General features: G+C 41.5%; 4 protein-coding genes and 1 long non-coding RNA gene across 8 annotated transcripts; 2 read left to right on the plus strand and 3 right to left on the minus strand.

Moving 5' to 3' along the window:
* Nucleotides 1–10,803: 10,803 nt before the first annotated feature.
* LOC124274469 (acid sphingomyelinase-like phosphodiesterase 3b) lies at nt 10,804–29,267 on the minus strand. Its single transcript, XM_046709830.1, is given in 8 exon segments — nt 10,804–11,897; nt 11,900–11,964; nt 13,864–14,044; nt 15,428–15,591; nt 19,687–19,909; nt 27,246–27,408; nt 27,915–28,125; nt 29,118–29,267. Coding segments are annotated over 8 exon segments (1,662 nt in total). The 5' UTR covers nt 29,182–29,267; the 3' UTR covers nt 10,804–11,306.
* Nucleotides 28,776–34,021, plus strand: LOC124274507 (eukaryotic translation elongation factor 1 epsilon-1-like). Of its 4 annotated transcripts, none has more exons than XM_046709872.1 (5): nt 28,776–28,892; nt 30,419–30,519; nt 30,884–30,979; nt 31,068–31,127; nt 33,880–34,021. In XM_046709872.1, the coding sequence occupies exons 2-5, from the start codon at nt 30,421–30,423 to the stop codon at nt 33,961–33,963; spliced, it is 339 nt and encodes a 112-aa protein (XP_046565828.1). In that variant the 5' UTR covers nt 28,776–28,892; nt 30,419–30,420; the 3' UTR covers nt 33,964–34,021. The 4 variants fall into 4 exon arrangements, with proteins under 4 accessions (XP_046565828.1, XP_046565831.1, XP_046565829.1 ...); XM_046709875.1 differs by lacking the exon at nt 28,776–28,892 and adding an exon at nt 28,899–28,922; XM_046709873.1 differs by lacking the exon at nt 28,776–28,892 and adding an exon at nt 29,282–29,408.
* A 2,617-nt stretch (nt 34,022–36,638) lies between these two features.
* Nucleotides 36,639–40,071, minus strand: LOC124274470 (asc-type amino acid transporter 1-like). The gene is made up of 3 exons (XM_046709831.1): nt 39,856–40,071; nt 38,773–38,950; nt 36,639–37,375 (listed from the first exon to the last, which is right to left on the minus strand). The coding sequence occupies exons 1-3, from the start codon at nt 40,069–40,071 to the stop codon at nt 37,311–37,313; spliced, it is 459 nt and encodes a 152-aa protein (XP_046565787.1). The 3' UTR covers nt 36,639–37,310.
* A 34-nt stretch (nt 40,072–40,105) lies between these two features.
* On the minus strand, nt 40,106–43,395 carry LOC124274462. The gene is made up of 3 exons (XR_006897953.1): nt 43,293–43,395; nt 42,391–42,494; nt 40,106–40,190 (listed from the first exon to the last, which is right to left on the minus strand). It is a non-coding gene; the product is annotated as an uncharacterized LOC124274462 (long non-coding RNA).
* A 10,528-nt stretch (nt 43,396–53,923) lies between these two features.
* Nucleotides 53,924–54,721, plus strand: LOC124274471 (uncharacterized protein PF11_0207-like). Its single transcript, XM_046709832.1, has one exon. It carries the CDS (start codon nt 53,924–53,926, stop codon nt 54,719–54,721), a length of 798 nt encoding a protein of 265 aa, XP_046565788.1.
* Nucleotides 54,722–63,014: the final 8,293 nt, after the last annotated feature.

Here is a 63,014-nt window from a genome sequence, read left to right on the forward strand (position 1 = left end):
TGGGATTCCAGGTCAGAATACTGTTACCCAGAAACCAAAGATTGTCTTTAAGGCAGGGGCGGATACAGCTTTTTGAGAAAGGGGGGTGCACATTAATAAGAAAAGGAGGGGTGCACACTTCATTTTCACCCGAGTTTCAATGGTCATTTAACAAACTTTCATCACAAAGGGGGTCGCACCCCTGCACCACCCCTCTGGATCCGCCTTTGCTTTAAGGGTGAATAAATGAATAGCATCTAGGGGAGGTTAGGTAGGCTAGTGGTTAAAACGTTCGATCGTCACGCCGAGGAACCGGGTTCGATTCCGGACATTTGTACGATGAGTAAAGATCATTTCTGGTGTTCAACGATTGTTGGAATATTGCTAAAAGCCTAACTCACTCACAGTCACTCATTGTATCGCTGCTGTGTGGAGCAATGCTCATGACATCAACCACTGTATTAGTCATTTACAGACTGACGTCATACAGACTGACGTCACACAGACTGACGTCACACAGCTGGATATTGTGAAAGGCGTGGCTACCATGTAGCACAAACGAAAATAAAATGTAAAATATGAAATATAGAATACATAAATTGCCACGTTTGACAGTAGTATGTACCCAATTAATTCAACATAGTTCTCGGACTGATTTTATGTTGTAACTACATATAATGCATTAAGTATTTCCTGTTTTGTTTAACATTAAATGTCTTTAAGCTTAGCTTAATGCCACGTGTAGATTGCTGGTAAGTGTTAACGTACGACACTGATCTCGTCTAACATTGTACATGTACTCGATTCTAGCGTATTCTAGCTGGTATATTGGTAGAAGCGGCGTAAAACTCAACTCACTCACTCACTCTAGCGCTTATCCACTGCCGTATTACAGAAACGAACACGTTAACACGTGAACTGTACTTGCATTAATAGCTATAAAGAAATCATAGTAATTATGATATACAGTGATCCGTTCGTATAACTGTCATTATTGTTTGTCCTTTCTAATGGAATTTGTTTCGGTTAATAATCGAGACGGGTTAAACTATGACATTTTATATTTACTTGAACTTCGTACTTGTGTTATGCTTCCGCACGAAGGTCCCTGAGTTTCATCATGAGCTCAATAACGTTTCTCAATCATGCTGAGCCAATTGCAGAAGACGGAAGCGCATTAGTACCACAATCTAAAACAACATTTATCACATATATATACGGAAACTTCTATCTACAGTAGAAGGAATCCCTTTAATCTTCGTAGGTGATACTTTCCTCAAATAAATAATATATATATATATATGCCCATCTTGTATAAACTGCTTCCAAATTAGATTCACAACTTCACTACTGACAAGACAATACCTTGGCCAGAGTAATGATACGCACGATAACTATAGTTCATTTGCAGTGAAAAAACGCACTTCGACGAACTCTTACTTTACCCCTTGTAAATCAAATGAAGTGAAATTAAAAGTTAGAATCTCACCAATTTGACTTTTTGCCAACTGAACATTTAAATCTCAGAGAATTTTAAATTCAACTTAGGCTAAAAGTTGTTTAGCTCCAGCTTCAGTCTGGAACCAAATCAGCTCCGATTGATTTTTGTATTACAAGAATTTATGCACATTAAATGAAACACCGAGAACATGTAGGGTTGGTCTAAGTTAACGCTCATCGAGACCCGCGTGCATTTGTTTTACTGTTCCAACTTCTCCGCACACCTTTAAACGTTTGATTTACATTTTTGTTTAAAGTGACATTCATCGGTACGTTTTCACTGCAAACAGACTATATATGAACTTGGTCGATGTTTCTGCTTGTGGACTAGTACTGGGCTCCCTGAGTTTCATCATAAGCTCGGTAGCATCAATAACATTTGTCAGTTATACGGAGTCAACTACAAAAATGATATATGGAAGGGTATTAGTGACACAATCTAAAAACAACATTTTTCATATACTTAGATGGACTTATGTATCCTCTCATCTATGTTGGTGATACGTTACTTCCACGTAAATGGTTGCGGTGGGGTAGCCTAGTGGTTAAAGCGTTCCCTCGTTACGCCGAAGCTCCAGGTTCGATTCACCACATGGGTACAGCGTGTGAAGCCCATTTCTGGTGTCCCCCGCTGTGATATTGCTGGAATATTGCTAAAAGTGGCGTAAAACTAAATTCACTCACTCACTCCACCTAAATGATGCTTTCATTTAAATAATTCATATAATGCATATATTTGTATGAATTATATCCAACTAGGGTCGCAATTGCACCAGACAATATCACGCCTATGGAACAATACACTATATGGAGTTATAAGCATCATCAATGTGTACGTACATGTACGTAAATGCTACGTGGAGGATGAAAATATCTTAGGCTGTGGCACTAATACGTTTCCATAGAAATGTTTGGGTCAAGACATTAAAACTTTATCCCATTTGTGGCAAAACGAACATATTACTCAAAACTCTAGTTCTTAACGTAATAGCATCATATTCTCTGTGCACGGCCGACGTAATTCAAAATTACCATATTGTTTCTAGTTTCAACAAAATCAATAAATCCGCCCGGTTAGAATCGGTATTCAGCAACCCATGCTTGTCATAACAGGATCGGGTGGTCAGGCTCGGTGACTTGGTTGACACATGTCACCGTGTCCAGTTGAGTCGACATGCTCATGATGTTGATCACTGGACTGATTATTTACATACCGCCGCATAAAGGTGGACTATTGCTAGGTAACAATGAAACAATACACGAGTTATCGTGTCACTGTAATTTCCGGCCCGGATTATTAAAGTCAAGTTTGTCTATACAGGCTGTTGTCACATTACAGGCCAGTGCTGTGCGGCATCAAACAGCATTACTTTTATATAGCGGTTGCTAGATCTCACTAGAGCAGGATATGCTTCCCTTTTTCACCTGGGTATCATCACACATATTTTGTGACGCTTAATTGTCATTAATGTGCCTTTAATGTCAAGTAGAATCTGTTCCCGGGGATAATCGAGACTGGTTAATCTATGGCTTTGACGTTTTATGTTCAGGTAATATAGTTATGAAGTTGAAGATTAATTTACAGTAGACACCATTCTTACTATGTTCACAGAATCGTCTTTCAATGAAATTTGCCCTTGATAGAGAGGGACCTGTGAAGATCCGGGTTAGAACTGATCTTCAGTAATGGTTGTCGTAAGAGGCGACTAACGGGATCGGGTGGGCAGGCTCGCAGACATGATTGAGGTTTTATATTCAGATAATATCGTTATGAAGTTGAGGATTGATTAAAGTAAACACCATTCTTACGATGTTCACGGTATCGTCTTTCAATGAAGTTTGCCTTTAATAGAGAGGGACCCGTGAAGATCCGGGTTAGAATTGATCTTCAGTAACCCATGCTTGTCTAAAAATCGACTAACGGGATCGGGTGGTCAGGCTCCCATATGCCTGGAATATTGCTGAGTGCGGCGTAAAACTAAACTCACTCAGTTTAGTAGAGAGGGCGGTGGGGAAGTCTAGTGGTCAAAGCGTTCGCTTGTCACGCCGACGACCCAGTTCGATTCCCCACATGGGTACAATGTGCGAAGCCTATTCTGGTGTCCCCGGACGTGATATTGCTGGAATATTGCTAAAAGCGGCGTAAAACTAAAGTCACTCACTCACATTAGTAGAGGTATCAAGTGATTATGGAAACACTTATGCCTTTATACATGCACTCCCAAACTAACTTTAAGGCATTTTTCTTCTCCTCTGTTATGGTTGGTCAGTAAACATGAAATAAAGATCATTTATTCTTTCTTTCAAAAACACCAGGACCCGACACCCTGCAATTAATAACGCTGCGGGCTCTGTGAGGATTTCTTGAAGCGTTCAGACAGCGAAAGAAAATGAGTCTTCTGTTAGCACGCGTGGCACAAGATGCATGCAATTTCACTGCCCTCGACATCAAACACATGCAAATTCACTGGCCTCGACATTAGGTCCTTTGAAATAAACGAGCCAAAGTCTTAAAATAATCGCTCAGTGTTCCTGGGAAATTCAAAAGCACAGATTGAAACATGACAAAATTTAAATTTTCATTTGACAGAATTCAACGGAGTAAACCATGGGGGCTTGAGTGAACACGGGGTTACAAAAGCACCGACAATCAGTGAGTGAGTGAGTATGGTTTTACGCCGCTTTTAGCAATATTCCAGCAATATCACGGCTGGGGAGGAATTTGAAATTTTCAAACTGTCACCATGCACTGTTGTGACTGTCACAACAAAGCTTACATCACACGTTATAAAAAGATCACATATCACATTTTCGGCTTGTGGTCCTAATTAATAGGATGCAAAATTAATTGTAAGCAGACAAAATTAATTGTATGCAAAACGTCTGGATTGGCAGCTGCAGCTGAAAAAGACATCTGGTCTCCAAACCATCTTGACAAACGTCCGACATCAAAATTCAGAACCCTGATATCACGTCCCAAAGCGTTCGTAGCCCGACGTAATTTGTCATGCTACGATAATTACGATAGCTCGTAACACTACGAACGCTTTGTGGATGGCGACCTTGATTCTATACGATATCTGGGTTTCTTTGGAGGATATCTGGATTTTCGGCGCATAGATCTGTCCAGAACATCCAACCAACGAAGGAAATAAATGAATAAAGAACCGACCGACCAAACTATCCAACCAACCAACCAAATAAACAAACAAATAGTACACCTCTTCAGACCCCATACAGCGCAAAAGATACCAATCTGCACCTACAGTGCATGAGGGCTTTGGAAAACGTCCGGTTTGTGGTACAGATTCTTTGTTGGTTTGTTTAATTGTTTACTGTTTAATGCCGCACTTGGCAATATTAACGCTGTAGGGCGGCGGTATGTAAATAAGCGAATTTGGTCCAGACAATACAGTGATTAACAGCATGAACATCGATCTACGCAATTGGGATACGATGACCTGTGTCAACGAGTGAGTGAGTATGGTTTTAATATTCCAGCAATATCATAGGGGGACACCAGAAATGGGCTTCACATTGTACCCATGTGGGCAATCGAACCCGGGTCTTCGGTATGACGAGCGAACACTTTACCCACTAAAGTACTGTCGGAAATAGATGCTTATAACTCCATATAGTGTATTGTTCCATAGGCGTGATATTGTCTGGTGCAATTGCGACCCTAAAGTACTGTCGGAAATTAAAAGAAAACTGTTTTAGGCTGTTACTCTGTATATAGGTGGCATGACCACCCAATCGCGAAGATCGACAGGACTGGATATTATTTGTAAATTGTTATCACATGCCGTGTACTTCCCCAGTATAATTGCCCTAAAGGATTATCTTATCTTAGCTGATATCTCTACCCCCAGCCCGACCCTAACGATCGTCTGCGATACCCGTCCAGGTTTTGCTTTTGAGACGAACCCTCCTATCTGTTTCTTTTTATAGTGACAGTGAGACTCCATGGTAGCTACATCCTTTATAGTTTCAGCATGAAAGTTATTATTTTTACCTCAGCTATCGTTTATAATGAAGCTACGTCTAATTTCAAAATGGGCATTTAAAAAGTGTCCTTTGTAATACAATATCGTCGCACACTAATTTGCATAAAGCCATGGTCTGTTCCAAATAAATCGTTTTGGACTTAGAAAAAACCTGCATTGCTCATTTCTGCACTAATCTCTCCTCAGTAAAGCCCTTTTTCTACGTTTCCTATGTCCCTACCACTGAGACTGTAGTTAGGCCGAACTTAGTTTAACATATATTTCACACTTGCACATATCAACTACATAAATTGTAGAGATAAATGAGAAAATACAGTTTTTTTTCTATTTCCGACAGTACTTTATGTAAAACAAATGGTGTTTCTGTAACTAGATATTCTTTTCTCCTTCAGCCAATTACCCGGGGGATTGACAAACTAGGACTTGATCAATTGCTTTGATAAACATGACTGTAATTTAATATGTTCAGGCCGGGTTGGTGAGTGAGTATGGTTTCACGCGTTTTTAGCAATATTCCAGCAATATCACAGCGGGGGACACCAGAAATGGGCTTCACACATTGTACCCATGTGGGGAATCGAACCCGGATCTTCGGCGTGACGAGCTTTAACCACTAGGCTACCCCACTGCTCCAGGCTCGGCCGGGGTGGGACATGTTTAAATTCATATAGTGTAGCTGGGTGACTCCCTTAAACTTGATTACAGACAGACAGACACACACGCGCGCACACACACTTAAAAATATATTTAAAACTTCAATTTTCCAAACAACCTAAATCAATTTTTGTTCGAATCCAGTGTCATTCAAATGTCCTTTAAAAACATTTCATCACTGACTTCACTTACTAATAGGATCGGCTCGTCAACTACCGACATACATACTCCTCACAAAAATTTAAGCAACACAAATTTGTAGTCTCATTACATTTTCATTTCTTGAAATTGCAAATCATGGAATGATGCAATAGAAAGGTGAAACATATGTACACACGATTAACAAAATGATATGAAATGGTATTGTGCAATAATAGACTTACAAATCATCAAAAGCATGTACCCGTGAAACAGTCGTGCAAAATGTGCTGCATTGATGGAGCAAAATGTTAACATTAAGGTTCAAGTCAGTTTTGGACAGTGAAGCAGTGTCCGGTATGACCACCATGAGCACAGATGCAAGCTTCTACACGTCTTTGCATTGACAAAATGAGCCTTTAAAGTTGCTGTTGTGGAATGTTCTGCCATTCTCTCTGTAACACCTGCTCAAGGTCACCCAGAGTCTGGGGGGTGAATATGGAGACCGTAAACACGACTTCCAATAATGTCCCAAGCATGTTCAATGGGATTAAAGATCAAGTGACCTTGCAGGCCAGTCCATATGTGTGATGTTGTTGATCTAAACAACATCGTTAGCAACTCTTTCTCGCGCACTATCATCCATGGACAGGCATTATCATCCATATAAAATGAAGTTAGGACCCACTTGTTCTACCAAAGGAATAGATTACAGGTAGGTTTACATCGATCAGGGTGCATGTGTGAAGAGTGCAGCACATTCATGCCACATATTTTGCATGTTGTTTCTGAGGGTGGTTGTGTTCGGGTGATCTTGTCAATGTTATCAGATATATCAATTTGACAGTCACTAAAGGTTATGTATTCTTTGAATATTTACCTTAAAGTAACATGTCGGAAAAAATTGCTATCGAGATTGATAAAGATATTACACTGAAAATACTTGTTGCTTAATTTTTTGTGAGGAGTATATATATACAAACAAACAAACAAACACACAAACAATCACAGACACAAACAAACAACATGGGAAGTGATTAAGTGATCTGGAGAGTTTCTGAGAGTACAATAATTACGGCATGTCGGGTTAATGTGCATTGAAAGCTTTCAGCGATGCAAGCTGATGTTTTGGCGAGTCCATGAACATAGGTGCTGACACAAGGATAACCGAGATTAACCGGAATTCTGCATTCCAGGCAACAACCACGCGGATCCAGGTATTCCTCCATAAAACAAACGGACCGACCAGCTGGATCACGGGCCACTTAGCCACTGGAGCTCACTAATCGGATCTGCTTCAACTATCTTTCCTTGAGGCCTTTAGCAAAGGTTTTATGTCAACAAGCGGGCGTTGTAAAATATTTTACGAGTGCTTCATTCAATATGCTATTGAATCACTAGACTCATCCCCTGCTCATATCAAAAGCAGGAAGCAAACAAACCGCACAATATATTGTGTACATTCCTGATCAGCGGCCGTTTTGACCATCCCATTCGCATGCAGTGCTTGTTGGGGAAACGGGGCAGTTCGGGAGATTTCTCAACTAATCCTCACTATAGTTTGTATAGACGCTCTTGGAGTAACTGCCCATAATTTCCAGATTAAGTGAGGCTTCACTGTATGTATTTGTAGTATAAGTGGACACTTTCGGAATTGGACAAATTACTGATTGATTTTCATACAAACAAACGGTTTGAGGTAATCATTCGATTTCATAAAATGTCAACGGAGTTTACTCTGCATTTTGAATAACATGAGACCTTCCAAAGCACCATTCAGTTACACTAATATGTCACACTCACCAACAACTCGAATTCCATTGAACGAATCATGCCATTGTCTTTGGAAGTAAGATATTAAATATTGGATACAGGAATATAAGTACAGAATAAATATTGCATCCGTTTCTTTATTTCAAGAAATATACAAATACAAAAATAGCACAAACAAACAAAATATCTGCATGAGATCATCAAGGTAAGAAAATATCTGACTATTATATCTACAGGTGAGTGTTTTCCATATATTAGGCATGATTACCATAACCACATTTGTGTACATACAAAGAAAATGGGATTTTAGACTGTATATAACATGATCAACAGACTCAATATATACACATCACACATGCGCCTTGGCACATCTCATTGTACAAATTGACAAGAGCTATGGGACGTGTTGAATCGCTCTGGAAGTCCTGGAGAAAGGTATTACAATCAACACAGAGCACTATAGACAATACAACCGGGAACAGCTATAGGACGTGTTGAGTCTCTCTGAAAGTCCTGGAGAAAGGAATGACAATCAACACAGAGCTCTACAGACAATACAACTCGGAACAGCTATAGGACGTGTTGAGTCTCTCTGGAAGTCCTGGAGAAAGGTATGACAATCAACACACAGAGCACTATAGACAATACAACTGGGAACAGCTATAGGACGTGTTGAGTCGCTCCTGGAAGTCCTGGAGACACAGAGAATAGACAATCAACAGCTATAGGACGTGCTCTCTGAAGTCCTGGAGAAAGGTATGACAATCAACACAGAGCACTATAGACAATACAACCGGGAACAGCTACAGGACGTGTTGATCGCTCTGAAAGTCCTGGAGAAAGGTATGACAATCAACACACAGAGCTCTATAGACAATACAACCGGGAACAGCTACAGGACGTGTTGATCGCTCTGGAAGTCCTGGAGAAAGGTATGACAATCAACACACAGAGCACTAAAGGCCATACAACAAAAGGTTGTAGGAGTTCCAAGGCCTCATTCATAAAAAGCAACTTCAGCACTAGGACAATCAGCATTGTAAGCCTATGTCCAAGTATAGGGGTGACATCCATATTGGCGCCAAGATGACTTTGTGGGAACTAGGCTGTGGGTTTCTCTGCCAGGTGATACAAACGTCCAAATATCAACAGTGCCCATTACTGCCCGACAAATACCTTGAACATGTCAGACCACTATTTTATTTGTTCTGCTGTCCATTTGAAAATGTACTACACTGGGTCCCAAAAGCCAGTGTTATTGTCAAACACTTACTGAGTAGTTCATTTGTTGATCCTGCACAACATTTATGAGTGAGGGTGTATGAGGGTGAGAAATACCAAAGACTGGAAAACCCAAAATATGGTGTGGCCTACATTAGGTCACCAATTGAGTTGTTTGTTTATTGTTATGAAGTCTTGTGCAACTTATGGGAACACCCTGTGAAGAAAACAAAATATCACACAAAAAGGAAGCCTTGCAATGGTGGTAAAGCAAAACAGGAATGAAAATTGCTTTGAACATGTTCATAGATATATTTTGCTGACTCAGTTAAAAGTGAGATCAAAGTTTCAAGTTCCTTGAAGCAACCCCACACCATAGCAACACTGCTGACAAGCCAAGGGAGAGAATTGGGGATAAATAACAAGGGACATAACTCTGCATAGCAACTTGAACACAACCTGTCCATTTGTATTTGTCTGAATATCTAAGTAAACATGGAAATGTGGAACCAAAGTGAAGAAGCTCACTTTTCTAGTATTCAACAATATAAATGTCAATAAAGGCATCATGTCAACCATTACATAATAGAGCAGATATTACAAAATCACTGTTTTTGTAAGGATGTTTCTGACATGAATTCAGGGTTCATTACCGAAACGTCGACCTTCTAAAGCGTGTCAACACAAAATGGCAAGGAAGGCGCCGACAGTCTACACGCACCAATGGCTGGTTACAGTGGGATTGATGATTGAGATATACGTCATGCTGACGTATATGTGTGATATGATTGGATTAACTAGTGGCATTGGGTGAACACACTAAATAAGTGACATTGAGTGAACTCACTAAATAATAATATTCCAGTAGGTGAACAGATCTCATACTAAAATTGGTGATCACTTTTCGCACCCGATTTCAACTTTGGGTGACTCCCAGACTTTAATCCCTTGAAACAACAACGCTAAAACAACATATCACATCAAAGGATTTTTACCCTCAACCCCAGGGGTCGACGTTTCGGTAAGACCCCAAATTCAGACAGGCACCCATGCACAACATCTGTATTGATGGCAATCTAGGGACTGCCCAGAGGCTGAAGTTGTATCCTGTCTTCCAATAGGGTGAGCTTGGATTTATAGCTTCTCCTATGTGTGAACATTCTCTTATAATTCAGGGCAATGTTAAAGTAGAACTCTCAGGCATATTATAATGGCAACTGTACAGATGTCAAAACTGTTGATTGAAGGATGTATTTTGTGAAGTGTGTGTTGTAAATGGGAAATGCTTAGACTAAATTAATGCTTTTGGACAATACTACTCAAAGAAGTCCACTTCAAAATCAAATATGTCTTGTCACGATATGGCTGGAATATTGCCGATGTGATGTTAAATATTAACTCACTCACTCACTCATTCAAAGAAGTTAAAGAATGGCATGGTATGACCGACTGATTATAGTAATTGAAAGAACTGGATGATCTTGAACGTCTGTTGTGTAGTAGATTCATGAAAACAAATTGTATATATCTGGTCAATGAAATGCATCCTAAAATCACATTGGTTTCATCGAAAGAAATTTCACCAACATAAAACAATTTAGTCATCACTCATTATTTGAGTACCATGTTGAAAAATGTAATTTTGATATTCACCACTTAAGAATCACAATCATAGATCAGGAATAATGTTAGAAAGATCAAAGAATTCTTAAATTTCCCAATATGGCTGCCACAGTGGCCATTTTGAATTTTTTTTTAAATTGAAATTAAATAATCACTGCCACATGAACTTATTACATTAAGAGGCAAATATTCCACAATCCTATTCTGTGTTATTGTTAATGTACAGCAATATCAATACTTTTTCTGTTTTCCCATGACTAGTTAATCAGAAATTTGTTTAAATGCCTTCTCATATGGTTTTTAGCTAGTTTTTCAAGAAAGTTGTTATAAACGATTAGGCTTAATGAACAAAGAAAGCCTTTGATATGCTGTTTGTCAAAAGAATAGATAATTTTGGGAGATGTCTCATTATTATGAATTTATTGGCCCCACAAAATGGCTGTATTTGAAAGGTATTCCCTGTCTCCGTTTCCGCACACATAGACAGCTGACCGTGACGGCCAGGGCCACAATGAGTGTTCCCATACCCCCAATAATATAGTAAACATACTGTGGGAGGGGTGGTGGGTGGCGGCGTTTGTGGTGGGTGGTGGTATGGTGGGGGTTGCTGGTGGTATGGTGGTGAGGCTGGGGAGTTGTACCACTCCAGAACAAGCAGTTGTTATATTTGTATAGGTCCAGATACAGAATGGCGCAGATTTGGCTTGTGTAGCACGTCTGTCCACATACTGCTGAATTGTTGTAGCTGACGGTGTTGTAATCCATGTAGTGCTTGAACAGAACGTTGGAGGCTTGGAAGGTGTTGGCGAGGTTGTCGAAGCTGCGGGGGCTGCAGTCGGTGATGTTGTAAGCCTGTGTTGCCTGGTACTCAAGCTGCCACTTCCCTGGACTAAGATGATCCTTGTTAGCCTGGGTAAGGTTGAGGTAGTACTGCTGGTAGTCCATGATGGTGCTGGTGGACCGGGAATAGTGGTACAGCCTGACTGATGGGTTGTTGGCCCGACACGAGGGAGCGGACTCTTCCAGGGGGTCAAGGCCGGGCTTAGATACATGAGGCTTGAGGTGGTGCCTGCAAGATGGAAGATGTTTGGATGTGAGGCGAATGCATGGCATGAGTGAGAACAACTTGATGCAGTCACATGAACTCACATACCTAATACAGGTGACTAATGCATTGTGCAGGCATGGAGACACCAGCATGCAGTCACATACCTAATGCAGGTGACTAATGCATTGTGCAGGCATGAAGACACCAGCATGCAGTCACATACCTAATACAGGTGACTAATGCATTGTGCAGGCATGAAGACACCAGCATGCAGTCACATACCTAATACAGGTGACTAATCCATTGTGCAGGCATGAAGACACCATCATGCAGTCACATACCTAATACAGGTGACTAATGGAGACACCAGCATGTGCATACCTATGGGTGACAATGCATTGTGCATGCAGCATGCAGTCACATACCCTAATAATACAGGTGACTAATGCATTGCTAATGCAGGAAGACACCAGCATGCAGTCACATACTAATGCGGGTGACACCTAAATGCATTGTGCAGGCAGAAGACACCAGCATGCATACATACCTAATACAGGTGACTAATGCATTGTGCAGGCATGGAGACACCAGCATGCAGTCACATACCTAACACAGGGTGACTAATGCATTGTGCAGGCAGGAAGACACCAGCATGCATGCAGGTGCAGGCATGAAGACACCAGCATGCAGTCACATACCCTAATACAGGTGCAGAGCATGGAGACACCAGCATGACTAATGCATTTGTGCAGGCATGAAGACACCAGCATGCAGTCACATACCTAATCTAATACAGGTGACTAATGCATTGTGCAGGCATGAAGACACCAGCATGCAGTCACATACCTAATCTAATACAGGTGACTAATGCATTGTGCAGGCATGAAGACACCAGCATGCAGTCACATACCTAAATACAGGTGACTAATGCATTATGCAGGCATGAAGATTATGCACCAGCATGCAGTCACATACCTAATACAGGTGACTAATGCATTGTGCAGGCATGAAGACACCAGCATGCAGTCACATACCTAATCTAATACAGGTGACTAATGCATTATGCAGGCATGAAGACACCAGCATGCAGTCACATACCTAATACAGGTGACTAATGCATTGTGCAGGCATGAAGACACCAGCATGCAGTCACATACCTAATACAGGTGACTAATGCATTATGCAGGCATGAAGATACCAGCATGCAGTCACATACCTAATACAGGTGACTAATGCATTGTGCAGGCATGAAGACACCAGCATGCAGTCACATACCTAATCTAATACAGGTGACTAATGCATTGTGCAGGCATGAAGATACCAGCATGCAGTCACATACCTAATGCAGGTGACTAATGCATTATGCAGGCATGAAGATACCAGCATGCAGTCACATACCTAATGCAGGTGACTAATGCATTATGCAGGCATGAAGACACATACCATGACTATGCAGTCACATGGTACCTAATGCAGGTGACTAATGGATCATGTGCAGGCATGAAGACACCAGCATGCAGTCACATACCTAATGCAGGTGACTAATGCATTGTGCAGGCATGAAGACACCAGCATGCAGTCACATACCTAATACAGGTGACTAATGCATTGTGCAGGCATGGAGACACCAGCATGCAGTCACATACCTAATGCAGGTGACTAATGCATTGTGCAGGCATGAAGATACCAGTATGCAGTCACATACCTAATGCAGGTGACTAATGCATTGTGCAGGCATGAAGATACCAGCATGCAGTCACATACCTAATGCAGGTGACTAATGCATTGTGCAGGCATGAAGATACCAGTATGCAGTCACATAACTAATACAGGTGTCTAATCCATTGTGCAGGCATGGAGACACCAGCATGCAGTCACATACCTAATACAGGTGACTAATGCGTTGTATGTGTCACATACCTTGTGCATCCTCCACAAGTCTGAAGGAATCAGTGTGCTCATGGCCACAGAAATGGGCAGCTATTGTTTCTGAGTGTTCTGTGATAAGATCCAGATAATGCCTGTTGAACTCGGGGTAGAACCAGGTCATGCTTTGCAGTCTCTCAAAGGCCCCCGGGCAGATGTGAGCCACGATGTATACCTGCAACATAGAGTTAGACCCACCATCAGCTATATACATATACAACACTGACCAATATGTATACAACACTGACCAGGATATATACAGCATTGACCAGGATATATACAACACTGACCAATATGTATACAACACTGACCAGGATATAAACAACACTGACCAGGATATATGTCAACACTGACCAGGATATATACAACACTGACCAGGATATATGTCAACACTGACCAGGATATACACAACACTGACCAGGATATATACAGCATTGACCAGGATATATATACTAGCCACATAAAGAAACTGTGCACACAGAAAATGCCTTCAGAATTGGAATACAACACAGCAAAGACGAAATGATGTAGACACTTTATAAGCTGAAGTATCGGACCACAAGAAAATGTCAAAAGAACATGAACAATATCCGTAACGATGACGTCAGAAGTTCAAAATCGAGCATTGGCTACCAAATGAGCATTGGAGGCCTGGGAAATGGTCTGGGGCGTGGTCACTGCTGTCTGAACCACAACATTTTCTTTAGGCCTGATATATACAACACTGACCAGGATATATACAGCACTGACCAGGATATTTACAGCACTGACCAGGATATATAGTGAAACCTGCCAAAACCGACACCTGTCAGTGTCTAATCTGGCACACTGTCAAAACCGGCATAAGATTTTGGTCTGCCATTTTATAGCGATATTATGATCATTAAAACATTGTCTAATCCAGCACCTGTCTATTCCGTATTCTGGCCTGACTTTCCGGTCCCAGCAAGCAATTTCAACCGTCTCAACCGGCATGGGTATGAGCAGTCCAATCAAGGACCCATAATCCAATACACTCCTCTCGGCACGCTAGATTGAGAGATTGACGAGTGTAAATGGCAGCCATGTTGGAAAATGATTGTCACTGTTTATCTGGCAACCTGTCTAAACCGGCATTGAATTTCAGTCCCACAGAGTGCCGGTTTAGACAGGTTTCACTGTATACAACACTGACCAGGATATATGCCAACACTGACCAGGATATATGTCAACACTGACAGGGATATATGTCTACAATGATCGGGATATATACAGCACTGATCAGGATATATACAGCACTGACCAGGATATATACAACAACACATATTGATGAAGACATAATTGCGTTTTAGTTGGGATGAACACCAGTGTACAAAGAGTGAGTGAATGAGTGAGTTTAGTTTTACACCGCTTTTAGCAATATTCCAGCAATATCACGGTGGGGACACCTGACATGGGCTTCACACATTTTACCCATGTGGGGAATCGATCCCGGGTCTTCATCGTGACGAGCGAACGCTTTAACCACTAGGCTACCCTACCACTCCCAGTGTACAAAGAAATCCAGTGACTTCATTACCTTCTGTTGAGCTGCCTTGGCTTCTGTCAACTGCTGTCTGAGCCAGGCCAGCTGCTGGTTGGGATCAAGATTTCCTGTGACTTGTTTGTTCATTGAGTACCACAAGTTAGAGTTGAGCATGACCAGCCTCAAGCCTTTCTGTACAGACCGCGAATAGTAACCACCTACACAAAGGATTGACAAGGGTCATGCAGAGTGGATAGTATGTAGGGAGACAGGTGTCAGAGGATAGTATGTAGGGAGACAGGTGTCAGAGGATAGTATGTAGGGAGACAGGTGTCAGAGGATAGTATGTAGGGAGACAGGTGTCAGAGGATAGTATGTAGGGAGACAGGTGTTAGAGGATGGTATGTAGGGAGACAGGTGTCAGAGGATAGAAGGAAGGGATACAGGTGTCATAGGATAGTATGTAGGGAGACAGGTGTCAGAGGATAGTATTAGGGAGACAGGTGTCAGAGGGATAGTATGAAGGGATACATGCAGGTGTCATAGGTGAGGAGACAGGTGTTGCAGTGGATGGTAGGTGGGGAGACAGGTGTCAGTGCATAGTATGTAGGGGAGACAGGTGTTGCAGTGGATGGTACATGCAGGGAGGGGCACCGACAGGATGTATGTGGGGAGACAGGAGTTGCAGTGGATGGATGAGGAGGCGGGTGTCATGTGGTAGGGAGACAGGTGTTGCAGTGGATGTGTGCGTGGGGAGGAGACAGGTGTTGCAGTGGATGGTATGTAGGGAGACAGGTGTTGCAGTGGATGGTACGTAGGGAGACAGGTGTTGCAGTGGATGGTAGGTGATGAGAAAAGTGTTGCAGTGGATGGTATGTAGGGAGACAGGTGTTGCAGTGGATGGTATGAAGGGAGACAGGTGTTGCAGTGGATGGTACGTAGGGAGACAGGTGTTGCAGTGGATGGTACGTAGGGAGACAGGTGTTGCAGTGGATGGTATGTGGGGAGACAGGTGTTGCAGTGGATGGCAAGGGAGACAGAGTGTTACAGTGGATTTAGCATGTAGGGGAGACAGGTGTTACACAGTGGATGGTGCAGTGGAGACAGGTGTAGGGAGACAGGTGTTGCAGTGGATGGTGGATGGTAGGGGAGACAGGTGTTGCAGTGGATGGTACGTAGGGAGACAGGTGTTGCAGTGGATGGTAGGAGACAGGTGTACAGGGATGGTATGAGGAGACAGGTGTTGCAGTGGATGGTATGTAGGGAGACAGGTGTTGCAGGGATGGTATGTAGGGAGACAGGGAGACAGTTTACAGTGGATGGTATGTAGGGAGACAGGTGTTGCAGTGGATGGTACGAGGGAGACAGGTGTTGCAGTGGATGATGTAGGATGACCGTCAGGAATGGTTAGGCAGTGGATGGTATGTATGACAGGTAGGGAGACACAGGTGTTGCAGTGGATGGTAGGAGACGGTGTTGCAAGGGAGACAGGTGTTGCAGTGGATGGCACGTAGGGAGACAGGCAGTGGATGGTAGGTGAGACAGGTGTTGCAGTGGATGGTACGTAGGGGGTGTTGCACAGGAGACAGGTGGCATGGCCATGCATGAGGAAAGTGCAGTGGATGTAGGACACAGGTGTTACAGTGGATGGTATGTGTGGGGAGACAGGTGGCACATGTAGGAGACAGGAAGGTGTTGCAGTGGATGGTATGTGGGGAGACAGGCGGAGGTATGTGGGGAGACAGGTGTTGCAGTGGATGGTATGTAGGGAGGCGGGTGTTGTCAGTGGATGGTATGTGGGGAGACAGGTGTTGCAGTGGATGGCATGTGCATATGGATGGTAGGGAGACAGGTGTTGCAGGGATGGCAGGTGTCACCATGGATGGTAAGGTGTTGCAGTGGATGGCACGAGGGAGGCGGGTGTCACCATGGATGGCATGTAGGGAGACAGGTGTTGCAGTGGATGGCACGAGGGAGGCCGGGTGGATGGTAAGTGTAGGGAGACAGGTGGCAACGAGGGTGTCACCAGGATGGATGGTGCTTGCAGTGGATGGTACAGTAGGGAGGCAGGTGTCACCATGGATGGTATGTAGGGAGACAGGTGTTGCAGTGGATGGTACGGGAGACAGGTGTTGCAATTGGAGGAAGGGGAGGCACCATGGATGGTATGTAGGGAGACAGGTGTTGCAGTGGATGGTACGTAGGGAGGCGGGTGTCACCATGGATGGTATGTAGGGAGACAGGTGTTGCAGTGGATGGTACGTAAGGGAGGCGGGTGTCACCATGGATGGTATGTAGGGAGACAGGTGTTGCAGTGGATGGTACGGTAGGGAGGCGGGTGTCACCAGTGGATGGTATGGTAGGGGAGAGACAGGTGTTGCAGTGGATGGTGTTGCGAGGGGAGGCGGTGTCACCATGGATGGGGGAGACAGGTGTTGCAGTGGATGGTACGTGGGGAGACAGGTGTTGCAGTGGATGGTATGTAGGGAGACAGGTGTTGCAGTGGATGGTACGTAGGGAGACAGGTGTTGCAGTGGATGGTACGTAGGGAGACAGGTGTTGCAGTGGATGGTACGTAGGGAGACAGGTGTTGCAGTGGATGGTACGTAGGGAGACAGGTGTTGCAGTGGATGGTACGTAGGGAGACAGGTGTCACCATGTATGGTATGAGGGGAGAAAAGTCTTGCAGTGGATGGTATGTAGGGAGACAGGTGTCACCATGTATGGTATATGGGGAGACAGGTGTTGCAGTGGATGGTATGAGGGAGACAGGTGTCAGCATGGATGGTATATTGCAAATAGTGTTATCGTCTATGCTCTATGAAGATACATGTCCTAATATCTCTGCTCTATTGATACACATGTCCATATATATATGCTCTATTGATACACATGTCCCAATATCTCTGCTCTATTGATACACATGTCCCAATATCTCTGTTATATTGATACACATGTCCCAATATCTCTGCTCTATTGATACACATGTCCTAATATCTCTGTTCTATTGATACACATGTCCTAATATCTCTGCTCTATTGATACACATGTCCCAATATCTCTGCTCTATTGATACACATGTCCTAATATCTCTGTTCTATTGATGCACATGTCCCCTAATATCTCTGCTCTATTGATACACATGTCCCAATATCTCTGCTCTATTGATACACATGTCCTTATATCTCTGTTATATTGATACACATGTCCTTATATCTCTGCTCTATTGATACACATGTCCCAATATCTCTGCTCTATTGATACACATGTCCCAATATCTCTGCTCTATTCATACACATGTCCTTATATCTCTGCTATATTGATACACATGTCCTAATATCTCTGCTCTATTGATACACATGTCCTAATATCTCTGCTCTATTGATACACATGTCCCAATATCTCTGTTATATTGATACACATGTCCCAATATCTCTGCTCTATTGATACACATGTCCCAATATATCTGCTCTATTGATACACATGTCCCAATATCTCTGCTCTATTGATACACATGTCCTAATATCTCTGCTCTATTGATACACATGTCCTAATATCTCTGCTCTATTGATACACATGTCCTAATATCTCTGCTCTATTGATACACATGTCCCAATATCTCTGCTCTATTGATACACATGTCCTAATATCTCCGCTCTATTGATACACATGTCCTAATATCTCTGCTCTATTGATACACATGTCCCAATATCTCTGTTATATTGATACACATGTCCTAATATCTCTGCTCTATTGATACACATGTCCCAATATCTCTGCTCTATTGATACACATGTCCCAATATCTCTGCTCTATTGATACACGTCCTAATATCTCTGCTCTATTGATACACATGTCCTAATATCTCTGCTCTATTGATACACATGTCCTAATATCTCTGCTCTATTGATACACATGTCCTAATATCTCTGCTCTATTGATACACATGTCCTAATATCTCTGCTCTATTGATACACATGTCCCAATATCTCTGCTCTATTGATACACATGTCCTAATATCTCCGCTCTATTGATACACATGTCCTAATATCTCCACTCTATTGATACACGTCCTAATATCTCTGCTCTATTGATACACATGTCCTAATATCTCTGTTCTATTGATACACATGTCCCAATATCTCTGTTATATTGAAACACATGTCCTAATATCTCTGCTCTATTGATACACATGTCCTTATATCTCTGTTATATTGATACACATGTCCCAATATCTCTGTTATATTGATACACATGTCCTAGCTAGTATATCTGCTCTATGGAGACATATGTCCTTATATTTCTGCTCTAACCTTTCTGAAACTGGTCCTGCTCGTGTTTCTCTAGGAGTTCCGACCAGTCCCCCTTGGTCAGGATATCGTCATAGTAATGAGTTCCACTTTCCACCAGAGGCATCTGATTGGATGGGAAAGCATCATGGTTGCCCAGCAGAGGAAGCAGGGTGGTGTTTGGGAATGCTTCCTTCAGAACTGTAGATATGTTTCTTATCAGTCCAAAGACATCATCTACGCTCTTCTTGCGTCACATGCGGTACAGTGTCCCTGTAAAACAAACATTTAACATCTTCAATGTCCCAACACCCTTCATTTCACAACATGTCCATGTTGTTAGTGTTCCCTGTTATCAGTGTTCCCTGCCGTGAACAGTGTTCCCTGTTATAAGTGTTCCATGTTATCAGTGTTCCCTGCTATCAGTGTTCCCTGTTATCAGTGTTCCCTGCCGTGAACAGTGTTCCCTGCCGTGAACAGTGTTCCCTGTTATCAGTGTTCCATGTTATCAGTGTTCCCTGCTATCAGTGTTCCCTGTTATCAGTGTTCCCTGCCGTGAACAGTGTTCCCTGTTATCAGTGTTCCATGTTATCAGTGTTCCCTGCTGTGAACAGTGTTCCCTGTTATCAGTGTTCCATGTTATCAGTGTTCCCTGCTATCAGTGTTCCCTGCTGTGAACAATGTTCCCTGTTGTCAGTGTTCCCTGTTATCAGTGTTCCATGTTATCTGTGTTCCACGTTATCAGTGTTTCCTGGTATCAGTGTTCCCTGTTGTCAGTGTTCCCTGTTATCAGTGTTCCCTGTTTGTTATCAGTGTTCCATGGTATCAGTGTTCCCTGTTGTCAGTGTTCCCTGTTGTCAGCGTTCCCTGTTGTCAGTGTTCCCTGATATCAGTGTTCCCTGTTATCAGTGTTCCCTGTTATCAGTGTTCCCTGTTATCAGTGTTCCCTGTTGTCAGTGTTCCCTGTTGTCAGTGTTCCCTGTTATCAGTGTTCCCTGTTATCAGTGTCCCATGTTGTCAGTGTTCCCTGTTATCAGTGTTCCTCTGTTGTCAGTGTTCCCTGTTATCAGTGTCCCATGTTGTCAGTGTTCCCTGTTATCAGTGATCAGTGTTATCAGTGTTCCCTGTTATCAGTGTCCCATGTTGTCAGTGTTCCCTGTTGTCAGTGTTCCTCTGTTGTCAGTGTTCCCTGTTATCAGTGTTCCCTGTTATCAGTGTCCCATGTTGTCAGTGTTCCCTGTTATCAGTGATCAGTGTTATCAGTGTTCCCTGTTGTCAGTGTTCCCTGTTGTCAGTTCTCAGTGTTGTCAGTGTTCCCTGTTGTCAGTGTTTGCCCCTCTTGTCAACGTGTTCCCTGTTATCAGTGTCCCATGTTGTCAGTGTTCCCTGTTATCAGTGATCAGTGTAATCAGTGTTCCCTGTTGTCAGTGTTCCTCTGTTGTCAGTGTTCCCTGTTATCAGTGTTCCCTGTTATCAGTGTCCCATGTTGTCAGTGTTCCCTGTTATCAGTGATCAGTGTTATCAGTGTTCCCTGTTATCAGTGTCCCATGTTGTCAGTGTTCCCTGTTGTCAGTGTTCCTCTGTTGTCAGTGTTCCCTGTTATCAGTGTTCCCTGTTGTCAGTGTTCCCTGTTGTCAGTGTTCCCTGTTATCAGTGTTCCCTGTTATCAGTGATCAGTGTTTGGAGTGTTCCCTGTTATGTCAGTGTTTGGATGTGATCAGTGTTTGTGTATCAGTGTTCCCTGTTATCAGTGTTTGTATGTTGTCAGTGTTTGTTATGTGATCAGTGTTATCAGTGTTTGGATGTGATCAGTGTCCCATGTTGTCAGTGTTGATGTTGTCAGTGTTCCTCTGTTATCAGTGTTTGGATGTTATCAGTGTTTGGATGTGATCATGTTATCAGTGTTTGGATGTTATCAGTGTTTGGATGTGATCAGTGATCAGTGTTATCAGTGTTCCCTGTTATCAGTGTTTGGATGTTGTCAGTGTTTGGATGTTATCAGTGTTTGGATGTGTTTCCCTGTTATCAGTGTTTGATGTTGTCAGTGTTCAGTGTTTCAGTGATCAGTGTTATCAGTGTTCCTGTTATCAGTGTTTGGATGTTATCTGTGTTTGTGATCAGTGTTATCAGTGTTCCCTGTTATCAGTGTCCCATGTTGTCAGTGTTCCCTGTTATCAGTGATCAGTGTTATCAGTGTTTGGATGTTATCAGTGTCCCATGTTGTCAGTGTTCCTGTTGTCAGTGTTTGGATGTTGATCAGTGTTTGGATGTTATCAGTGTTTGGATGTTATCAGTGTTTGGATGTTATCAGTGTTCCTGTTATGTGATCAGTGTTATCAGTGTTTGGATGTTATCAGTGTCCCATGTTGTCAGTGTTCCAGTGTTATGGATGTGATCAGTGTTATCAGTGTTTGGATGTTATCAGTGTTTGGATGTATCAGTGTTCCTGTTATCAGTGTCCCATGTTGTCAGTGTTCCCTGTTGTCAGTGTTCCTCTGTTGCCAGTGTTCCCTGTTATCAGTGTTCCCTGTTATCAGTGTCCCATGTTGTCAGTGTTCCCTGTTATCAGTGATCAGTGTTATCAGTGTTCCCTGTTGTCAGTGTTCCATGTTGTCAGTGTTCCCTGTTGTCAGCGTTCCCTCTTGTCAGCGTTCCCTCTTGTCAGCGTTCCCTGTTGTCAGTGTTCCCTGTTGTCAGTGTTCCCTGTTATCAGTGTTCCCTGTTATCAGTGTTTCTTGCTGTGAACAGTGTGATGATGCTTTGTTCCATGCTAAAGACTGTCTGAAAGCCTTTCATTCACTCATGACTTGACATCATCAAAATGACATAAGACAAGATATATTTGCAGTCATTGATTCACTGTTTGAACATGCTAAAAATTAAATAAAGACATATCTTTACTCATCACTCTCATTCCTACAACACCTATCTGTATCTGTGTCTGACTGTGCCTCCCTGTGTTTCTAAACCAATGTCTGAATATGCTCCTGTGTCTGATAGTGTTGCTGTGTCTGACTGTGCCTCCCTGTGTTTCTAACCCAATGTCTGACTGTGCTCCTGTGTCTGATAGTGTCCCTGTGTCTGACTGTGCCACCCTGTGTTTCTAAACCAATGTCTGAATATGCTCCTGTGTCTGATAGTGTTGCTGTGTCTGACTGTGCCTCCCTGTGTTTCTAACCCAATGTCTGACTGTGCTCCTGTGTCTGATAGTGTCCCTGTGTCTGACTGTGCCTCCTGTGTCTCTCTCTAACCCAATGTCTGACTGTGCTCCTGTGTCTGATAGTGTCCTGTGTCTGACTGTGCCTCCCTGTGTCTCTAACCCAATGTCTGACTGTGCTCCTGTGTCTGATAGTGTCCCTGTGTCTGACTGTGCCTCCCTGTGTCTCTAACCCAATGTCTGACTGTGCTCCTGTGTCTGATAGTGTCCCTGTGTCTGACTGTGCCTCCCTGTGTCTCTAACCAAATGTCTGACTGTGCTCCTGTGTCTGATAGTGTCCCTGTGTCTGACTGTGCAACCCTGTGTTTCTAAACCAATGTCTGACTATGCTCCTGTGTCTGATAGTGTTGCTGTGTCTGACTGTGCCTCCCTGTGTTTCTAACCCAATGTGTGACTATGCTCCTGTGTCTGACAGTGTCCCTGTGTCTGACTGTGCCTCCCTGTGTCTCTAACCCAATGTCTGACAGTGTCCCTGTCTCTGACTGTGCCTCCCTGTGTCTGATAGTGTCCCTGTGTCTGACTGTGCCTCCCTGTGTTTCTAACCCAACGTCTGACTTTGCTCCTGTGTCTGATAGTGTCCCTGTGTCTGACTGTGCCTCCCTGTGTTTCTAACCCAATGTCTGACTATGCTCCTGTGTCTGACAGTGTCCCTGTGTCTGACTGTGCCTCCCTGTGTCTCTAACCCAATGTCTGAAAGTGTCCCTGTGTCTGACATTGCCTCCCTGTGTCTCTAACCCAATGTCTGACTGTGCTCCTGTGTCTGACTGTGCCTCCCTGTGTCACTAACCCAATGTCTGACTGTGCTCCTGTGTCTGATAGTGTCCCTGTGTCTGACTGTGCCTCCCTGTGTCTCTAACCCAATGTCTGACTGTGCTCCTGTATCTGACTGTACCTCCCTGTGTTTCTAACCCAATGTTTGACTATGCTTCTGTGTCTGACAGTGTCCCTGTGTCTGACTGTGCCTCCCTGTGTCTCTAACCCAATGTCTGATAGTGTCCCTGTGTCTGACTGTGCCTCCCTGTCTCTAACCCAATGTCTGACGGTGCTCCTGTGCCTGATAGTGTCCCTGTGTCTGATTGTGCCACCCTGTGTTTCTAACCCAATGTCTGACTATGCTCCTGTGTCTGATAGTGTCCCTGTGTCTGACTGTGCCTCCCTGTGTCTCTAACCCAATGTCTGACTGTGCTCCTGTGTCTGATAGTGTCCCTGTGTCTGACTGTGCCTCCCTGTGTCTCTAACCCAATGTCTGACTGTGCTCCTGTGTCTGATAGTGTCCCTGTATCTGACTGTGCCTCCCTGTGTCTCTAACCAAATGTCTGACTGTGTTCCTGTGTCTGATAGTGTCCCTGTGTCTGACTGTGCCTCCCTGTGTTTCTAACCCAATGTCTGACTATGCTCCTCTGTCTGACAGTGTCCCTGTGTCTGACTGTGCTACCCTGTGTCTCTAACCCAATGTCTGACAGTGTCCCTGTGTCTGACTGTGCCTCCCTGTGTCTCTAACCAAATGTCTGACTGTGCTCCTGTGTCTGATAGTGTCCCTGTGTCTGACTGTGCCACCCTGTGTTTCTAAACCAATGTCTGAATATGCTCCTGTGTCTGATAGTGTTGCTGTGTCTGACTAACCCTCCTGTCTGACTGTGCTGTGTTCCTTGAGCACCCTGTGCCTATGCCTCCCTGTGTCTCTAACCCAATGTGTCGACTATGCCTCCTGTGTCTGACTGTGTCCCTGTGTCTGACTGTGCCAATGTCTCTGACTAACTCCTGTGTCTGATAGTGTCCCTGTGTCTGACTGACTGTGCCTCTGATCCTCCTGTGTCTGATAGTGTCCCTGTGTCTGACTGTGTTCTCCTGTGTTTCTAACCCTCCTCTGACTATGCTCCTGTGTGTCTGATAGTGTCCCTGTGTCTGACTGTGCCTCCCTGTGTTTCTAACCCAATGTCTGACTGTGTCTGATGCTCCTGTGTCTGACCCAGTGTCCTGTGTCTGACTGTGCCTCCCTGTGTTTCTAACCCAATGTCTGACTATCCCTGTCCTGTGCCTCTGATAGTGTCCTGTGTCTGACTGTGCCTCCCTGTGTTTCTAACCCAATGTCTGACTGTGTCCCTGTGTCTGACAGTGTCCTCCTGTGTCTCTAACCCAATGTCTGACTGTGTGTGTGTCTGACTGTGCCTCCCTGTGTTTCTAACCCAATGTCTGACTGTGCTCCTGTGTCTGACAGTGTCCCTGTGTCTGACTGTGCCTCCCTGTGTCTCTAACCCAATGTCTGACAGTGTCCCTGTGTCTGACTGTGCCTCCCTGTGTTTCTAACCCAATGTCTGACTATGTTTCTAACCCAATGTCTGATTCATGCTCTGTGTCTGACAGTGTCCCCGTGTCCTGTGCCTCCTGTGTCTCTAACCCAATGTCTGACTGTGTCCCTGTGTCTGATAGACTGTGCCTCCCTGTGTTCCTAACCCAATGTCTGACTGTGCTCCTGTGTCTGATAGTGTCCCTGTGTCTGACTGTGCCACCCTGTGTTTCTAACCCAATGTCTGACTACTCCTGTGTCTGATAGTGTTGCTGTGTCTGACCAGTGCTAACCTGTCTGACTATGCTCTGTGTCTGATAGTGTTGCTGTGTCTGACTGTGCCTCCCTGTGTTTCTAACCCAATGCCTGACTATGCTCCTGTGTCTGACAGTGTCCCTGTGTCTGACTGTGCCTCCCTGTGTCTCTAACCCAATGTCTGACAGTGTCCCTGTGTCTGACTGTGCCTCCCTGTGTCTGATAGTGTCCCTGTGTCTGACTGTGCCTCCCTGTGTTTCTAACCCAATGTCTGACTGTGCTCCTGTGTCTGATAGTGTCCCTGTGTCTGACTGTGCTCCTGTGTCTGACTGTGCCTCCCTGTGTCACTAACCCAATGTCTGACTGTGCTCCTGTGCTCCTGTGTCTGACAGTGTCCCTGTGTCTGACTGTGCCTCCTGTGTCTTCTAACCCAATGTCTGACTGTGCTCCTGTGTCTGACTGTGCCTCCCTGTGTCTAACTAACCCAATGTGTCTGACTGTGCCTTCTGTGTCTCTAACCCACGTCTGGACAGTGTCCCTGTGTCTGACTGTGCCTCCCTGTGTCTCTAACCCAATGTCTGACAGTGTCCCTGTGTCTGACTGTGCCTCCCTGTGTCTCTAACCCAATGTCTGACTGTGCTCCTGTGCCTGATAGTGTCCCTGTGTCTGACTGTGCCACCCTGTGTTTCTAACCCAATGTCTGACTATGCTCCTGTGTCTGATAGTGTTGCTGTGTCTGACTGTGCTACCCTGTGTTTCTAACCCAATGTCTGACTATGCTCCTGTGTCTGATAGTGTTGCTGTGTCTGACTGTGCCTCCCTGTGTTTCTAACCCAATGCCTGACTATGCTCCTGTGTCTGACAGTGTCCCTGTGTCTGACTCCTGTGCTCTCCCTGTGTCTCTAACCCAATGTCTGACAGTGTCCCTGTGTCTGACTGTGCCTCCCTGTGTCTGATAGTGTCCCTGTGTCTGACCTGTGTCTGACTGTGCCTCCCTGTGTTTCTAACCCAATGTCTGACTGTGCTCCTGTGTCTGATAGTGTCCCTGCATCTGACTGTGCCTCCCTGTGTCTCTAACCCAACGTCTGACTTTGCTCCAGTGTCTGATAGTGTCCTTGTGTGCCTGACTGTGCCCTCCTGTGTTTCTAACCAAATGTCTGACTATGCTCCTGTGTCTGATAGTGTCCCTGTGTCTTACTGTGCCTCCCTGTGTTTCTGTGCCTCCCTGTGTCTCTAACCCAATGTGTCTGACTATGCCCTGTGTCTGACTGTGCCTTCGAGCAGTGTCCCTGTGTCTGACTGTGCCTCCCTGTGTCTCAAGCCCAACGCCAATGTCTGAAAGTGTCCCTGTGTCTGACTGTGCCTCCTGTGTTCTAACTCCAATGTCTGACTGTGCTCCCTGTGTCTGATAGTGTCCTGTGTCTTACTGTGCCTCCTGTGTCTCTAACCCAATGTCTGACTATGCTCCTGTGTCTGATAGTGTCCCTGTGTCTGACTGTGCCTCCCTGTGTTTCTAACCCAATGTCTGACTGTGCTCCTGTGTCTGATAGTGTCCCTGTGTCTGACTGTGCCTCCCAGCCCTGATTGTTTCCCCTGTTCCTCGCCCTAACCAATGTCACCTCTGTGTCTGACTCTGCACCTTGCATTCCAATGTCATATAGTTTAAATCTATCTGCCTGTCTTCCTGTGTCTAGTGCCTAAGTGGGTCTGATGGTGTCCCATGTCAGATTGTCTCTATCTCTCTGGCTGTGTCTTCCTGTGTCTGTGCCCTGACTGGCCCTCCTGTGTCTGACTATGCACCTGTGTCCATCTACCTTCTCATACCCAGAATGTGTCCCTGTATCTGTCTGGATTGTGCCCCTTCATCTGACTCTGTGTCTTAATGTGCCCATGTCTGATGCCCTGTGTCTGAATGTGCCCCTGTGTCTCACTCCGTGTCTGCATGTGTCCCTGTATCTGTCTGGATTGTGCCCCTGTGTCTGACTCCCTGTATCAGAATGTGTTCCTCTGTCTGACTCCCTGTGTCTGGATGTGCCCCTGTGTCTGACTCGCTGTATCAGAATGTGTCCCTGTACCTGTCTGGATTGTGCCCCTGTGTCTGTCTCCCTGTGTCTGAATGTGCCCTGTGTCTGATTCCCTGTGTGTGAATGTGTGCATGGGTCTGGCTCCCTGTGTGTGAATGTGCCCCTGTCTCTGACTCCCTGTGTGTGAATGTGCCCCTGTCTCTGACTCCCTGTCTGAATGTGCCCCTGTGTCTGACTCAGTGGATCTGATTGTGCACCTGTGTCGGACTCCCTGTGTCTGAATGTGCCCCTGTGTGTGACTCCCTGTGTCTCACTGGCCTTGTTACGACCATTGTGCCATGTCTGACTGTGACTCCCTGTGTCTCACTGGCCTTGTTGCGACCATTGTGCCGTGTTTGACTGTGACTCCATGTAACCTTATGCTACCATGTAACTGTCTTCCTGTGTCTGGCCTACATGAAGTACTCACCCTGTCCACAGTATAAAGTCAGGTTCTGCCTCCATGTTTCTCATGTTTTCAATGACAGACTCCACAAGATTAAAAGGGGAATCGCACAAGTAGTTGCCATAGTAACCTGGGTTCCCAGTACTGTCATTGCTAAAATGGCACTGTTTCTTGGGGTTCCCATTCTGACTGTAGTCGGGATCAAAATGGACATCTGACAACTGCCAGAACTTTCCTACAACAAAGATGAAGACATGAAAACAAATTATTAACAAATTATCAAAGGAGCAAGGATGAAACTTTAATTACATGTCAAATGTGTCAAGCATACCAGAGGCATTACAAAAGGTTGTTCTTTGCTTTCTGTAAATGCTGAAAATGACACCTTCTTTGATATGGAAACATGGATTAACTGATGAAAGTTGTTGGCTATCTTATTTCTGTCAGTATCAGATGCACGTTTTAGAACAACATGATCATGTACAAGCTACCCTGAGTTAAGAGTGCTTGTATTTCAAACTTCAGCAGCAAATGTAACTTTGGTAAGTCCATGCCCATCTTTGCAAAGCAAGCTCGTCCACTATAGCCATTGTGACAGTTTAGGGTCCGGCCTTGCCATTTCTAGCATGTGGGAAAATATTAAAGGACTATCATACATCAGTCCAATCAGAGAATGTTTTATAAATCAACATCCTCATTCAATGATATGGCCATTAACAGCCATATACATCTAGCTGGAATCTTACTGAGTGTGGCGTAAAACTAAACTCACTCACTCAGAAGAGATTTAATTTTGAAAGTTTATCGTGGGTCTGTTGCTAAACCAGAAACATGACTGTGATCGTGATTTGAAACCTGTGACCGACCAATCACAGCAGAGCACCCCACAATGTCATAATAGAATCCCATTTGACCAAGAGCCAATTTCGGCTCTTACCAGTTTCCTAGTCAGGACGTAGCTCGAAAACAAAGCTCCTTAAGTAATCTTTCCACCAAGAAACGGTAAGTCTGTCTAAAGATTGTGAAACAGTGGTATATATATATCTTTAGAATTATAGGCCGCTCGGTAGCTGGGTGATATATGTTTATTTCCGCTTCAGTGGATGTCTAATTCTGACGCTTGTTCTAAAATTGTTGCTCGCTACACAGTCCGTGGCTTCCTTTTGCAACACGAGGCAGGTGTTTGTTATGTCCATTACTTTTGAAAACATGGTCAATTCTACCTACCTATGTCCCCACCCAAAGCAAACCCAGAAGTTATCCATAGAATCACGCATAACAAACGCAGCATTTTCTGACTCCTCGAATGTTGACAGTCTACATTGAGTCCAGGAAATGAACTTGTTTTAATCACCCGGTGTCGGGTCAATTTGTACCCTGTGGAATATGGATCATCAGTTTTGCATAGTCATATTTCGTACATCATGAAGTAAATTTGTTGTCGAACTGAAAATCAACTGATACAATATCCAATAATTAGATTTCTCATAAATGTATAGATCAAGGTGCTACTTTAAGGTCAGCTTTGGTGTGGGAATATCGTGAAAGCTCTCATTTTGTGGACATTGCATCATGCAGTTGAAGACATTTGCTTGATTGTCTTCAAGAAGTTTGTGAGTAAATAAGAAAACATAATAAACTTTATGGATAACAACTATGATGCTGCACCTTGTTAACAACGTAACAACAAAAGTTGTTATCCATAAAATTGTATATTTCTCATTTGAGGATACTTTTTGTTGTGCAGCCTAGTTTTGTTGACAGGCAGTTATGTGAGGAAAAAATAGCAATATTTTAATTTATGGTATTTCTCTATGGACTACACTACACCTTTAGACCACACAACCAATTCAGTAAACCACAATATGCCTTACGTAGTTCACACTACATCTCAAGTAGTCCACAAGTCCACACACGACAGCAATCTACATGACATCTGGCTTCCACACCACATCTTCCATCATCCACACAACACCATCAGTAGTGACAGCCCCCTTTCACCATGTTCATCAGTGGATAGTGTAATCTGCCGGTGAGCAGAAGGGTGGCAGTGCCATTCCCCATAGCATCATGTTAAAAGATGACCGCGTGTAGTGGTGTAGTGGTTAGAGTGTCCGCCCGGAGCGCGGAAGGTCGCCAGTTCGATCCCCGACCGCGTCATACCAAAAGACGTTAAAGTATGATACTTGTTGGTCCCTGCCTGGAGCTCGGCATAAATGGGTAAATCAAGGACTGGTCGGCTCGGAGTCAGTATAATGTGTCTGAGTGGGGTATTCATGCTTCACTGCGGCATGGTATCTCAGTGGGCTAGCACTATAAAACCAGCTTAAGTCTGGGCTAGTACAAGCAGCCGCACATACACATACACACGCATGCACGTCGTCATATGAGCGAAATATTCTCAAGCACGACGTTAAACCTACTTTCACCTCACCTCATGCTAAAAGACACTAATAGGTGGTACTTGATAGCCTGCTTGTCTACATGTTACACCATGTTACAGTGGCAGCCTTTTGTCCCTGTTTCAGCAATGGCCTTGAGAGTGGCACAAGTAGCCCAGTGGCAGGAGTACAGTCAGTGTCAGTTGAGCAGATGTGCCAGTGAGAGAGATGTGGCAGACAGATTGAAAGTAAGTTGACAATACTCCACTCTCCTTAGCACATCTCATACAATACAGCATGGCAGCCTAGAGAACACGACTCCACTTACGGAGATCAGAACGGCTGAGACTTTACAACATTTATAGATTGAGGATGGCCATTAGAGTCTTTGACTTTCATTTACTTGAAGAGGGTAAATGGGTTAGTATTTGCTTTTTAACTCTTCTTTGATGTTAAAATGTTTGGCCTTAACTTCCTGCTATTGCCTGCCCTATTACTACAGTGAGATAGAAACTTTAAGGTAAGCGTGAGAATGTGTGGTAACTTGACTGTATTACTTAACAACGAAACACTGCCTCATTTTACATCAATGACATGTCCCTTATATTTCAGGAACTTGATTCATATCTTGAGAAGAGGGTTTATTTTGTTGGTAATGAAGAAAGTGAAGCAGACGTCTCTATTTTCCAGTCTCTCAACAACACAATGGTGAGTAAAATATCTCATGTTAACCTGAATTTATGTCTTCAATCTGTTGACATGTTTTTATCACCGGCAGCATCGCCTCATATTTCAGACAAACCTCGGCTTCCCAGAGAAGGAGACCTACAGAAATGTTTCCCGCTGGTTCAACCATGTGAGTACATAACTGTTGGCTTGAGCGACATGACTCCAAAATATGCTCTGATGCTCAGTGGGCTGGTTGGCAGCATAGATCATAGTGATAGATAAGTGTTAACGAATTATAGATCCATTATCAATAAATATCTGAAAAGTAACTTTGAGAAAATATGTGAAAAGCTCCTAAGGGAAACAGCATACTAGTATGTCATATCACTGGTTCTGGGGTGTAATGGAACATTTATGCATGGATCAGTTTGTGGATGTTTAAAATTTAACAAAAACAATTGCTTTCAGCAAAAACAAGTTTGTTTTGGTGTAATAAAACTTGACTTGGTCACAATATGTATTGTAGGATATTATGGATAACACAAAATTCATATTGATAATTGTTAATATTTTCTCCAAACTAAATTTCCATCGAATTTTCCATTATCGATAATTTTCCCCTGCCTTAGATGTTCATGACCAAACAATCCTCCAGACCCTGAAAAGATATATAATGCCATAAGCTTCATCCACTGATGCTGTAAAACTTCCCATTATCTGGACTTTGATTTCAATGCACTTTTGAATCGTGTCTAGAAATTTTTGTATGTGTTGGGGAGTGGTCCAACTTTTCTCAGCTGTAGGAATGTTTTGCCTTCCAAATCCAATAACAGACATGTTGCTTGGAAGTGAAGCTGAGCTCTGTGGATGATAGTTGTAGTGCATTGAGGATTGAATTAGTTTGATTTCAGTTGTCTGAATGCACCAACATGATGGACATGATATTGTGTTGCCTGGGTGTGATACATAATTGCCTGGGTGTGATACATAGTTGCTTGAGTGTGATATTGATTTCTCTGGGTGTGATATTGACTTGCCTGGGTGTGATATTGATTTGCCTGGGTGTGATATTGATTTGCCTGGATGTGATATATTGATTTGCCGGGTGTGATATTGATTTGTTGCCTGGGTGTGATATTGATTTGCCTGGGTGTGATATTGATTTGTCTGGAGTGATGATATTGATTTGTTGCCTGAGTGTGATATTGATTTGCCTGGGTGTGATATTGATTTGTCTGAGTGTGATATTAGATTTGCCTGGGTGTGATATTGATTTGCCTGTTGCCTGGAGTGATATTGATTTGTCTGGGTGTGATATTTGTCTGAGTGTGATGTGATTTGTCTGGAGTGTTATATTGATTTGCCTGGGTGTGATACATATAGTGCCTGGGTGTGATATTTTGTTTGCCTGGGAGTGATATTGATATTGATTTGCCTGGGTGTGATATTGATTGATATTGCCTGGGTGTGATATTGATTTGTCTGAGGTGTGATATTGATTTGTCTGAGTGTGATATTGATTTGCCTGCATGTGATTTGTCTGAGTGTGATATTGATTTGTCTGAGTGTGATACATAGTTGCCTGGAGTGATATTGATTTGATTTGCCTGGGTGTGATTTGTCTGAGTGTGATATTGATTTGTCTGATGTGATATTGATTTGCCTGGGTGTGATACATATTGATTTGCCTGGGTTGATTTGCCTGGGTGTGATATTGATTTGCCTGGGATGATTTGTCTGGGTGTGATTGATTTGCCTGGGTGTGATATTGATTTGCCTGGGTGTGATATTGATTTGATTGTGATATTGGTTTGACTGGGATGTAATGATATGTGATATTGATTTGTCTGAGTGTGATATTGATTTGCCTGGGTGTGATACATAGGTTGCCTGGGTGTGATACATAGTTGTGTGGGAGTGTATTGATATTGTTTGCCTGGGTGTGATATTGATTTGTCTGGGTGTGATATTGATTTGTCTGAGTGTGATATTGATTTGTCTGGGTGTGATATTGGTTTGCCTGGGTGTGATATTGATTTGTCTGGGTGTGATTGATTTGTCTGGGTGTGATATAGGTTGATACATATTGATTTGCCTGTCTGGGTGTGATATTGATTTGCCTGGGTGTAATATTGATTTGTCTGGGTGTGATACATAGTTGCCTGGGAGTGATATTGATTTGCCTGGGTGTGATATTGATTTGCCTGCATGTGATATTGATTTGTCTGAGTGTGATATTGATTTGACTGGGTGTGATACATAGCTGTGTGGGAGTGATATTGATTTGCCTGGGAGTGATATTGATTTGTCTGAGTGTGATATTGATTTGTCTGAGTGTGATATTGATTTGTCTGGGTGTGATATTGATTTGCCTGGGTGTGATATTGATTTGTCTGAGTGTGATATTGATTTGCCTGGGTGTAATATTGATTTGTCTGAGTGTGATACATAGTTGCCTGGGAGTGATATTGATTTGCCTGGGTGTGATATTGATTTGCCTGGGTGTGATATTGATTTGCCTGGGTGTGATATTGATTTGACTGGGTGTGATACATGTGATATTGATTTGACATATAGACTTGTGTGGGAGTGATATTGATTTGCCTGGGTGTGATATTGATTTGCCTGGGTGTGATATTGATTTGTCTGGGTGTGATATTGATTTGTCTGGGTGTGATATTGATTTGTCTGGGTGTGATATTGATTTGTCTGGGTGTGATATTGATTTGTCTGGGTGTGATACATAGTTGCCTGGGTGTGATACATATTTGGATGGGTGTGATACAGAGTTCTCTAGATGAGTTGTAGAGTTGCTTGCATATGATGTAGAGTTGCCTAGGTGATGTAATCATGTTTTGGGGATTGATACCTACATGAATGGTATTTGTATATATTCTGAACATTTGTCTTTTGATCTATATAATTCTGTCTATTTTCAGATACAAAACACGACATTGGTAAACAATTCTAGCGTCCCGATTGTGTTCCTGAAGTCTCCTATCTACCTTCCAGCACAAGTGTAACAGAGAACCATTCCATGAAGCTGTCCTCATTGATTCTCCAATAAAACATGAAAAACAACATTTCTATCCACTTTGTGTGACTTCTGTAGCAGACACAGTCAACATGTCAGCTCCTTCGGAGGAATATAACTGGACCACAGTTCTCTCTTTGTGTGATTTTCGTTGCTGTTGTGTAATCTGATAATTGGTCAGTAGTGTTGTAGCCAGCCAGATAACTGAGTCAAGAAGAGACACAAACATGACTGATATTAGCCCGGACTGACAAGTTGATTGTCATCGTAGCACATTTTAATATTGGGGACATACTATTTAACATGTTGGATATTCTGAAATATTTTGTTTTACCATCTTCCTGAGACACTCAATTTTGAAGCATGACTGAAAAAATATTCTCCATCAAACAATCAAATAGTCTGCCCCCAACATAGGCATCATGTAGCACACTCCAAAAGTTTAAGAACGCTCAGTTGTTTCATAATGGTTGTTGTTTTTATGGTAGTTCAGCCGAGAGCATATTCTCCATCATAACAAAAGTCAAATATGGTACTTGTTGGTCCCTGCATGGCGCTTGGCATCATGGGTATAACAAGGACTGGTCGGCTCCGAGTCAGCTGTTTATTAATGGTTGGTATGTGGGCTAGCACTATAAAACCAGCTTAAGTCTGGGCTAGTACAAGCAGCCGCACATACACACACGCATGCCCGTCGTCATATGAGCGAAATATTCTCCAGCACAACGTTAAACCCAATTTCACCTCACCTCACCTTTTATGGTAGTAGTCCAAGTATACTACGACAGCCTGTAAATAATGCAGTCTTGATCGGACAGTCGAGTGATTAACATCATGAGTATTCGGATACGCTAACAAAACATGCATCAACCAAGCCAGAGAGCCTGACCGCCCATTCCTTTTGTTGCCTCCAATGAGATGTCAGTTACATGCAGACCCGACCCATGAAGATTCTGGTTAGAATTGGTCCTCTGTAACCCATGCTTGTCATTTGAGGACTGACGGATCGGGATCGGATGGTCAGGCTTGCCGACTTGGTTGACATATGTCATCTTATCCCAACTATGTAGATCGATGCTCATGATGTCAATCACTGGATTGTCTGGTCCAGACTCGATTATTTACAGACCGCTGCCATATAGCTGGAATATTGCTGAGTGTGCAGCATTAAACAACAACAACAACAACAACCAGTCACTCTCGGTCTCTTGTCAGGCTTGGAGTTAGACAAGAAATAGTGGCTTTATTTGTGTGGCAGTAGATTCTGGTCCTGATGAGTCGATTCTGGCCCAGAATTCTAAAGGCGATTAGATTAAACAAGAGTATGCTTCTTTGTGGTTTTATCATTAAATGTAAAATTTGAAACTTCATACTACATTGTACAACATTGTTCACGAATGAAATCATATATAATCTCACAGCTTCTAACCAAACCTTTGCTTAAATTATTTGGATGAGAAATATGCATTCTCTGCAATTTTATATATATTTTTCAATGTGGTCTTAAGTCATTTTCGTATTCTCCACCCCGATCTCTTCCCCTTTTCCTCCCTCCCCTTCTTGATCCGCCACTGTATATAATGCCTGACAGGTTAAATGTTTTAAAAGTTTTCATTCCCAAGTTGAAGCTATAAAGTTAACCGGGAATCAGTCCCTAAAAGAACTTGGTATGAAACTAACAAACAACAAATAAAAGTGATGTAATTGACAATTGTATTCTATATCACTACAAATCATTACAAAAGGTATGAGTATGGCAGTGCAAATTCAAAGGTAACATTATCTATAATACAAGAGCAGTAATTACAGCATTAAAGACAGTGATGGAAATATTCATCTCTCGGCAACAGTAATCAAACTTGCAACTTGGCAGAGTATCCATGGTGTAATTATCATCACACACATTACTGGTCTTCTTGTAACTTTAGATGTAATGTGATATGAGAGGCAAGAGTTAACTTCCCTTGTATACCCGGGAAAAAGAACCCAGAAGATTCTCCAAATCCTGTGCCAGAATAGCACATATGTTGGCAGGGCTCCGTAGTAATCAAACTTGATCATCAGTATATCCTCCCTCTTGGGGAATTTGGGTTAGTATTCGACCCAAGCAAACTCTAGTCGTAAGCGGGGATTGAATGGATCGAATGGTCAAGCTCGATGACTTGAGTGAGTTTAGTTTTACGCCGCCTTTAGCAATGTTCCAGCAATACCACGGCGGGGACACCAGAAATGGGCTTCACACATTGTACCCCTGTGAGGAATCGAACACGGGTCTTCGGCGTGACGAGCGAATGCTTTAATCACGAGGCTACCCCACCGCCCTAATACACATGGAACATCGTTACACAATAAATCATTGCCACATAACAATGTCAACAAAATATTTGATTGAAAGATTAGATGTATTACTAGTAATGTACATACAGTTACTAAACGGTTCATAGTGGAGTTAACGTTTTCTGTCCCAATAATATAACAGACATCCTTAAACAGGATTGCTCACTCTTCGAGGATCAGCGAGTTTTATGGGAACTGTATTTCCTCTTGAGTTGTGTATGATCAAATATGTATTACTTGTCTGGGCCCAAAATAACAACAGGGAGAAACGTGCGTGCGCACGCACGCACGCTCACGCACGTTTCTCCCTGTTATTTTTTATGCGTGCGTGCGTGCGTCTATCCGCGCGCCAAGGAGGAATATTTACAATAATACTATTTTTAAGTGATTGTGAGAATGAATTGGACTTTGCCCAGTTTTCAGCAACATTTCACTGGTTTGAAACCAAACAAGCCATATATACCGATATGGACCAAACATTTTTGTCAGAATTGTGACGCTCTTCGAAATTATTTGCAGAAAGAACATGCTCTCGAAATGTAGACATCAAAGGTTGGAGCTGCTGGAATATTGTTCCACTTAAAGTGGATACTGATTATTTGTTTGGAAAGTTGACGTCATTATTTTTGTCACACATTTTGTGGAAAATATTTTCTCTCTGAATCTTTAGGCATAAACTAAATAATGAACACTGGTTTGGTCTCATTTATATCTGGTTCAGGAGGCTTAATCAGTGGCTCTGTTACCATTATTGAACGATATCATTTCGTCGATATAGTTAAAGATTATGTTGAACTTCTTGGCCGAATTACCTTGATTTCGTCAATCCCAGTAGATAAATCTTAACATTTAACAATCGCTAACATTTTTAGCGACAAAATCTCCACAAATCCAGTAAGCCAACATCTACGAGTAATTGTAGGGTCTTTTGTCCCCATGCCGAGCTCCTGGAGACAGCAATGTATTCACCATGTTACATGAAACACGAATATGCTCCCCTCATACTACAGTTTGACTGGCGTGTTCACACAGTAGGAGGCGATGGCAGATAAGTGTTATCCATTCTGAAAAAAATGATAAATATAATTGTCATAATAATGATGATAAATGATGAATACACCGTATGAACAAGAAATGATTCTGAATACCATACAGTAATGTGTTTGTTGTTCAGCGCCGACCTCAGCTATATACCAGTTCACTTCTTACCCGGATCTTCTCGGGTTACCATACAATAAGGTGAGGTGAGGTGAGGTGAGGTGAGGTGAGGTGAGGTGAAATTGGGTTTAACGTCGTGCTTGTGAATATTTCTCTCATATGACGACGTGCATGCGTGTGTATGTGTATGTGCGGCTGCTTGTACTAGCCAAAGACGTAAGCTGGTTTTATAGTGCTAGCTCACAGAAATACCATGCCACAGTGAAGCATGGATACCCCACTCAGACACATTATACTGACTCCGAGCCGACCAGTCCTTGTTGTACCCATTAATGCCGAGCGCCAGGCAGAGACCAACAAGTACCATATTTTAACGTCTTTTGGTATGACGCGGTCGGGGATCGAACCGGCGACCTTCCGCTCTCCGGGCGGACGCTCTAACCACTACACCACAGAGGCGGTCACCATACAATAAGCTCGGATGGGCCCACTTATATATTATTACAAGAATGTCGTCTATCACAGTGACTGAGCGTGGTTTTACGCCGCTTTTAGCGAAATTCCAGCAACATTACTGTAAGGGACACCAGTAAGTTCTTCCCCACATTGTTCTTATTTGGGGAATCGAGCCTTTAACCACTAGGCTACCCTACCGCCCCTCGTTTAACAGATACACAGCAAGAACATGGCAAGGACAGGGACACACCTCACAAGAACAGTAGATTACGTAGATTCCTGAAACATGTCGATATGTTTTCTTTGAAGGATTGTTACACTGCTTGAAGGACACTGATGTAATTTATCAGAGGGAATTTACACCTAACCTTTGCTTCTCTTTAGTATTTCGCAGCTTTGTTTGGGGCAAGGCATGCTGTTCTCGCTGAAGTTCTTTGAGGGTGACGGTATATTTACCGTGACTGGGTGAATTTGTTTTGATGCCGTATTGATTTTTCAGCTATATCACGTCAGGTTGATGGAAGAATACATGGTATGATCACTTTTTCAGAGTAAACCATAATCAAGCCCTTTAAACACGATATCCTACAATGACCCCTGCTTTATACATATTTCTACTTGAAAGGATTTAATCGCGTTCTACTGAATGTAAAACAACAGACGTTGACTGTTGACAAAAAATGGAAGTGTAACTTAACTGAGTGTCATCTTTGCATTGAATGCCGTGCTGACGCGTATAAAATATAAACAACAAAAACAGATGCCTAAACAGAGTCCATTAGAGGAAAAGGAAACGGAAAGGGAAGAACATGATGAAATGACAAGGAAGGGGAACAGGGAGACTTACCATTGACCCTGGCCAGATACCCCATCTGCCACCAGCGACTCCTGGACAGGAAGTAGAGAGGGACACCCAGCAGAGTGATACAGAAGATGGGCAAGTACAGGCGTGGGTCGAAGGTGATGGCTGTGACAGATAGCACCAGGAAGAAGACAACGTAGATGACGGGGAACAGCCAGTGGACCTTAGGGAGGTAAAAGAAGAACTGGCCATTTTATTTTCGAAGCAACAGTTAACATCCTTTTAACCCAAGATAGCCCTCCCTCGCAGTGTTTAACCACATCTATATTTTAGCAAAAGCTTTGTTTGTTTAACGCCGCACTCACCAATATTCCAGTCTGTAAATAATCTATGCGAATCACTTTGCACATGAAAAAATGCTTCCTTACAAAATTTGTAATATATATCCTTTCTGATTATGAAATACCCGTTATGAGGAGAAACAGATTGAGTTAGCATGGTATTAAGTAAACAGATCAGTACGGAAAATGAAGGCACATTGTAGCTTATGTTTACTGGTCAGCTGAGCTTTGGTCATTGAAGAAAGATGGAAGTATAATTCATAAATACTTAACACATTTACTTCTTGACCTTTTACGAATAAGAAGCAAGACACCTCTTCCACAATCATATGAAATGTGTGCTGAAGCCGAGGCCAGTGGACGGTTTCGACTATTTCATGAACGTTTTTGTAAGAATTACAATAAAAAGGGAGTGATGTGCCTCACCAGTGTCACAGTGAAAGGGAAACGTTCACCTGAGCAAACCCTGAACATTTGACACTCACATGGAACTGCACTATTTACATTTAGTTTGGAAATTTGGTAAAACGACAATCTTTCATAATACCTCATCTATATATTACACCACTCGTTGCCATGACAAATAATGTGTTTGTGTGTATAACAGATAAGCTGAATAAGGAATACACTGAACCCATGACGTTTGTTGCCTTCTTGGCCGCTTTAAGTAAGTTATGGCTTTTATTATTGGGACACTATAATTTCCACACTTCATGACTCATGTGTTAAGTAACCGGATATGAAAGGTTCCATTGCATATCCTAATGTGTAATCATTCTGGTGATACCTTGTAAGTATTAACTGTTGCTGGATGTCTCCGTCGTATGATGAATATTCCTGCAATTGCTACGCACTCCCCTCCAGCCTTGAAGAACGAATAAGCTCCCAGTACAGACTTGACATCTCCGAGGCACAGGTAGATCGCCGTCAGTATGAACTGAAATGGAAGTAATTCAGCCAGATGGGTATGATAGTGAAGGTGGTCATATTTGATAGACAACATTACGACACATTGTCCAGCTCACCAGCACAATGATCGCAGGTTGTGGAGTTTTTCTGTGTATGTTGATCATGCTGAGGAAGCGAGGAAAGAGTCCATCACGACCCCCCACAAAGTACGTTCTGAAACATTTACAAGGAAAAAATAATAATTAGAATCATGAATATCTAATGTGGTCATTTTAGTGTCAGCACTTCATGTGTCTTATTGCTGGTCAGAAGGGCCATGTATCGAAACTTTATTAATGAAAAAACATGATTTAATCACTTATTGGGTATGTATGCATTGGTATGAATGTGTGAAAGAATGAAATATCCTTTCTTTATATTCAAGTTATTTTTTTATTATTATGTTTCACAGATTAAGATGAAAAATGCAGCAGGGAGGGTTCGGGTGATCCTGGCACAGTCAGGATGGTAAGGCTCATCATCTCAGGGCCCTTACCCCCACTACACGCAGCCCAGACAGCGAATGGGACTTCTCCCAGGAAACGCTGCCTAGTCGAACCCACCAAGAACTTTCAGGAGAATATGTAGACTCCCCAACACTTCAGCCTTCTGCATTACCCAGAGTGTCAGAAGGGCTGTGCTCCCGGTGGAGAACCCGGTTTTTTATATTATTATTATTTTATTATTTATTAAAATCAATTGTCCTGTTTTTCAGTATTTTTTATTTTTATTCATTTATCATAATTTATTTATTTTAATGTTTTTTATTTATCATGTCCTGTACAACGCATATATATCATTACATCATGCATATCTCATGTAATATCTCTACATGAATAAAAATATCGAAGTAAAAAAAGATAGTCAAACTTGGTTTTCTTACAATTCATTCATAAAATAATACTTAAATAGTTACTTTTATGAACTATGCAACTTCATAATTCATGTTCTATCAAATAAAACCGTATGAAGGCTTCATGCTGCAATAAATGTTTAGACCTTCACATGCTAGGTTGTATGAGAAACACGATTTCATGCTTAAATATATTACCTACATTCCCTGATATAGCGGGGCATTTATTTATCAAAAGCCACCTCAATAGGAGTTGGTCAAAAGATTTAGCAACATGCTTATAAACACGTAAAACATTTTGTGTATCAGCTGTCGTGGTCATTTGTTCTGGTCAAATTGCCGGATGATGTAACCTAAAATAACAATAATCATCATCTAAATATTGATAATGCGTTTAAAATACCATATTCCGATGCCATTTCGATATTTTAGATAAATACTTCTATGGTTCTGCTCAACTGAAATGAATCAATAAATAGTACGTGGAGGACACTATGATAATTAGTATATAACTAGTCGATACTGCAATGTTGTTTCTGGTGCTTTGTCTGTTACTGGACCCGTGAAGATCCGGGTTAGAATTGATCTTCAGTAACCCATGCTTGTCGTTCGAGGCGACTAACAGGATCGGGTGGTCAGGCTCGCTGACTTGGTTGATACATGTTATCGTATCCCAATTGCGTAGATCGATGCTCATGCTGTTGATCACTGGATTGTCTTGTCAAGACTGGATTAATTACAGACCGCCGCCATAAAGCCGTAATTCTAATGAGTACGGCGAAAAACTAAACTCGCTCACTCACTCACTATCTGTTACTGCCTTAATTCAAAGCAATAATAGCTGTCGCGTTTCTCACAGTTTCTGTCCGAATAGAACTGTTAATAAGACGTTTAAAGGTATGGGACCTTGACATAACACATAACTTGTTAATTTTCATTTCAGTGTGAGCATACATAATGGATGGACTTGTCGAAACAAAATACACCATTGACCTTGAATACATGTTTCAGAAAAACCAATGTTGAAGTTAACTTCTTTGAGAGGCATTTACAAATTGGAACAGTAGGGAAGGATACCAATATATGCCACGTTTTGGTTTAGGTTCTAACATCACTTGCTTGATAACGGTGTTAGAACCAACACCGAAACGTCGCTCTCACTATGATAAAGAAGAGGATCATCCATATATTGTTATCCTTCCTCAATGTTGAAGTTGTTCATTGAAGCTAGGCGTGGAACGATCTATGTTACAAGAATGAGGTGTTTGTATGAACCGCCATAAGCCATCCTTACTGCTCAAAATTATTATTAACTTTCGAAAAGCGTAGAACCCCGTAAGCCCAACGTTACACTGGTGATTTTGTGTACCCAATGATACAGAAAACCACGTGGATTTGACGCTTAATTTACGCAACACCTAATGTCATCATCAGTGCATGTTTCTCTGCACTTCTGCACATAAAATACCCATCCATCCACATGTACGCAGGCACACACGCACACACGCACGCACGTTTTACCTGCTGAAAATGAAGACGTTAATGTTCGCAATCCCTCCAGCTGATGCTGCCACACACGCAAGGATAACCCACTTGAAGAATCCCAGCTTCCTTTCTCCAAATACCTTGAAGAAAATGAAGTATATTTTTCATCTCCATCAGATCTCCGTCCATGTAGTTGGCACATAACTTTTATGTGGACTCCATAGTAAATTTGTCATTAGCACTTGTACCTACTCCATGATATTTCTATATGTCCAAAGTAAAGTACAATTTGTATTATTCACTATGCACACTCACGACAGGACACACATCAAAATGCAAAAACAAACAAAAACAAATTGTTACAAAGGAAAACCATCACACTGTTGGTTGGAAAGAGTTGTCACATGCATGCAGATGTTTGAGGATGTAAACAAGAAAATAATAAAACCGGAGGCTTAATCATTTTTCGAGAAACAAAAAGGGTGTTCTCTGGACATGAGACAAAACTTAAGGTCTTTTCAATCTCATCAGATGAAATGCTGACATAACTCCCCTATCGCCATATGAACATATGAAAAGTCCTTCACAATACAGTGGGTATGGTGGAATACCAAAGGTTTGTCTCTGCATCCCGGCCACTCGTGAGAATAGGGTGCCTGGGAGCAGATAGGCCACGACCCGATACATATCTCGAATGTTGGACAGGGCATCAGTAGTCACGGTGTAATGGGACAATTCGTGTTATCAGACCCTCATGACGTGAATTGAATAGCGTTGACGGCTGCGTTAAAACTTCCACCATGGACAACTATTCTTTTGTCTGGTATATATTCAATTAATTCAATCTGACATTAACAATGACGTATTGCTGATTGCGTTGTTTTAGTAAACTCAGACAGAGTTCAAATATTGCAGTCATAATTCATTTACAAACTTACATAGGCTACAGCAATTCCAGATAGAATCTCGTCATTAGTGAGAACAGCATGGTAAGCAACATTTGCCAAAAGATATCCTAAAGTCGGAACTGCGAGTCCTCCAAAGATGGCTAGCGGGATGTTTCTAGAACAAAGAAAGACATATGAATGATCCTTTGTATATATTGGTGTTTTTATTTATAGGGAGTATATTTAAATACCGTTTAAATACCTTGTCATCGTGTTTTCTGTCTTAAGCATTATTTCGACAAGTTACATCATGAGCTGTCTGTAATGTTTGTCTGTCTGTATGGAATTAATCCAAGGCTAAGACATACCAGCGAGAATGATCTACATTGTACCTGTGTGGGTTGCAAACTTCCTCTACGCCAGTGTTGACACATGACCTGTAAGACAACATACATCGAATAAAATCGCCATGTGAAATGAAATAATGAATAACCTGACTGATAAGTCCGACGCTTTTGCAGCTGTGGCATGACCATAGATAACCTGAAGCTTACTCTTGTTATTATATATTGTTTTCTTATAGACAGCAATTATACTCTGCAGAAAAATCCCCCAAACCGCGAAAGTGTTTTTTAGATTTATACTGTCATTGTCATATAAATACTAGTAATCAACAGTTCATATTTTTTTTCTTCAAATTTGGCACTATTTTTTTTCACTGACCGAGGTTCATCATAGTGCAATAAGATAATCGAGTATCGAAGGTCATCAATATCAATACTCAATATCTTCTACGGACCCCATGGTGCCAATCAGATGACGAATTGTGTCCAGGGGACTGTTCAAACACCTTTCTTGCAGTGCTCATGCCAATTGTTGAGGTTCTGTGGCTGTTGCTGACGTGATCGCAGACGTTGATCAAAGGCATCCCACAAATGGGTTTAGATATGGAGACCCTGAGCGCCATGGCAGTACTTGGATGCTGTAGTACCATAAAAAGGTCGTTGTCAGTCAAGCCAAGAGTTCTGGCGTTGACGTGTTGCTTGTCGTTTGCTTGTTGCATACTGGGAAGGGCATCTGTGTAACGTTGCGCCGTTAAACTGCCCTGCATGTGAGCCAAGTCTGTCTTTCCGGTATGGGAGATGGCGGTCCACATCATTACGTTCTCACCACCAAACCAGTTCACTTCCTGCATGCACTTTCGAGTACTTATGTTCCCCACGACTTTTGTAAACACAACGTCCTCCGTCTATACGTAGAAGCACAAAATGTGACTCGTCATTAAAACAAACACGTCTCCATCGCTGTTGTGGATCTGTCAGAAAGACAGGTCTCGCGCGAATACCTGCGGTTCCTCGTTGTCTGGGCTGAAATCCTACGCAATCCTACGCTTTTGGTGTAGCTGTTGAGGCGGTCGTGGTGAGTCTATGACGAGTCAATCGGAGTTGGGTAGGTTACATTTTGACCCCATCGTTGTCATAATCTTTCGACAACTTAGCCAATGTTGCAAGTTCATTCCATGTTGGTGTGTTTGCTCTCCGCGCTCCCACGTAATTGCGTTTTTGCGTTTCACCCACTTTTTGGTCGTTTGGGGTCAAACTTTATTCTACCCGAACAGATCATTCCCGATGCACGCAGACACGAGAAATTTATATTTGGTATTCCTTTTGCATGAATATCAGCAAATTTTCGTCAGATATTTCCATTTTTTTATTTTTACGTTTCTTTTTTATGCAGAGTATACGTTAAGCTTCTTTGAGAGGCATTTTTGAAGTTGTATGAGTAGCCAACGCTTTAACCAAGTTCCGCCTATGGATAGTCAACTTCTTCATTGCAATTCTATGGATAGTGCGACGTTTCGGTGTAGGTACTAACACCGTTATCAAGTTAGTACCTAACAGCTACAACGAAACGTCGCACTCATTGCAATAAAGAAGTTGACTATCCATAGAACTTGACTATCCATAGAACTGTCTTTACTTCGATTTCGATGTTTAGTCTCCGGTAAGCTCATCTGTATGGACAAACCGTCTTTACAATCGGTAATTTCGAATGTTTAGTCTCCGGTATTGGCTTATCTTGTAGTTGTTTCCTCGCATTCATCAACAGACAAACAGTCTGAGTTCAGGCTAGTCAAACAAGAGGTTAATATCATGAACGTCAATCGTCATCCAATATCACATAATCATCAATATGTACATTTTGTGCGTTAGGTTGTGTAGAAGATGAATATCACTTCCTTCTAAAATGTCCATTGTATGACTATCTCAGATCAAAATATATACCAAGATATTATTATAATTCACCAACGATGTTTAAGTTTAAAATTCTTTTAACATGTAATAAGCTAAATATTTTGTTAAATGTTGCAAAGTTTATTAAGGAAGCTCTATTTCTCAGAAATTCCCATCTGTCATTTTAATGATTATTTTGTATTATAGTGTACATGGGCCGTTGGCCTTGATACCGAATAAAAGAATTGAATCTAATCATCAAGACCCGAAAACTGACCATTATATTGGCAACCAACCACAGCAATGCCATGCGACGGTGGCTTGTAAACAAACCAGACAATCAAGTGATTGATAGACCAGAAAATACAATTTGATAATTTTGAAATGCAGTGTAAAAGTACTGACAGTCCGATGTTTATAAGAAACGCCTTGCAATATATTATTTATGGTTGACAATTTCCTCTTCCAAAAAATCTTAAGGGTAATAATTCTGATATCATTTTCGGGGCGGTGGGGTAGCCTGGTGGTTAAAGCGTTCGCTCGTCGCGCCGAAGACCCGGGTACCACATGGGTACAATGTGTGAAGCCCATTTCTGGTGTCCCCCGCCGTGATGTTGCTGGAATGTTGCTAAAAGCGGCGTAAAACTAAACTCACTCACTGATATTATTTTCAAGGACAGCTGTTTTATTCGGTCATTAAGCGACTCCCCATCCCAGCATCCGCTCATCCAATGGTCAGTCCCTAAACATCATGAAAGAATAATTATCAGGAAAGGTATTCCCACCATGAAACATGTAAAAATAATCCAAACATTTTCAAACATTCATATTTCCGAAAACAGTATCATTTGTGTTTAAAACACAGCTCACCAGCCACTAAATGCAAACAGCCCTGCGTAGAAAGCCAGGGCTACACCGGACGGCTTAAAGTTGGTGGACTTGAATGGTTCACTGAAGTTTTCTGTGTGCCCTGAAATATGATCAAAAGAAAATTTGCATCGCATATAACGATAGATTTCGAGAAAAGTGACACGTCTAATGCGACTTTACTTAAAATGTTAGTGACATGTATAAGCTAAATGTGTGAAGATAACCTAAAAGGAACAAAATCGTTGACTTCTGCCATTTTGCTGACTATTGTTTTAAGCCAAAGTTCAGCTTTTACCATTTTGCTGACAATTGTTTTAAGCCAAAGTTCAGACTTTTACCATTCTGTTGAATATTGTATTAAACCAAAGTTCAGACTTTTACCATTCTGTTGAATATTGCTTTAAGCCAAAGTTCAGACTTGTACCATTTTGCTGACTATTGTTTTAAGCCAAAGTTCAGACTTTTACCATTTTGCTGACAATTGTTTTAAGCCAAAGTTCAGACTTTTACCATTCTGTTGAATATTGTATTAAGCCAAAGTTCAGACTTGTACCATTTTGATGAATATTGTTTTAAGCCAAAGGTCAGCAGTTTTCCAGCTATACCATAACAAAGAAAACTATTAGTCTGGACACATCTTGTAACCATCATTTAATGACCAGCATTGTGCACTGGCAACATATTCACCCCCTTCATTCCCATGCGCCTTTGACACACCTATGTTAAAACTGAGATGCAATGGCAACTTTGGAGATTTTGGAACCGTATGGACGGTGTACATGCACGCGTTTTATCTACTGTATTACCCAAAGCTGAAATCCATGTCAACATTAATACTCATTTCAGGTGGCAGGACCAACTCTCTGGAATCCACTTCCACTGGAGTCAGGGACAACTTTCAAATCTAAACTGAAGACATACCTTTTTTAAGAAAACATACAGTGTCTAACTTTTCTTTTTTGAGTTGTTCGGAGAGCGCTTCTGAGCAGTACGTTTGGACTGAAATTGACGAAATATAAATGTTTCTATGATGTGCCACTGAAATATATCTAAAATTTCCTGTCACAGAGTTCGTTTCTGCCAGATATAGATAACATACCTTGGCCAATATGGAACATGCCAGCAACTATGATGGTCAGTAATGCCGTGACTTTGCACACAGTGGTCAAAGTCTGTAGCCGGGCTCCCATTTTGACACTGTACATATTGGCCGTCACCACAAAGCCTGAAAATGAATATAGCTCCATTAGCTCATGTCATATTACCCTAATTCTGTAGGTCGATGCTCATGATATCAATCACTGGATTATCCGGTCTAAAATTCATATTTTAAAGGAATATTGGTGAGTGTGGCGATAAACAACCACATACTTTATTTCTTTATTCGTCACGCCAAAGACCCGGGTTCGAATCCCCACATGGGTACATTGTGTGAAGCCCATTTCTGGTGTCCCCCCGCCGTGATGTTGCTGGAATATTGCTAAAAGCGGCGTAAAACCAAACTCAGTCAGTCAGTATTTCTTTATTCAATATTACTTTCAAGGAGATGATTCTGTACATTGAAGGCATGTATTACCACAGATGACAAATCCTAGCATGACTTTGGACGGTGTTGGTGCCATGTCTGGACAGGTCAAGAAGAAAGGTCTCAAGATGTACTGTGCGGCCGCCAAGGATGCGAGGGTCGTAGACAGAGGACGGCCAATGAGAAATTCACTCCACAGAAACAAAATTCCCCCCAAGTCTCCGAAAGCTTCTCGGATGTAGGTATAAGTACCACCTGATTTCTTCAGCCGGGTGCCTTGAATAGACCACATCTTATTGTTACTTTTTTATCACTCTCACGAACTGGCGGACCAAAACTGTTAACAAATCTGAGTTTTCAAGGTAATTATCCGAGATGTTAAAGACTTGCGGTTATGTTTTTATCTGTACTTGACGTTTCACGGGCCTTAGAATTTTCAATGGCGACAGTAACATTTGTAATTGCGATAACTGATATCACTACCATACCACAAGAATGTAGAAAAATAACGTTTTAGACATTTGGTCTTGTTTCTGTTATCCCATACTGTGTCAGTTTTCCCTATCGTTTTACAGTCCTGGGTTGGCTGGTATTTAGAAATAAAAATCTAGTTCTCATCAGACAAATTTGTACTTAGTATGAAAGGCACATCCATACATATATTTGTGAGTCATACCACCATTAATGCATGATGTACACCAGGTTTGAATAATGTAAACACGATTAGGATGAACCAGTCTCTCGTATACGCTCTGTACATGTTACGTTTTATAAACACAAAGATACGTATTATTCAAGTCTATTTGGAGGTTATGCGAGAAGGACCATGCAGCAGTGCATGTATTATTCAAGGTTATTTAGAGGATATGTAAGAAGGATGACCCAGCAGTGCATGTATTATTGAAGGTTATTTAGAGGATATGTAAGAAGGATGACCCAGCAGTGCATGTATTATTGAAGGTTATTTAAAGGATGTGTAAGAAGGATGACCCAGCAGTGCATGTATTATTCAAGGTTATTTAGAGGATATGTAAGAAGGATGACCCAGCAGTGCATGTATTATTCAAGGTTATTTAGAGGATATGTAAGAAGAATGACCCAGCAGTGCATGTATTATTCAAGGTTATTTAGAGGATATGTAAGAAGGATGACCCAGCAGTGCATGTATTATTGAAGGTTATTTAAAGGATGTGTAAGAAGGATGACCCAGCAGTGCATGTATTATTCAAGGTTATTTAGAGGATATGTAAGAAGGATGACCCAGCAGTGCATGTATTATTCAAGGTTATTTAGAGGATATGTAAGAAGGATGACCCAGCAGTGCATGTATTATTCAAGGTTATTTAGAGGATATGTAAGAAGGATGACCCAGCAGTGCATGTATTATTCAAGGTTATTTAGAGGATATGTAAGAAGGATGACCCAGCAGTGCATGTATTATTCAAGGTTATTTAGAGGATATGTAAGAAGGATGACCCAGCAGTGCATGTATTATTCAAGGTTATTTAGAGGATATGTAAGAAGGATGACCCAGCAGTGCATGCATTATTCAAGGTTATTTAGAGGATATGTAAGAAGGATGACCCAGCAGTGCATGTAGTATTCAAGGCAAATCGGGGGATACGCAAGATGAATCGTTCAGCTGCGCATATATTATTCAAGGTCATTACTCAAATGAATAAAATCATCTTATCAACGTCATTTGCAACGCATAGCTACAAATGGTCATATTAAAAGTACAAATGACTAAAACTGAGAGGTAACTGCACCATATTCAGCGTAGCACATGGCACCACAATAGGACAAAGCTCCACACAGCGTCCACACAAGGAGAGACAAGCCAGTGGAGGACCCCATGCCTTCCAATATAACAGTCGGACTGACGAAGATACCAGTTCCTGTGTACGATAATAAATGGTGTCAAGAAATGTACATACGTGCCTCACGATATGGAAACTGAATTACATATGCATTGTGACTGTATATGATATCTAAACTTTGTGATCTGTTCTGAAATAGCCAATGATACGGCTCTTTAAAACATATTGTTGACTGAGTTTTTTGAGAGCTTCTGCTTCAACAGTAATATCCAGCCGTCATCTAAAAGAATTTTAGACATGTTTAGAATCTTGCTATTAAACTTGAAATATAATTCCCATACCCTCGAAGAATGAAGATACATTTTCTCATTGATATAGATATCATAATTGAACTTATGTCATCTGTTATTTACTCTCGCTCGCTGACTCACCAATAATATTGCCTATTATGAAACTCGTGGCACTGACCAACCCGAGCTGTTTCTTCAGAGTAGAGGTTCTCCCGACATTTGCAATATCCGCCATCTTGTCCCCGCTACCTTGCTGACAAAGGCAAACCGATATAGAAAAACAACAATTTTCGTTTACTCTAAGCATAATAATATCAAACAAGATTGTCAGAATGGCCTTTAAGTTTCAGAATCCTGATGGGATAAGAGGACAATCCCTCTATACTAAAATATAATGCACTTAAGTTAACATCTGGCAACAGACAAAAAGACTTGCACAAGAATATTATTTTGTTTTCAAAGGCATAAATGATCATTGGGACTGGCCAAAATGTATTCAATTTAGGTGTCCCTCTCTTTTACATATATACAGCTAGTGATATCTTCAAGATCGCAAATAAAATATTGCGATATTTTGGATTGTGCTTGTTGTTAAATGTTGAAATTTAACCAGGAATAGGTCCGTAAAAGAACGAGGTGTGAAATCAACCAACAAAAGAGCAATGTGAACTCAAAATTGTATTCTAAAAGTAACTAAATTTACAAAGTATTTCAAATCACGAGGGTGGTATTACAGTGGCAGTAAACTCAGAGTGGTAGTACAAATAGACATTTCATTAAACAACAACAATGGTTATAGCAGTAAAGACAGAGGTGGTAATATTCGTCTCACTGCGACATTGGCCAAGTTTCCAAAACAGGCTGAGTGTTTAGGATAAGAATGATCACCACACAATAGCTGGTCTTCTTGTAACTTGAGATGCAAAGTGAAATGCGAGGCGAAAGTTCGCTCCCGAAGAAAAAGTACTCTAGAAGTTTCTCCAACACCCTGGGTCACAAAGTCCCAGAGGGTTGTAACACTCTGTAGCATTTTCCAGTCTAAATATAACACACCACTACCCCTCACTGAGTATCCATGTATAGAATGTGTTAGTCTTGGAACATTGCTACACGATGAAGAACAATCCCGAAAGAAAGTACTACCAGCAGTTGAATATTAATGAAGATACTGTTTCTTGGGATTTTGTACTTTGGGCATTCAAGAAAGAAGTGTATATTCAAACGGATCTCCACATAGCAGGCAAAGTAGCAGAGAAGTTTACTTTGACAAAATCTGGATTTTGGGAACTGCAAGGGTGCCTTAGACGTGTTTGTAAACTGTTAGCTTTTCGGTTGAATATCATTAACAAGTTCAAGGACAATTGCTGATATGCAAAATAACCCACTACAATATTCTGTCAACCACAAGTAACAATTTCTGGAGTACACAGAGTACAGTTAAAATTTAACTCAAACATCAATGGAGTTCATAATAAAATTAATATAACGCGAGGTTAAGACGTTCACAATTAAAATATATGGTAATTATATGTCCTACAACAATAAAATACTACGAGTGGATGCAAACAAAGATAATTTTTTCATAATATTGTACAAGTTGTTAAATTCCAGGCTTAATATCATGCCAAACCCTGTTCAGATATGTTTCTCATAAATTGAAAACGACAACAAATACCATTCCTGACCAAAAGAAATATGTACTAAATGAGAGCCCATCGTACGATACTGACAGTATCATGAGCATGTGTTTTTGAATCACTATTAAATAGTGATAAAAACATGATTTAGTTAAGTATAACAGTGAACGCATTTTTAATCATCTCCATTAGTTTCTGAGCTCTTAAAACAAATCGGGCAACTAAACACAGAAATATTAATTTAACTCATGACAAAACATTTACCGTGCATAAGATAATGAAGTAATAATACTCTGGATGTGATATAGAATGATAAAAAACCTGAAATATCAGTTAATAGATTTGTTCATGCAGTTAATTGGTTGTACCAACTCATCATAGATTTAAATATTATCTTTCTTATTTCAGAATAAATGATTACCGATGAAGTAATAATAATAATAATAATGTGTCCATTTATATAGCGCCAAACTCCACACTAGGTATGCTCATAGCGCTAACAATCAAGGCCATTATTACCCCGGATAACCCAAGCTGCCTGTTAGGCGCTAGAAGGTTATAGTCATATGACTTTTTTCCACCGCGACAATTTTGAACAAACTCACTTGCCTAAGGTGAGACTACATGTGTCACATGTGCTTCGTTATGGGGCAGGACTCAAGTCCTAGAAACTCTCAGGAGTCAAGCTGCCAAACACGGTAGAATGGCAAACTAGATTTAAGTGTATGGAGCAACGATTTAGAGCGACGTTGGAAAGGAAACAGGCATCCAGTGAAACACTGTTTTACCTTTCATGCATGCGGGTGTATCTCCTCACAATTTTATGTTCAAGTCATATCTAACGAAAGGAGAACGTTTGCAGAATGCTAAACCCCGTAATCAAGTTTAGAAGATACAACAAGTAACGCATGCAATGCTGGGTGAAGAGAAGCATTCCTCTGAGGAGATACAACAAGTGACGCATGCAATGCTGGGTGAAGAGAAGCATTCCTTAGGAGGAGATACAACAAGTAACGCATGCAATGCTGGGTGAAGAGAAGCATTCCTCTGAGGAGAAACAACAAGTGACGCATGCAATGCTGGGTGAAGAGAAGCATTCCTCTGAGGAGATACAACAAGTGACGCATGCAATGCTGGGTGAAGAGAAGCATTCCTTAGGAGGAGATACAACAAGTAACGCATACAATGCTCGGTGAAGAGAAGCATTCCTCTGAGGAGACACAACAAGTAACGCATGCAATGCTGGTTGAAGAGAAGCATTCCTCTGAGGAGACACAACAAGTAACGCATGCAATGCTGGGTGAAGAGAAACATTCTTCTCAGGAGACACAAGAACTAACACATGCAGTGCTGACTGACCAAAAGCATTCTTCTGAGGTGTTGACAGTTCATTTTCGTGGTGTTTTAAGGGTGTAAATGGCTTAAAGATATAGTTTCTTAAAATTATCATGTGTCCTGATCGATAGAGGTGGTTTGTAAAGGGTTTTCTCGCTTTTGTTGTCCGACATGTGCAGAAAACGGGAGCCATTTGTGAAATGTTTGTTCTTGTTTTCAATATTGCATGCGTAAAATGTTTTTACCTTTGTCTTTTATGCCACGCACACATGACATTAAGGGCTGATCTATACATCACATGCATTTGTTACGGTGAATCTCGTCATATCACAGAATGGCCGGAGAATAGTTTGTTACCTGCGTTAAATTATCATTGTACGCATGAAGTTAAATGTTTGCATGTGTATAGGCCTATTAGGTCATGCTTGTGCATATATTACTCGTAAAACTTTGAAATTTGCTTATAATGCCACATCATTAACGGTAACTATAGCAACCAAATGTGCTCTTTGATGGATGTTCGTCTGGTAAAGAGGAACACAGACTAGTGCACCGTTGATGATTCTGATTAGACTCATTAGTGTAAATATAACCACTTACTTCAGGCAACTGTTTCTAATTTAAATTTGGCAAAATATTCCATACTGTTTAGGAGTACTGTTTACACATGAACTGAAGTATTGTAAAACAAATTCGTAACCTTGAAAAGCTTATTGTCATGAGTTCAGTAAATGATGAAAATCAGTGAAGATTGGCGAATTCTTAACAAAACTTTACACTACAACGCAGCTATTCACATGCACGATATTATAGAATCGCAACATCCATATTTTCACAGTATCAACAGCTTACCAGTTACCATTGCAGAAACACTCATCCAGACCTCACGTTAACTTACAGCTGGATAAACTGACCCTCAAGGATTAAATTAGAAGCATTCCTCTGAGGAGATACAACATGTAACACATGCAATGCTGACTGAACAGAAGCATTCCTCTGAGGACATACAACATGTAACACATGAACAGAAGCATTCCTCTGAGGAGATACAACATGTAACACATGAACAGAAGCATTCCTCTGAGGAGATACAACATGTAACACGTGAACAGAAGCATTCCTCTGAGGAGATACAACATGTAACACATGAACAGAAGCATTCCTCTGAGGAGATACAAGAAGTGACCCATGCAATGCTGACTAAACAGAAGCATTCCTCTGAGGAGATACAAGAAGTGACCCATGCAATGCTGACTGAACAGAAGCATTCCTCTGAGGAGATACAACAAGTGACCCATGCAATGCTGACTGAGCAGAAGCATTCCTCTGAGGAGATACAACATGTAACACATGAACAGAAGCATTCCTCTGAGGAGATACAAGAAGTGATCCATGCAATGCTGACTGAACAGAAGCATTCCTCTGAGGAGATACAACATGTAACACATGAACAGAAGCATTCCTCTGAGGAGATACAACAAGTGACCCATGCAATGCTGACTGAGCAGAAGCATTCCTCTGAGGAGATACAACATGTAACACATGAACAGAAGCATTCCTCTGAGGAGATACAAGAAGTGATCCATGCAATGCTGACTGAACAGAAGCATTCCTCTGAGGAGATACAACATGTAACACATGAACAGAAGCATTCCTCTGAGGAGATACAAGAAGTGACCCATGCAATGTTGACTGAAGAGAAGCCTTCCTCTGAGAAGACACGAGTAACACGTAGAATCCTGGGTGAACAGAAGCATTCCCCTGACTAGACCCATGTTCGCCAGCATGTTGGCCAGGGAACGTTTAGTAGTCAAGCTTACTCGCAGCGACAAACGTCTACTTTGGATCATATTCTTGTGAGACAATTGCTCTCTTAATGTTTCCTTGTAGGTTCCCGTACGTATGTATTTGCAGGTCGAACGATATTGTTGAACGTAGATTTGTTTTGTTGTCGCAATCAACAATCTTCCAACTATAATACGGAGTCATATCTGTAAACGTGCCTGGACAATCTACTGACTGACAGCATGAGCATAGATCTACGTGATACGATGACGTGCATCAACATATCATTGGTGTTGAAACTGACTACACATATACAACGCCAAACTCATCAGCGCCTTATGCTGTGCTATGATTAACAATAGCACATCTTTAGGTGTTGTGTCTGATGCTGTTCCCAAACAAATCAGTTGTGTACAATAAATGTTTCTAAAACCTACGTAAACATTAGGTTACGTAAAACATAATTATCACCAGTTTGTTGACCTGTTAATGTCATTTTAAAGTCAAAAGATTGATGATATACCAGGATTCGCAAATACAATAACGGTACTTCCATACTTTAAAAGCTACAATGAATACGTCCTACCTTTCCGGCTCAGCACACTGTTAATGTGCAACATCAATGTGTTTGATCATGTTTAATATTCATCTGACATATATACCACGATGCATAAATACATAGCTGATTATGTGCTATGCATATACTGACGCTAACGGTCTGTATATATTTTTGTAACGCCTAAGCCAGGTCTCAGTTTTGATATATACATATTTTATTCATGAATATTATCATGTCATGAGCATGGATTGGCACAACAAGCCAACGGCTTATGTGAGTGCCGCTCCATAAAATATAATACAATACAATCAATGATTAATTTCAAACAAAGTACAGAAGCAATTATTTCCACAAAGGCATATGAAATGCATAAGAACAGGGAAAAGTCTACAGAATTACATTAAATGATTTGCTAGTACAGTTTAGAATAATTTGAATCTATTTGAAGGTAGTATGTATTTATGAACAGAATCAAGAATAAGCTGATTTATGATGTTCCTTGAAGTTTGATTACCATAAGGAATTGAATTTAAGTCAAAACCATTAGTGTAGAAATATTTATCTGATCTTATAACAAGGGCAAGAAAAGAAGTAATGGAGAGAATCTTCGCACAATTCGGATTATTTGAAATATGTCTATCAAAACAATGAGCGTTCAAGTCACTACAACCCAACCTGAGGCGAGCATGGATTATTTGACAAAATCTAGATCCAAAGATTGTTCCATAAACGTATGGTGTCTGGTAAAAAGGAGCGTTTATACGAGTCTGTATGGCAACGAATTGTGCGAATACTATCAGTATTTCTCAAATTGTAAGAACTTAAAGCTGAAACAAGTTCTGGAATTAAATCAGATAAGTAGTTTGGAGTAAGGTTATTATTCATTTTGTAGAAAAAGTACGTTTTTTCATTTCTCTACGCTTAAATAATGGTATGAAATTGGTCTCCTTGTAGAGTTTTTCATGACTAGTTCCTCTCAGCGCTCCACAAATCGTTCTTAGAGCGTCTAATTGTAAATTTTCTAGAATCAAAGACTGTTCTTTCGAACAGTTGTCCCATATGTGACAACAACAATCGAAGAGTGGAAATATATAATAGGTATACATACATTCTAATGTATGTCTATTTAATCTATATTTAAAGCTTCTTAAACAGTTTACCGTAGGACTTACAACCTTTACTATTTAATCAATTTGTTTTTCTAATAACAATCTTTTTGAAGATAAACTTCTAAATGTTTATGGAAATGTACGTCATTTACTTGAGTTCCTTTCATTTCTATGGGTGAACATACAGAGCGATTTACTTTGCTGGAGAATAAAATCGTTTCAGTTTTTGTTGGATTAAAATTTACTTGCCACATATCGGCCCAATCAGAAATGCGGTTTTAGTCATTATTCAAAATTCTTGCAGCTTTGTCTGGGTCTTCTACAACTATATACACTGATATGTCATCAGCAAAAAAGACGAATATTGCTGTTGATGCCAGCGACAATATCATGGATGTATACTAAGAACAGTAGCGGCCCTAAGACTGATCCCTGGGGGACACCTGCCGATATATGTTTTAAATCTGATGATCGGCCATCTATGACTCTGTAATCTATTTCTAAGATAACTGCGAAACCATTCAATTAAGCTACCACGTATTCCATAAGCCTCTAATTTACCCAATATACCTTTGTGCCATACTTTGTCAAAAGCTTTACTAATGTCACAGAAAACCGCCTTTACTTCTTTTCCATTATCTAAAGCATTTGCGATAAAGTCATATAGATATGTGAATTGATAAAGAGTACAATCTCCTGGCATAGATCCTGAACAGGATCAAGTTCACCCGAGTTCAATACAGATTCAGAATTTGTTACAAGGAAAAATCAATCAGTGTACGTGATGTTTGAGTAATCCTAGTAGGTTCTGTGATTAGCTGTTTCATATCAAACATATACTCTCCCAAAAAAGAAACGTATCATGATAATAGCAATTTCATGTAGCAATGAATTAAAACGTGATTCATTTTACAAAAGGTTTTGCTCTGTTTATGAGTCCTATGGTGTTTATGTTTTGAAACATCACAACAAAACGCACCATCCGTAAAATACCCGTATTTAGCAGCATGATTTCAATTTCGGCGTGTAGTGTCACAGAATACACAATTCACATGTAATGCACGTGAAAGTTGGGGATCAGATAGTCTCAATGATGGGTATAAAAGGTTGATCGCTATCTGTCGATTATTCACTGTATTTGGAATATTGTTGACGAACGCAAAATGCCACGTCTAAGTGAAGCCAACCGTCATATCGCCATTGGTTGCTTGAAGCTGGCCAGTCGCAACGTGCAGTTGCCCGACGCATGAATGTTCACCAAAGCACCATTTCACGACTCTGGGAGAGATATCGCCGGCAGAATTCGGTAGCAGATGCCCCTCGTAGTGGGCGACCTCGAGCGACCACTGCGGCGCAGGATCGCTACATCCAGGTACATCACCTGCGTCATCGAACAGCTACGGCGACCAGTACCGCTCGACAAATACCCGGATTGAGGAGGCTTTCTGCACAGACCGTCAGAAACAGGTTGAGAGAGGCTGGTTTACGAGCCAGAAGACCTTATTTTGGCCCTGTGCTTCGATAACAACATCGTCGACATCGAGTTCAATGGTGCACCAACGTTCAGGCCTGGAACCTACCGAATTGGCGTAGAATCTGGTTCAGTGATGAATCACGATTTCTGTTGGAACGACGCGATGGAAGAATGTGGGTGTACAGACGTCGACGAAAACGTTTCGCCGACGCTTGCGTTCCCCAGGTGGACAGATTCGGACGGGGCGGTGTTATGATATGGGGAGCGTAGGGGGTATGCACATTAAATGAAACACCGAGAACAAGTAGGGCTGGTCTAAGTTAACGCTCATCACGTACCGCATGTGCATTTGTTTCACTGTTCCATCTACCGCGCTTACCCACTTGTAATACAAACCAATAATAACGATTTGAATTATGATCGTTTGTTAAACAACTTTTATCCTAAGTTGAATAAAATTCTGAGATTTAAATGTTCATTTGGCAAGGTCAAATTATGAGGATTCGCAATCTTAATTTCACTTAATTTGATTTACTTTTTTGTTTAAAGTGACATTCATAGGTACGTTTTCACTGCAAACAGACTTTACATGCTGTCGCACGTGCAGCATGCTTTCTCGTTTACAAAGTCCCAACACAAGTGAAGTGTAATACGCCGCCATGAAGAAGTCCATTAAGGATGTAAATAGACAAACACTGAATAAAATCATAACGGAAAATACTAATTAAGAGATCCTGTAGTGGTGGCAAGAAGAATTGACAGGTACTTGTGGAGGGGAAACATTCATAAATAGGATTAAGGTGGTGTTGTAAAGTAAAGAAAACCACCAAAGAGAAAATTAAAAGAAGAGAAAAAAGCCAACAAAAAACAAAGACAAAAGACAACAGTTTACAATGGATTTGGAATGGAAACTTTCATTTTGGAAAAATACGAGAGGTAACCCACTAAGTGACAGCGTGTTTTGTGATTTATGATACATTTAACATCCGTCAAACCAGGACGCTAGAAACACACACTACATGCTGTCGCACGTGCAGCATGCTTTCTCGTTTACAAAGTCTCAACACAAGTGATGTGTAATACGAGGCGATGAAGAAGTCCATTAAGGATGAAAATAGACAAACATTGTACAAAACAATAACGGAAAATACAAATAAGGACATACTGTAGTGGTGGCAGGAAGAAATGAGAAGTAGTTGTGTAGGGGAAACATTCATAAATAGGATTTATGTGGTTTTGTGAAAGAAAGAAAACCAAAACAAAATAACAACAGATGACCATGGATTGGTCAGTTGTCGACAAGACCCGTGAAGACCCGGGTTAGAATTAGTCTTCGGCAATCTAATTCTTGCGCATATTTTATTTTCAGTCACAACAATTAAGATTCATAATGATATTGAAACTGACCAAGTTCTATCTGAATCACCTGTTTTCACCTGGTATTTGATTGCTAGTACTATAAAACTTAAAAGGGCAACTTATCTCCCCTTGCTGCACCACATATCCCGCTAAGATATGTATACAACCATTGTCATCAAGTAATTTCCTTACATTAAAAATCTTATTTTCAAAATAACTATGCTCTATTGAATGGTAAATATTTATTAACATTCTTTTTGGTCAGTGTGCACAGAAAAGGTATTATATGGTAAAAGCATGTCTCCTCGGCCATACGGTTTTGTCACAGAAATAATGTCTCTTGCCTCTCCTCTTCCAGTTATGACTATTTTTATAATGATTTGATCGAAGTGACTTTCAATGAGCATTTCATTTTGCATTAAAACATGAAATATATTCATGGGAGACTTGGACACAAGGCAAAGAGATAGTAATGTGATGCATTAAAAGGCCAAACTGTCATATAGCCTGCAACCTCGTTGTATCGCTGTACTTGACATATCCGTGATCGGAAATAAAATGGTGAACTTTTAAGGCCTATTTTATTATTATATCCGATTAACATGACATTTAATCAACACATTTGTGAGAAAAATATTATTTTAACTTTGATAGTGTTTCAGCGAGAGCCATTAGGCGAACGAAGCCGGTTAATATTTACCGAAGGATAGAACTCCATCGTATCGCGGTAAACATTAAAACTCGGATTGCAAGACGCAGGGAACAAAAAATGAAATTGCTTAACTCACCTTAATGTGAAGTCAGTTGAGAAAGTTTTTGTAATCCAAGGTGCACAAAACAGTATCCATTATACAATTTTATTCAAGGAAAACACCAAACTTCCAAAATATATCATTTTCATCATGAATTTCTTAATATTTGTTCATACTGTTTCATTTTTTATTTATTTTAGGCATGATTTCAAACATATTTCAATGCAAAATATCATTTGAAATAATGTGATAAAATAAATAAATAATTATGTGTACAACAGTATGATAAAATCCTTTCTAAATTTCTATTTTGTTAAAGTGTGCAAAATCGTTTTCATTGAACAGGGATCATTTTACGCTTTTTGTCCTTTTTTGAAGTACAACATTTGGTATTCACCGGGAGATAAATAAAGCTCATGACGTCACTTCCACTACCTTATATGGCAACAATGAGATGCAGACGACCTAGTTCAGATCGAGTGGGAAGGGTCATATACGACATGTAAATATTATAGCATGTATTTCATGGATGGGGGTCAGACAGATTCAAAAAGATTCCAGAGTTTAATGTTTATATTTCTGCTGGTTAATACTTACGAAGATTTGATACACCCTGCTAATTTCTAAAAAGTAAACAAGCGACTGACATCTGCAGGATGTCGATTTACTATGCAAATCACCGCTAGGAGGCGTGTCTCATGCACATGCATGAGGCGAACATGCACATAATTGTGATAATTAAGTAATTTCAGTGAGAGAAATACAATTAAAATTAGCATGGATGCTAATTAAATCGAATGGAGCAGTTTTGCAGCATTGTTCAAAAGGCAATTTAAACATAACAAATACTACAATATTTTACCCTTACCATAGTTAGACCAGTAATGACAACAGACGGACTCGTGTGGGAATGACACAGAACGCTGTAAGCTGAGTGCTCTATATCTTGTTTTGTGTTGATAAGACGGTTCTCCGAATAGAAATCATCTTTTTTTCCGGCAGGATTTAGGGCGTTGAGGTAGCCTAGTGGTTAAAACGTTCACTCTTCAGGCAAAAGACTTGTGTTCGATTCCCCACATGGGTATATCGTGTTAAGCCCATTTCTTACGAAGCCCATTTCTGGTAATCCTCGCTGTGATAAAGTTGCCAAATGCACGTACATATACTCAGTCACTCCGCAAGATTATATCTCTCGGAAACGCCTCACAATCTCCAGTTCATCACATGTTTGCTAGAAGAGCCTGATCATAGGGTTTTACCACATTTACCACATTGGTTGTTGATGACCAAGTCCAACCCGGATCTCCCAGAAGCTGTTGGCGTTTTATTTGGAAGTATCTCTTTTGAAGTATCTAAGATGTTCAGGGTGATTTCAGAGTCTTATGAACCTGTCGAGATGTTCTTGGTTCAGTGAATATGTTATGTAGGAACCCCATGGCCGAGTGAATTGACCGTGATGTGTACAGGTGAATGTATCATCATCATCATAGGATATTTATATAGCGCTCATATCCAGGTAACTAGTGCATGCTCAAGGCGCTGGTATCTTTCCCTCGATCACTGGATGTCAATCTCAACGGAACATTGATCTCAATCTCAACTCCCTGGGGAGTATACAAGTCTTGCATCTACTAGGCACACCGAGTTATTGTGGCTTTCTCATCCTAACGAGATACCCATTCACAGCTGGGTGGACTGGGACACATAGTCACAGTACTTTTTCCAAGTTTTCTGCACGTTGCTGTACACGCAACTAGATGTTTGCAGGTATTCATGTGGCCACCATCTGGTCATTTACCAATGGATTCGTGGGTTCTTTTAAGTGCACAGGGTTGTGTACTGTACGCTAGGGGTTGTGACAACACTGAAAGAGTCTGCACACAAAGCTGACTCCAAGGTTTTTTACACCCGGTCACAGGTGGGCTCGATCCCGACATCTCAACCTCACTGGATCACTAGCCTGGCGCCTTAGCCAGCTCTAAAAAACTAAAAATATTTAGATGCTCTGGAAAAGGCCCTGTATATAATTATCTGCTAATTGGGTTCACTCATCACTTGTCTTTGTTTTTTTATTTTCCTGGGAGATACAGTCGTCACTATGAATATAACTGGCTATAGACAAGTTTGTAAGATTGATATATACTCATCAGTGTTCAAATGGACATTCACAAATATAAGTGTGCCAACACAATAGGGCCTGTAAGTCTCGCGAGGCGTTACTTCTAGTACTAAGCTGGTTCCCGGCTCCCTTTACTTGCGATATGTGAGACGGGGCCAAGCTTACTTCCGATACCAGATTTCCGGTGACAGGCGTATATTCAAGAACCATTTCTGTTTCCAAATTGTGCTACCGCTAAATATGACTTTACTTGACCGGACCAAGTGTGCAACCATGCTTGATTGTCACAGCTGTTGACAGTCGTAATAGTTGGCGAATTCGGGGATGGTTAAATCGGAAATTTGTTATTCCTAACATTGTTTGTCACCGGAAGTAGTAAGGCCTCGCGAAGTGCCTTGACCTACTTACGTGCCCTATTACAGATTACCATCACACATGACATACACGGAAAACCATGTCCTGGTCAGAACGCACACCCATGCATTCGGGCCTCAAATGTTCATCGCTTTCTCGAAACATACACGTATTGGTCTTTATCATTCACAATTTGAGTCTCATCACTATATATAGATATAACATTTGACGTTGAGAGTTGGAAAACTGAATACTCTTGTTACGGTGCACCGGTTATACGATTGTTTTCTTGGACACCAGGGGCGGTGGGGTAGCCTAGTGATTAAAGCGTTGGCTCGTCACGCCGAAGACCCGGGTTCGATTCCCCACATGGGCACAATGTGTTAAGCCCATTTCTGGTGTCCCCCGCCGTGATATTGCTGGAATATTGCTAAAAGCGGCGTAAAACTAAACTCACTCAGTCAGTCAGTCTTGGACACCAACACTCCGAATGAACTCTTTTTCAAACAAACGTCGAAATGACCAATGTGATTGATATATATGTTGTTATG

The sequence above is a fragment of the Haliotis rubra genome, unplaced genomic scaffold (genome assembly GCF_003918875.1).
Source record: "Haliotis rubra isolate DU_JTF1 unplaced genomic scaffold, ASM391887v1 Scf191, whole genome shotgun sequence".
In the NCBI taxonomy this organism is placed as follows: Eukaryota; Metazoa; Mollusca; class Gastropoda; order Lepetellida; family Haliotidae; genus Haliotis; species Haliotis rubra.

Excerpts from the sequence above, each read along its gene's own strand:
- LOC124274507 (XM_046709872.1), top strand. The coding sequence starts at position 30,421 with ATGGCCTTGAGAGTGGCACAAGTAGCCCAGTGGCAGGAGTACAGTCAG. Across the intron at positions 30,980-31,067 it reads AGTCTCTCAACAACACAATG|ACAAACCTCGGCTTCCCAGA; the intron begins GTGAGTAAAATA and ends CTCATATTTCAG. Across the intron at positions 31,128-33,879 it reads TTTCCCGCTGGTTCAACCAT|ATACAAAACACGACATTGGT; the intron begins GTGAGTACATAA and ends GTCTATTTTCAG.
- LOC124274470 (XM_046709831.1), bottom strand. The coding sequence starts at position 40,071 with ATGTTGTCTATCAAATATGACCACCTTCACTATCATACCCATCTGGCT. Across the intron at positions 38,951-39,855 it reads CAACAGTTAATACTTACAAG|GTCCACTGGCTGTTCCCCGT; the intron begins GTATCACCAGAA and ends TACCTCCCTAAG. Across the intron at positions 37,376-38,772 it reads GTATCTGGCCAGGGTCAATG|AATGGATAACACTTATCTGC; the intron begins GTAAGTCTCCCT and ends CATTTTTTTCAG.
- LOC124274471 (XM_046709832.1), top strand. The coding sequence starts at position 53,924 with ATGCTGACTGAACAGAAGCATTCCTCTGAGGACATACAACATGTAACA.